At 42.8% G+C, this 64,793-nt stretch overlaps 2 non-coding genes, 2 pseudogenes and 1 gene segment (V, D, J or C); 4 read left to right on the top strand and 1 right to left on the bottom strand.

The window, feature by feature from the left end:
• The first annotated feature begins 4,057 nt into the window (after nucleotides 1–4,057).
• Nucleotides 4,058–32,238, top strand: LOC144484665 (Ig heavy chain C region-like). The segment is given in 7 exon segments: nucleotides 4,058–4,193; nucleotides 18,587–18,912; nucleotides 20,129–20,209; nucleotides 27,485–27,818; nucleotides 28,024–28,338; nucleotides 28,706–29,014; nucleotides 31,847–32,238. Coding segments are annotated over 7 exon segments (1,893 nt in total).
• A 6,257-nt stretch (nucleotides 32,239–38,495) lies between these two features.
• Nucleotides 38,496–38,958, top strand: LOC144484664 (T cell receptor alpha variable 38-1 pseudogene; annotated as a pseudogene).
• Nucleotides 38,959–53,176: 14,218 nt separating this feature from the next.
• trnaq-uug (transfer RNA glutamine (anticodon UUG)) lies at nucleotides 53,177–53,248 on the top strand. Its single transcript has one exon. It is a non-coding gene; the product is annotated as a tRNA-Gln (tRNA).
• A 482-nt stretch (nucleotides 53,249–53,730) lies between these two features.
• Nucleotides 53,731–53,934, bottom strand: LOC144484675 (U2 spliceosomal RNA; annotated as a pseudogene).
• Nucleotides 53,935–60,725: 6,791 nt separating this feature from the next.
• trnae-uuc (transfer RNA glutamic acid (anticodon UUC)) lies at nucleotides 60,726–60,797 on the top strand. Its single transcript has one exon. It is a non-coding gene; the product is annotated as a tRNA-Glu (tRNA).
• The last annotated feature ends 3,996 nt before the right edge of the window (nucleotides 60,798–64,793 follow it).

Here is a 64,793-nt window from a genome sequence, read left to right as displayed (position 1 = left end):
CATACACGGGGAGAATATACATCGGAGAGACCAAATGGAAACTGGGCTACCAGTTTGCGAAACACCTTCGGTCCTTCTGCAATCAGGACCCAGAGCTTCATGATGCCTACCATTTGAACACAACACCCTGTTGTCCTGCCAGCATGTCCGATCTGGGCCTTTTCCAATGTTCCTGTGAACCTTAACGTAGAATGGTGGAATAGCAATTCATCTTCCGACTTTACAGCTTTCTGGACTAAGCTGTGAGTTCAAAAATTTCAGAACGTGAACTCTTTATTTCACCTTCGCCCCATTTCTATTTCTTTTACTTCATTACTTCGTTTCCTCGTGTTCATCCATTTTTATTATTTTGCATTCTTATTTCTATTTTTCCATTTCGAAAATCTCGCCATTTCGCTCTCCCCGATGCCTTCTCAGCTCGGGCACGCTACCGCATTCCTACACCCTGCACCTTTGTTCTGCCATTTGCACATTCCGATTAATGGACGCTTTTATCACCATGCAGGGCCTTTATCATCACCATTTACATTCCATTTTTCTTTTTGATCATTCCATTCCTATCAATTTTAGCACCGACCCAACCCACCCCCCGCCCCGCCCCCGCCCAACGCACACCCATACCCCTCACCTTCACAGTAGAAATATTGTCTGATTTTCCATTTCTTCAACTCTGACGAAGTATCATCCTGACTCAAAACGTTGGCACAATTCCCTCTCCACAGATACTGTCATACCTGCTGAGATTTTCCAGAATATTCCGTTTTTATCTCACGCATGGAATCGCTGAATAAGGAACTGAAAACAATAACAATGTTCCTACCGAACGTTATATAACTCTCCTTTTCTCTTGGAACTGCGGTCGTTTCACGTTAATTTAATACTGGTGGGAAGCAAGGTCAAAGCAGGCGGCTCAGGCTTCGTGAATTATTCCGTATCGAACGAAATCTGCATTACCAATCTCAGAGAAAATTGGGGATAATCTATGGCAGAGAGGATGGAATAGTTCAAAGAAGTATCAATAGTGTGAAAAGTTTAAACAAAAGACCAGGGAAAGTAAATGCCGGACATTCTGGGTGACATGTGGAGACAGGGATTGATAAAGAACAAGGAGACAGGGGAAGGCATGAAAAGGAAATCAAAGGCTGAATTATAGCAACATGGATCAAATGCAATGAGGGGATATGAGCAAGCTCTGTAGGGAAAATCCCAAGATATTCTATAAGTATATCAATGGGAAGAGGAAAACCAGGGACAGAATAGGGCCCACTAGGGGCGAAGGGGTGAAGCCAGAGGATATTGGTAGAGTGTTGAATGAATACTTCGCATCAGTCTTCACCCAAGAGAATGAAGGCAAAGATATGGAATGCAGGGTGAGGGACTATGAGGTTCTTGACTAAATTGACATCGGGAAGGACAAACTATTAGAGATGTTGGCAGCCTTGGAAGTAAATAAATCTCCAGGTCCAGCTGTTGTGGGAGGCAAAGGGAGAGATTGCAGGGACTCTGACACAAATTTTGAATTCTTCTCTGCCGACGGGAGAGGTGCCAGACGTTTGGAGAACAGTTAATATAATTCCATTATTTAGGAAGGGTTGTAGAGAGAACTACAGACCAGTGAACCTCACGTCAGTGGTGGGGAGCATTTAAGAGAAACGTCTGAATTAGATCACCTTTCTCCAGTTGGAGAAACAAAGCTTGATCAGGGATAGTCTGCTTGGCTTCGTCAGAGGGAGGTCATGCCTAACAAATGAGATTGATTTTTTTGAGGAGGTGGCCAGATGCGTAGTTGAGGATAGCACAGTCGATGTAGTTTATATGGATTTCCACAAACTTTTTGGCAAGTCCCACATGAGAGACTTGGAAAAGAATGCAAATTCACATGGGATATAGGATAATTTGATTAAGTGGATTGAATTGGCTGAGTTTTAGGAGACGGAGGGTGATGACAGAAGGCTGCTTTAGTGACTGAAGCCTGTGTCCAGTGCTGTACCACAGGATGTGTTGGGCCCCCTATTATTTGTCATTGATATAAATGAAATTGATAAATATCTGGGCGCGAGGATTAGTAAGCTTGCGGATGACACAAAGATTGGACTGGTGGTTAACAGTGAAAGGGAGTGTCATGGGCTACAAGAAGAGAATGAATGGTCAAATGAGCAGTAAGTGGCAGATGGAACTGAACCCTGAAAAGTGTAAGGTGATACACTTTGAAAGGAGTAATTTGACAAGAAAATAATCAGTGAATGATAGGGCAGTTAGAAGTTCTGTGGAACAAAGTGTCCTTTGCATGTTTGTCTACAGATCTCTGAAAGCGGAAGGGCATGTTAGTAAGATGGTGAAAAAGGCACATGAGACACTTGCCTTTATCAATCGTGACATAGATTACAAAAGCAGGGAAGTCCTGATGGAGTTGTTTGGAACTTTGATGACGCCATTGCTCTACTCTCATCGATCATCTTGGTGAACTCCTCGGAAAAATCAATCAAATTAGTTAACTTAACCTGCCCCTCTGACTTTCCCTCATTGGACCATGCTTTTCCAAATGTTCATATATCCTATCACGAAGAATCCTCTCCAATGACTTCCAAAACACCGATGTGAGAATTACCCGTCTACAATTTCCTGGATTTCTTTTTCTTGAACAGAAGAACAACATTAACTACTCGCTCTGGGACCTCTCCAGTGGTAGTGGTGGTACAAAGATCTTTGTCAAGGCCCCAGCAATCTCCTTTCCTACCTCTTACAGTAAGTTGGTGTAGATCCCATCATGCCCTGGGGATGTATACATCTTAGTGCTCGTCAAACGACCCAACACGACTTCTTTCTGGATCTCGAAAAGCCCTAACACATTAGCATGCTCCACGCTACTCCAAAAATCCTCCATATCATTCTCCTTAGTGAACACAGATGGAAAGTACTCCTTTAGGATCTCGCTCAAATACTCTTCCTCCAAGATCATGTTCCCTCCTTTATCCTTGAGTGGACTTACATTCTCCCTCGTTTTCTCTCCCTCAATGTCAACAAAACGAAGGAGATAGTCATCAGTTTCAGGAAGTGTAGTGGAAGAACAAGTGGAAATGGTCGAGGGCTTCAAATTCCTAGGTGCCCCGATCACCAGCAAACTGTCCGGGTCCCTCCATGCCGACGCTCACCAACGCCTCTACTTTTTCAGGGGACGAAGGAAATCTGACGTGTCCGCTGCGAATCTCACCAAAGCTTACAGATGCACCACAGAAAGCATTATTTCTGGTTGTATCACAGCTTGGTGTGACTCCTGTTCTGTGCCAAGAACGTACAAAACTACAAGGCGTCGTGAAAGAAGCCCAGTCCATCATTTAGACCAGTCTCCCACCCATTGATACTGTGTACACTTCCCGCTGTCTTGGAAAAGTAGCCAGCATAATTAAGGATCCCACGCACCCCGGACATAATCTTTTCCACCTTCTTCCGTCGGGAAAATGATCCAAAAGTCTGAGGACAAGTACCAACCGACTCAAGAAAAGCTTCTTCCCTGGTGCCATCAGACCTTTGAATGGACCTACCTCGCATTAAGTTGATGTTTCTGCACAACCTCGCTTTGACTGTAACCATACATTCTGAACTCTGTCCCCTACTTCATAGATGAACAGTATGCTTTGTCTGTGTAGCACGCACGAAAGAATACTTTTCACTGTATACTAATACAGGTAACAATAATAAATCAGATCAAATCATAAAAGAAACGGCAAGTAAAATTGCCATGGTGGTACACTGGTGGGCCCTCACAGCGCCAGGGCCCCGGGTTCAATTCCGGCCTCGGATCACTGTCTGTGTGGAGTTTACACGTTCTCCCCGTGTCTGCGTGGGTTTCCTCCTGGTGCTCCGGTTTCTTCCCACAGTCCAAAGATGTGCTGGTTGGGTTGATTAACCATGCAATGTTGACCCGTGTGTCAGGGGTCTGAGTGGGATTGTAGTCGTTGCAGATTCGATGGGCCGAATGGCCTCCTTCTGCACTGTCGGGATCCGATGGGATTCTATGATTTTCACCACATCTGCAATAGCAAAGTGTGTCCAATAGATGGCTATGAAACCTCGATTTTTGGCATTACAGGTAACGGAGTTTGTCTCAATTATTACTGCAAAGGTCTCGGTCTCTGCTCATCTTGAAATGCACCCAGCCTCTGTTTATACGCCACGAAATCACATTTCTGAATGTATGACAATAATTCAGTTATGTCTGTACTCGGCAAATTCCCAATTGTTATTGTGGTTATTCAGAATTTAACTGATATACAGCAGCATTGAATTAAATCTTGGCTAATGTCATAATACTCCATTTCTGAATTTTTACTTGACGAGAACCTGTCTGTCCTGATTCTGTACCAGAAGGTGTTACTGTTTGCATTTCGCAAGGCTCTGGAACCTGCCACGTATACACGACATCTCAGTCACTGCTGCACCAGCCCAGCTTCCTGTTTATAACCAACAACATCCCGTCACTGTTCGTATTGTGTTATGTCATGTTTCTTTATTGCTGCACTTGTCCCTGTCAAAGCTTATATTAATGGAAGGTCTTTGCCATTAATTACTGTGCCAGGCTTTGTCTCAGTTTCTATTATCCAATGTCAGGAATCAGATAAAACTACACGAGGCCCTGGGTCAGCCTAATTATGTTCGATCCTCTGTTGTTATTCATGCGCCAGACCAAACCCCTGTTCATTTCCTGCAAGATACAGTCTCAATTTTACTTTATTCAGTACTGCCCCACTTTTTCTTCCACTGAGCCACCTCTCAATTCATTTCACATTATATCATGTCGTTGTTTATATTCCAGTAGTGTCTATTTTAGCCTACATTATAATAAAACCTTTTTCAGATTTTATTATTGCAGAATTTGTCCTTGTTTATATTAGAATAGATCTGGTCGTTTCCATAATTGCACCACTCTATTTGTATTACAGAAAACCACGCTGATTATTAATATACTAGATCCTGTTTCAATAAATACTAAACTGGACCCAGTATCCGCCTGTATCCATATACTGTGTCCATAATTAGTGCACTGTGCCCTGCCTCTGTATTACTGCACAAAAATCTGTCCTTATTTATGTTAAAATAGACGACGTCGATGAAATATCACATCGGCTCTTCTCTTTGGTATTTGAGTGCTTATTATTTCAAATAGTCTATTTCCTAATAACCCTCTTTGGAGAAAATTCACTTTCTCTTTACAATTTCCCTTTAATTGTCTCAATCATCAGTTTTATACATCTCCAGCTTCCGTGAATGCATGAAAATCACAAACAGTCCATGTATTTTAATTGAAGATTATTTAATACTGTAATAATTAATTGATTAGCTTTCTGTTGTATACTCTTGTTTCTACAGTAACTTTTTGTGTACGTGTCGGATTATCTCGCTTTCGAGATCAGATGGAAAATGAACTGAAATCCATCGCGAATGATGAGCAGATTAATGGAAAATCACCATCTCAGCATGTCACAGACGCTGCTGATATAAACCTCTGATGTTTGCTGACTTGAGCAAATGATTACAAAAATGAACCTGGACCTTTCCCTGAAAGGAGATAAATGCACCTGTAGTTCTCAGACTTCGTATTGCTATTGATGCAAAGGACTGAAACATTTGCTGCTCTCCATTGCCGTTGCATTCACCAATTCCATGGTAATGACCCGAAACGTTTTGGTAGATTGAACTTCCTGTAGGTATTATTCTCCAGGTAATCGAATATAAGACAGGGCCACCTGTATCATAAAGACTTGTGTGATATTCACAGCGACCCGAGCTGGTGAACGTGGACTGCATCGGATCAGGAAGGCAGCTCATCTCCACCTTCTAAAAGGCAATTAGGGAAGGGCAACCGATGCCAGTGACGCCCGCATAAATGATTTGAAATAGTGCAGCAATACAAGACAATAAATCTGGTCGAATATAAACAGATATACCAGCGCAATGATAACATGAAATGTGCGTTAGAGTAATATAAGCCAATTTGTGGGTTATATTGAATAAGAGAGTCAAGATCAGATATAACATAAAAATAAACAGTTATTTGTGTGATCTTTGTAGAAAAAGTGCTTTGTGGAAAAATAACTAGTGGGAGTCAAATATAACAAAACGATGTACAGGTTTTTATTCAGAATTGATCAGGTAATGGTTTCCAAAAATAATCATGGAGAAGTAGAGCATTAGAATTTTAATGACCGCTCCAGTGTATCAATAACAGAGACTGCTGGGCCCGGGGTCAGACTGGAGTCTGATATAAGGAAACAATTAATTTTAGGGCCTTAGTGCAAGGTTTTTGTGTCATGGTGAGTGACACAGGGATCTCTGTAGCAATCACAGAGTGGAAGCATCATTACAGAGGAACGAGTGACTGACTCCACCTGACGAAGAGCTGATATTCTGAAGGAGACAATCATGGCAGATTTCTGAAATCTGCGGGACAATGCTGCATTTGTCAGAGGAACAGAAAACAATCTGTTCTTTCCCTTTCTGAGCAGCTATTTACACAGACAAACTGGGGTCAGGTCCTTGCAGAAACTAAGGTTTAAATTTTCAGCTAAGGACATATAATGACTGAAAAGTTTAAATACCAAAACGTCATCAGAGCGGAAAACAAAACTGTGCAACATATGTCAAGGGTAATTGTGCTTTTCCTAAAAAAGTTCTATCCAGTGTCATTCTGTTCAAAGTGATGGTTTGTGAATAGTAATTAATGTATGAATGTTTCCTGGCATTTACCGACATGTACAGACACGCAGATTCTGTCAAAAGACAGAATCAGCACAAGATGACAGCTGTATAAATATTGCATTTTATTCAGTCTCAATTCAGGACAGAGGTAGATCCAGAAAGGATGCTGGCACAATTATATGGATGGACCGTTCAAATGGCCCTATTGTCATAATCCTTCAAATTTTAACCCCATCAAGGATTTTCCTAATTTGTTTTCCAAAGCCACGGTAAAATCTGATTCCATCACCATTTCAGGCTGTCCATTCCAGTTCACTCACTGTGTAAAAGTATATAAATATCCTTCTGTCCTCCTGTTCAAAAAAAAGATCTGAACCGATTGATGACAGACCGCCCTCCCAGTTGAAAAGAAGTATTAATTTAATTACCCCTCCCCCAACTTCATGATTTTCAGCAGTTATGAAATAGAGTCACAAGAAGATGGATTGAGATACAGGGAGAGATAGGAAAATTGAAACGAGAAAGAACTACAGGGTGCTGACAGATAAAAAGCTCAGAAACAAAAAGAAAAGACACAAAGGCAGAGAAAATGATAAAATTATGAAAGGTATGAAGAATTTTGTCCTCCATTGCTAGAGTGGTGAAGTTTAAAAACAGCGAGGTTATTTTGCAGCTGTATAAAGGGCTGGTGAGGCCACACCAAGAGTACTGTGTACAGTTTTGGTCTCCCTACTTGAGAAAGGATATACTGGCACTGGAGGAGGTGCAGAGGAGATTCTGGAGTTGAGAAGTTTGGCTTCTGAGGAGAGACTGAGTAGACTGGGGCTGTAATCATTGGAATTGAGAAGAATGAGCGAAGATCTTATACAAAGACATGAGATTATGATGGGAATAGATACGATAGAAACAGGGCAGGTGAAACTGGAACTAGGAGGCATGGCCTCAAAATAAGGGGGAGCAGATTTAGGACTGAGTTGAGGAGGTATTTCTTCACCCAACGGGTTGTGAATCTGTGGAATTCCCTGCTTGATGCTACTTATTGATGTTTTTAAGGCAATGGTAGATACATTTCTGAGTAGTAAAGGAATTAAGAGTTATGGTGTGCGGGCGGAGTCCACGAAGAGATCGGCCATGCTCATGTTGAACTGCGGAACAGGTTAGAGGGGCCAGATGGCCTTCTCCTGCTCCTCGTTCTTATGATCTTATGTTCTTATGTAAGAAGCTATTATTTCCTGCCTTCACGGAACCCGAGTGAGCTGAGTGACTGATCCATTGGCCGTCCAGTTATGACCTGGAATGGAAACTTAAAACAGATCACAGGCTCATTTGTAAATGTCACCTCAATTTGATCTGTGTGTCTCTGCCCTGACTCTCTGGACAGATATAGGCCGCATTTACAGATGTCCTCACCAGATTGTGTCCCTTGGATTTATTTTCTGCTCAGAAGTGAGATGTGCGGTTTGGAACCGGTAGCAGAGAAACAGGAAGATGTGTTACCTGAGAATGAAACAGTCGGCGTCAGTTTGATGTTATCGCCGTGAACAGCCTTCCTGCCTGTGAGGGTGAACTCACCCTGACAGCATCAAGAACAACAACACAGATTGGTGCCGGTCTCAGTATTACATTCAACTCCATTTCTATTTTAAAGAATAAAATAAATTATAACATGTGGATTAACAACATTAGAATCATAGAAACCCTAAAGTGCAGAAACAGACCATTTGGCCCATCGAGTCTGCACCGACCACAATCCCACCCAGACTCTACCCCCATATCCCTACATATTTATCCGTTAATCCCTCTAACCTACGCATCTCAGGACAATAAGGGGCAATTTTAGCATGGCCAATCAACCGAACCCGCGCATCTTTGGACTGTGGAAAGAAACCGGAGCACCCGGAGGAAACCCACGCAGACACGAGGAGAATGTGCAAACTCCACACACACAGTGGCCCAAGCCGGGAATCGAACCCAGATCCCTGGCGCTGTGAAGCTAACCACTGTGCTACCATGCCGCCATTAACTGGAGAGGCGATGGACTGAATATTATCACTTGGAGAAAATAATGAAAATTCAAGCAATAATTTTGCCCACAGAATGTAATTCTAAAATACAAACTTTCAAGTGTGTTCGCTGTTGTGTGAGAGAAATCGAGGAGAGGTTAAGTGAGTGGACTGGTCTGAATCTGGCATGAATTTTCCTCTGAGATTTTTGTGATTCAGCTTTTCAATCACAAGGTGCCTTAAGCCAAAAATTGAACATTGGTTCCTCGCAGCTGCCAGGTCCGGCTCTTGGGTGCCTGTGTAAGTGAGTTAATTGAAACTGCGAGGGAGAAGAGATGTTTTTTGATTTAGGTAGAGTTTGAGATGGAGAAAAAGAGGATAGCAGCAAATCATTTGAAAGATGCATTGCCTTGGTAGCAGAATGGCCAGCTGTACATCACATTCAAGACCGTCCCTGTTAATGTATTACCTTTAGGTATTGACTGAGGCTTAGGATCTGCAAGCAAACATTCAATAAATTATAATAACATGCTTGAAGTCAATATCAATTATTTGCAACTTCCTTTTGTAAACAATGAAAAAAACATGTGTATCGTCATCCAAAACCACACATTACAGGTGCACGCACAATTGTTAGCACTGCTGCCTCAGCACGCTAGGGATGGATTGGCGGGGATGCGGCGGGAGCGTGCTGTGTTAACAGAAACAAGGTGCATTGTGATAAAAGTAAACTCAAGGGGCAGTGAAATTCAAACAAATGCATGGGCGCACTATAGTAAGAACTAAAAAATGGTAAATTGACTGATGCAGTAACTGATATAAGATCTAATGTTATGGACTCCGAGGGTCAACTAGAGACAGAAAGGGAGATATGGACAAAGTACAGTGATAGACGAGATAGGACTCACTGAACTGTTAACAGTGACATTATTAAATACAGTATTAAATATAACAGGGTATTGTGATATTTGCAGCTCCAAAATGGGTATGAAATAAACTAAGCCCGAGCTGTACCGGAATTGCTTGAACAGGGGATTCATTTCCAAATTGAGACAGTATCCTGCACTGAGACATGTTGCTCCGCAACAACTAAGACGGGATTCCAGTGCTACGTCTATATTCAAAATATCTGCAGTCATTACTCATACAGGGTCTGGATTCATGTAAACTGACACAGCATTTTGCGCTGAGATAACGGATGCAGAGTCCGAATTAATAAAAACTGAGACCGTGGCCGGAAAGTTATTGTCCCGTCTGCACGGGAATCGGAACGGGTGAGAGGCGGACCATGCAAAGGTCCGTTGCTGTCGGGATTTTTTTGGTCCAAGGACTGTTTTTTCTGCCATGAACACTTCATTGAAACCAATGAGGTATTTATGGAAATAAACACAGAAATAGAAATCCCAGATTACGTTGTTGACTGACAGAAACACAACAAATATTTCCCCACCAACACAGCACAGACACAAAGAGAAACACGAAAATAAATCAACGGCTTCTAATAGGGATTGTATATTATTTTGGAAATTTTTTTCTTCATCAATTATTTATGATAAACAATTGATGATGAAATTTATGTTCAGAATTAGGAAAAACTAATTCTAATCCCGAAATATAATGGCACGGCCAATGTTTTTGTGGAGACATCCTGTGTTTGCATGTCTCCTCTGTCCGTCTTTTTCCTGTCTAATTATGTGTCGTTTCCCTCCATAATAGGTCCACAACATGAAGTCAACTTCCATCCAATATATCACCGCAGCCCTATTCACAGGCTTTTAACTAAATGGATCTAATTCAATGAATTGGAATCCGTAGAGGAAACGTTACTCCAACATGTGTCATGAGCATTCAATGACCTCAGAGTGTTCAATGGGAACTGTAGGGGAAATTTAACAATGTATCCAACCGGGTCTGTACCTCGTGGCGGCGTTTGATGTGGCAGTACCAAAGGATCTTTCTCTGTACCTACCCAGTGCTTTCCCTGCTCTTGGCCCTGCCTCTTTTCATATTGCAGTATACCCTGTCTCTGTTCATATTAATGGAGTCATAGAATCATAGAATCATCGATTCATACAGCGCAAAAGAGGCCCTTCATTCCACCTAGTCCACATTAACACACCTAGACAAGCTGACTGTTCATACTAAGCTGGACACCTTTCATTTTTATATTACACGTCACCATGTCTCTGCTTATATTAAATAAGGCCCTGACGATGTTTATATGAATTTCAACCTGTCTCTGCTTGTAGTTAACTGGATTCAGTCCCAGTTCTGCACTTTAATATGCTCATGTTTATGTTACATTCGACACGGCCTGCTCGTAGTAATGTGGAAACTGGCTGGGGGAACATAATTCTCTGTATCCTCCGACACATACAACTCTATGGAGTAGAATGTTGTCTTCTGCACTGGCAAGCAACAATATCTGAAATCTAATTCTGCTGACTACTATGAAAATCGCCATTAAGCCCTGCATAACATGTGCAGTTGATCTAATACTGTCCGTTTCAGGAAACTCCCGGGAACCTATTTTTAACCCAATATATTTATTTATTATATTCTCTCCATTTCGCAAATAAACTGCAGTAATGTAGCCATAATTCAAACAGAGGCATAATCTAGAGCATTAGTAACAGTGACCCAGAGTTAAATATAGACAGAGTAAGGAAAAGCTATCATGTAAGCCGAGATTAGGTCTCGTGCAACATAAATTAAGATCTGGCCTGGTGGAGTAATCACAGTAAGAAGTTTAACAACACCAGGTTAAAGTCCAACAGGTTTATTTGGTAGCAAAAGCCACACTTTTGCTACCAAATAAACCTGTTGGACTTTAACCTGGTGTTGTTAAACTTCTTACTGTGTTCACCCCAGTCCAACGCCGGCATCTCCACATCATGACTAGTGGAGTAATAACAGGGACAGCCTGTAGTTTACTATAAGCAGTGGCCTTATTCAAGTAATGAGGTAGTGCCGACTGCCAATGGGGGATGGTCAAAGGTCAAATGCTGGTATTTCCAATGACGCCTGCATCCCAGGAAATAAACATTAAAACGTATGTATGACATGGTCCAGTGAGGGAAAACTGAGACAATGCCTCGTGTATTTCTAACGGATGCAGGAATTTGTGCGATACAAACAGGGACAGAATCTCATGTATTATTGTAATTCCAATTGCAGAAGCCAGATCGACATTCACTGAGGCAGAAACTAGTGTATTAGCTATGATTATTAATACAGGACCTATACTAAAATAAATTGAGACACACCCTCGTACATTAGTAGGAATTTCTGATATGGGATGTCGACCGGTGCACACTGAGACATGTAATGCAGCAAAAAGGGTAGCCAATAATAAAATAACGGAGAGAACATGGTTCAAAGGATACAAATACATGGACTGCTGCAGCACCAACTGAAACAAGGTCGAGTTTATTAGAAACTAATTAATTAGTAGCGCAATAACTCTGACCAAACCGTGGGTTAATGCAAGAAAGATAGCGCTGTTCCCAATTATTATGCAGAGATAAATGTTCCAAGACAATAACAATTGAGACAGAGCTTCTTGCCAGATTAATTTAGCCATAGTTCAGTGCAGTCACAACGAAGAAGGTGTAACATAAACAGGGCCCTGGCCTTGTATGTGAACAACTGATATTGAGCCGAGTGCAGAAACAATGTAGAAAGTGCCTGCTGTAATATGATCAGAGACATCACCTCGTGTAACATAAAGAGAGGGGGATAGGGTATGGACTATGTGAATATAAGCACAGATTTGATTTGTTTAAAATTATTTAATGGGATTTGGCGTCACTGGGAAGTTCAGGTTTTGTGGCTCGTTCCTAATTTCCCTTGAGAATGCAGTGCTGAGCCTTCTTCTTGAACCATTGCATTCCATACTGAGGAAGTACATCCACAGTGGTAATAGCAAAGGAATTCCTAGATTTTGATCCAGTGACAGTGAATGAACAACAGTATAGTTCCCCGTCCAGATGGTGTGTGGCTTGATGGGGAACTTGTAGGTAGTTGCATTCCCACCCATCTACTGCCCAATCCTTTGAAGTATCAGAGTTAATACATTGGAGTGTCCTATTGAACTTGTTGCTGCATATCTGGTACATGGTTCACACTGCTAGAGTTGTGCGTCCATGATGCAGGGAGCGAATGTTTAAGGTGGTGGATAGCTATTTTGTCCTGGATGGTGTCGAACTTCTCGGGTGTTGCTTGAGAGACACACGTCAGGCAAGTGAAGAATATTCAATCGCATTCCTGATTTCTGCCTTATAGATGATGGACAGGGTTTCGAAAATGAAGATCGGGTTATTCACCGCAGAACTCCCAGCCTCTGACCTGTTGCTGCAGCCACATTATTTAAATAGATGTCCCAGTTCAGATTTCCATCAAGGATAAACCCCAGGATGTTGATAGTGGGGGATTCAGCGATGGTAATTTCATTTAATGTCAAAGGAAGATGGTTGGAATCTCCCTTATTGGAGAAAGTCATTGCCTGCTACCTTTGTGCCATGAATGTAACCTGCCACTCCTCAGCAAAACCATGGCTGTATTCTAAGTCTATCTGCATACGCGCCCGGACTGTTTCAGTATCTAAGGAGTCAAAACTGGTGCTGAACACTGTGCAGTTATCAGCTAATATCCCACTTCTGACCTTTTGATAAAGCGATAAGCTGAGGGCTCAGATATTATCCCGAGGAACTCCTTCAGCAATGCCCTGTGACTGAGATGATTGGCTTTCAACAACCACAACCATGTTCCTTTGTGCCAGATATGCCTCCAAACGGTGGAATGTTTTCCCTTTTTGATCAAGTGACTGCGGTTTTTCTCGAGATTCTTGATGTCACAACCGGTCAAGTGCTGTGTTGATGTCAACGGCATGCTTTCTCATCTCACCCCTTTAAAACAGAAATCACAGGCATCCTTCCATATGCAGTAGAAGATGGGCATACAGGAAGCACATCCATTTGAGATTAGTTTTTTTCTCATACGTTACCTTTATTGATGACTGAGGAGGCCAATTTTAGAGAGCTTACTTCTGTCACACGTGCTGCACATAAAGTCGTGTGTATGGTCGTTTTCTGTGTTACGAATAAGACTGGGAAGATTTAGTGGAGAGAACATTTTTCCCAAAATCTTATAGTCCCCGCTTTGCTGATGGTGTCGAAAGTTTTTGTTGGATTGACAAAAATAGGGTAAAGAACGTACAAAGCAGATGTTGTCCAGAGCAAATATTCCAACACAAACATTGCACTGCACATCAGATAACCCAGTCTGCCAGCAGATGAAGAATTTAAAGTGTCGGTTTTGTTTTTAGACAGTGTGATGTTTTTGAATCATGCACCTCTTGTTTTTAGACAGTGTGATGTTTTTGAATCATGCACCTCCTGTGGAACTGATCCTATTTTCCAATAGAGAAGGAGAAGGTCGTAAATATTCAGAAAGATAGCAATTGTTTTCACCACTTAACAGCCTTTCACGAAGTTAAATGATTTCATTCACCAATAACATCCGTTCATGAAGATGAATATATTGCAACATTAATCTCCAGGTTGCAGGCGTCAATGGCCAGGCCAGAATTTATTACTCATCGCTACTTGCCCTTGATAAGAACAAAGGACAATTAAGAGTACAGCACAGGAACAGGCCCTTCGCCCCTGCAAGCCTGTGCCGATCATGATACCCTAACTAAACTAAAGGAACCTTCTGTCCTTACTCCGACAGTACCCCTCGATTCCCTCTCTATTCATGTACCCATTAGTTGCCTTCTTGAACCGCTGCAGTCCCTGAGGTGTAGGTACAACCACAATGCTGTTAGGGAGGGTGTTCCCAGCGACAGTTAAGAAATGGTGATATATTTCCAAGTCAGGTTTATTAGTGAATTGGTGGGGAATTTCGAGGTGGTGATGTTCCTAGGTAAATGTTACGGTTGTCCTTCTAAATGGTAACTGTCAGTCGTATGGAATACGCTGCCGAAGGGTCCTTGGTGAGTTTCTAAAGTGCATCACATGGAAGATACACCATTTTTTTCCTGTTGAGTGAATGTCGATGGAGTGCATGCTAGCAACTGTTGTACCAATCAAGCAGGTCAACTTGCCCTAAATGGTAGTAATCTTCTTGAATGATATTTCAGCTGCACTCATCTAGCAAAGTGGTGATAATCCCAGGACACTCCTGACTTGTGCCTTGTAGATGTTGGACACGTTTCGAGGAGGATACAGGAAGTGAGTTACTCACCACACGATTCCTAGCATATGACCCGATACCCGGAGCATTTCTATAGCTGGCGTCACTGGGAAGTTCAGGTTTTGTGGCCAGTTCCTAATTTCCCTTGAGAATGCAGTGCTGAGCCTTCTTCTTGAACCATTGCATTCCATACACATCGGTGGCTGGTCAGTGGTAACCCCCAAGATGTTTATAGTTGGGGATCCAGCGATTGTAATGCCATTGAATGTCAAGGGACGATGGTTTGATCCTCTTTGTTGGTGATGGTCAGTGCCTGACAATCCTGTTGCTCGAACATTACCAATAATCATAAATCATTAAGGACAAAAAACCATTTGCACTACCTGTCATCAATTCACAAAGCAAAATCATTATTTCACCAATTATTTTCAGCATTTTATTTGATAGAAAATGTAAATGCAACTTATTCAATATGATTTATTTCGATTATGTTGTACTGCTGTCACACTGACCTTCCTGTCAGCAAGGAATCAGATCTGTCCCAGAATTCAGTGGGAAATGGAATTAAATCAGCCCGAGGATACGGAGCAGCTACCCAGCAGCCTCTACGCTTCATTGACAAGTAATCACCTCATCATCCCACAGAAAGTCCTGGTATATAACTGGAATGTATGATTATTTTAAAGGTGACGGTGTAAATGATACTACCTGTACATAATGTGAAGTGATTGATCATAAAATCCCGAATCATTACTACGCTATTTTGGACAGCAATTTAACTCTTGTAACTGTCTAGTGAGTGCCACATTTTTTATGTTGCCACATTGTTACATTTTTTACCCTGTTACCTTCACTAATTCGAGTGAGGATTTGTTGAGTGATTTGTTGCACATGAAAGGATGTCATGTTCCATATACTACAATACTCCCTCCTCAACCCAATCATGTTCTCGTTTTCTAATTTGGATATGAAGATTTATCATCAGCAGAGAAAAGAACAATCAGTGCCAGAAGACAGTTCCCTCCTTTTGTTCGTGAGGTTCACCTTCTTAGTTCCCGATAACATAGGGTTCAATTTCACCTCGAAAATCTGGAAGGATTGAAAGAAATAGGCTGACGCAAATGAAAAAAAGAACCAGTTTCAATTGATGAAGTTGCTAAAACGAGTATGAGGATGTCGAACAGCATCTTTCAGGCCCATCTAACGAGGCATCGATCAGTCCTTTCACTGATTCCTCAATCAAGATATTCAGGCTTCCAACTATCATTCATTGTTGCATCAACGCTTTGGGGACATGACCTAACAGTAATGTCATTGGACCAGTGATACAGAGGCCCAAGCCAGTGATGTGAGGACACAGATGTATATCCGATCATGACAGCTGGTGGAATTTGAATTAAATTCATAAATATTGAATGCATACTAACTGCGACCATGGAGACTCTCTGATTTCCCAATGAAGGAAATCTTTCATCCCTACCTGATCTCACCAAAATGTGGCTCCATATTGGCAGCAATATAGCTGACTGTTCAACGTCTTCTGAAAAGCCCTAGCAAACTATTCAGTTCAAGATCAATTCGGCATAGGGAACGGATGTTGGTGCCGACGGTGAGTTCCACGACCCATGGAACATTAAAGGGATAGAAAACACAAATATACGTGTTTATGTAATACAACATGTATCCTCTCTCTGAGCCCTCTCTCACACTCTGCCTTTGTTTCTTTCTATCCATGCATCACAATGACCTGATGTGTTGCAGAGAATATCATTGTTGCTAATAGGATGCGAGAGAAGCGGAATAACTTTCCTTTCCTGAGAAGTGGGAACATTCATATAGGTTAACAACTTTGAAAAGGTAAATTGCCTCCAGTATTGTTGCTGGGTGGATTTGTTTACAAAAAGGCCCCATTGACAATGTGGATAGTTTGAAGATGGCCTGCAGCCAAGCGCTCAGTCCTGAGGAAACAGATTATTGATTTACTGAACAGTACCTCCAGATGCTTCCTGTAAATAACTCTGGGCATTTGGCAGCAACCTGGATTGCTGCCAAATACTGTGTGGGACGGATTAGCTTGAAGGTGAATGGAAAAAAAAATGGACAAGGCCATTTCAACAATAAATGTTTCATTATCACAGAAAGACAGCATTTTAAGTAGTATTCCTTCACATATTTTCAATGAATGCGTTATTCATAACACGATTAAATAGTTCAGAAAATAGTAGGATGACCGGATGGCATTTAATTTGTATAACTTTCAATTAAATGTCATTCCAATAATTAAAGCATGTTTGTGAACAACTTCATGAAATATGAGAGAGAGATGTTGATGGTCACAATCCACCAGCCCAATGAGATCAGTGAAATGGCAAAAAATTGAAATGAATAAAATTGAAAGAAAATCATAAAACTGCCCTGGATATCGGGGATTCCTGGAATATTCTGAACGCACCTCATTTAAACGGCAACGTCTCTGATACCTGATTAGCACCGTGTTCTGTTGTACAGTAAAATCTGATTTCTATTATTTACCAGTCCCTCTCATAGCTGCCATTGAATGGAGAAATTATCAGTTTGTATCCTGATTCAATGAAGGATGAAATATTTTTCTTTTGATATTGTGTGATATGCCGCAAAGTCCTGATATCCTGTGTTCCCCGTACCAGTGAATGTTAGACAGCCGGTGCCAATAAAATGAGCTGCAATGATTTGGATGCTGAAGGAGAAGCTTACTGATCACCGTGTCCTCTCTGATTCATTAGCTTTACTGCCAACCGTCGATGCCAATTTTATGTTTCTCCGTCAACTCACTGATTATCAGGCAGGCGGCTTCCTGATATCACTAGTTTCCGCAGGGGTGTCTTATGTTCAGCGGCATTTTGAGAAATGTCAGGACACACTTAATAATACCAGGAAATTCTTGTTATCTACAAGCCCAAATTGCACAATGATAGCCATCTGCACTCTAAATAGATTTTAAAAAAAATCTAGTTACTTAGTTACAGAAATCGATAATAATTCATCTGATCAATTAAGCTTTATTATTGTAATTTGACAGAGACCCGGAATTGTTGCAAAATAGACTGACGGTCCCTTTATTCTCTGAAAATGTAATTTATGAATTTTAGTTTTGTCTTCGTGTTAGGGGCGTGCACATAAATTGACGATATTAACAATGAAATTAGCTTTTTTATGAAGCGATGATGAACTGCAATAATACCATGAGAAATAATGGGCGCATTACATTCAGTCAAACAAATATCCCGATACAGATAAAATGTCCATTTTAATATTAACCTCTTGTAAATCTCGGAGTCCATTCTGTTGGGGTGTGGAAGGTGGGACGTGGATCCAGTCGCCGCCTCCAGCAGGGAATCAACAGGCGGCGCCTGGAAAGCCGCCCCCTTCTGCCGGGTATTTAAATGCCACTCACGGGACCGGAATCCTACAGTCCGGGAGCTGGTTTGTTCACTGAGTTCCTGACACAACCATTTCCCTAAAATGACCAGAAAGATGAGGTCGGCGATTTCTCTCAGTTTGTTGCTGACTTTCTTATCCGGTGAGTAGTTTTTTATTGTCCAAGTCTCTCACTGTTACTGTCTCATTGTTAGTCTATCTCTGGCATGTTCCAGAAACAGGAATCATTTCACCAGGATTAATTCTCGTGTTTTTTTAAATATATATTTACACAGGTGTCCAGTCGGAGGTTATCTTGACTCAGCCAGAAGCAGAGAGCGGGCGTCCCGGTGGCTCCCTGAGACTGACTTGTAAAACCAGCGGCTTCGATCTTGATCGTTACGTCATGCACTGGATCCGACAGGTTCCCGGACAGGGGCTGGAGTGGTTGGTTCACTACTATTCTCCATCGGATAAACGGTACTCCCCAATCCTTCAGAGCCGATTTACTGCGTCCAAAGACACTTCAAACAACTTTTTCGCTTTGACAATGAACAATCTGAAGATTGAAGACACCGCCAACTATTACTGTGCAAGACACAGCAGTGGTAGTGATTACCGGGTATCACAGCAATTTCTCTCAATACAAAAAGCTCCTCAGCAGTAATCGACTGAGATTGCGTCGGTGCTCAGTTTTACAACCCAACTCTATTTGCAGAGAAGGGTTGTTGATGTCCAACACTCGTCAAATAGCACATTTTAACATGGGAGATCTGTCAGAGTAATTCAGTTATCAGTTTACAATAACATGCTCACGTGTTCTTCTATGAAATCTAAAATATTTGTGCCAATTATGAAGAAGAAATAATATAAAAGCTGCAATTATATGAAAATTCATGGTGACTTTACTTTGGTAGATTTTGTGAATATTTAAAGTAATTGTCGATATCTGTCTATTCTGAGCAGGGACGGTTATTGTATGACCCAGCCCAGGTATTGTAACACTGTGATTTATTCGGCGACTGGGGAAAAGGGACCATGGTGGTGGTGACTGTAGGTAAGAACCATGCATTTATTCGGTAACAGCTTCATTTATGTTTTTGTTCAATATTTTTATCTGTTTTACCTGTAATGTGGGTTTTGTGGAATCTGAACTGAGAAATTTTAGCAATGTGATTCTGCTGAAAAGGGGTTATGGAATTCATTCCTTTCTTGTGATTTGGTATTTATCTGCTGAGGATACTGTGTCGCTTATTTAGAAAATAATCTCCGATGGGATGTGGGATAATTCCAGAGTTTTATTGTTTTATTGTTCTACCTCCATTTGTTTCAAATCTCGGGCTCCAGATCTTTCCCTGGGTCTCGAGATTACTCGCCCAGTGAAAGTACCACTATGTCACCAGTTCCCCAAGCATCGTAAACCGTTTGGCGTTTTTACGAGGTTTAATCTAGTGTCATCTGATGGCTGCAGGTTGTACCATCAACAGTATAAGTATTTGTAAACTAACCCAATGTTAACAAAATATACTGAGGTTTCTATATTAATTTACTGTACCTGTCCCGCTTACCCACAATGCTGATATTTATGTTTTGCTAAACTATCCATTCACTTGGTAGCAGATGGATTTGGTAGATTCGAGATTGAGATTTCCTTGCAATGTTGCATTTGATTTTGCTGGAAATCAATTGTAGAATTGAACTGCTTCTAAATGAAACGTGTTTGAATCCCTCAGTGATATAATTTGGTGTTTTTTGCGATGAATAGATTGTGAGTTTGAATGAATTCGAATATGTAGAATTTTTGAAACGGTTTGGAGTTTCTGCGTTATTTAATCTAGGTGCCACTGAGCGGTTACAGGTTTTCTGTTTCATACAGAAAATATAAGCGTTTGAAACTGCTTGAAGCACGATTGTGGACAGTAAACAGGCTGTTAGTGCATTTATACATTTTCAATGATTAAACGAAGCCACCGTTTACGACGCTCGTTCACAACATAGTTTGGCATTTGTGCAATATTTCATCTCGGTGTCATCCGATGGCGACAGGTTTTACCATCCACTTCAAATATTAATGCTTAAAATGTTTGATATATGAGCCAATATGAATAAAATGCGGTGAAGTTTCAAGACTAATTCGTCAGACATGTTCCACCTGCTCACAATACTATCGCTACTGTTAGTATCAAATTAATATAATTGAAAGAATCAAAATTCTGATCTTAAGAAATTTTCTGAGAGGTGGAAGTCACTGGTAGTTAAGAAATTGTTCAGATGATTTTATTTGCTTTGTAGGAATGTTCAGACTGCATATCACTAGAGAGTGAAAAGAGGAAGCTTGAAATTTAAACAGATTGATTCAACTGCAAAAGGTTGAATTAACTTTGCATTTAATAATAACATCCTGTCTCTTGTCCATGTGCTATACACGAGACATAATTATAAGTGGAAACCATGACATGATAGAAGAACAGATTATACCTGAGCCTTATACTTGATTCATATTAAATATTTAATTGAACAACAAAATACAGTCTCAATTTGTTCATCATGCTTCAGTGCCACAGGCGATCTAATGAGTTGTTCTGATCAGGTTTTACAGTCATTAAACTGGATCATCTTCAATGGAACAATATAATTAATAAGATACAGCGATAGTCAGTGTTATTAACTCTAATAAACACTTTTATTCATGACAAACTGCTGAGATATCTATATTATATACAATGTTTAAAATATTGATTTTATGATTTACCAATGCGCTCAAAAATAAACATTTTTTATTTTTTGAAAGTTAAATCGGGACATATGGAGTAAAAGTACAAAAAGCAAAACATTCAAATGTGAATGAAGTTAAGCAAAAGTAATATACATGTCTCAATATTTCCATCCACTGTCTTGAAATGTATTATTTAATACTGTTGAATTGTTTGGGTATTTTAATTAAACCCCAATTATTCCACAAAGTTCTAAGTAGAAACAATGTTTGGATTTTTGAAACCTACTTATTTAAATTATTTTCATTACAGTGTGCAAAGCAACTCATTGCAAAACTAACAGACGATTAATAATAAATTACAACATAATATTAGTACTGAGTAATTCAACATAAACAAGTTTCTACAATTGAGTTGTACACAGGTGTGCAAAATATCAAAAGATTTTACGAATTTTAGTTGCACCTGAAATTAACTTAGAAAACAATACTTTATTTATTTAGCTGTGCTCAGCTCAATAGGCTGTTTTGTTTTGATTATTTTTTTGAAAAACTTTAATTATGGAACCAGAGCAAATCAGTGGGTATCGGTTTGTAACATGAATATTTCCTGATGTGTTTAATTCTTACCATATCACTATGTCTTCGTTACGGACGCCCATTCAATACGAATCTGTTAGATTTGATGTGCTCCATTTCAGTCAAGCTACATTGTCCCAGTATTCGAGATTTCAGACGGACAACGAGACTCGACTGGAGTCTAGAAATGAATATCAGCTTATATTTAAAGTGGTTATTGATTTTTTTGTTATTGCAAGTTAACCATTGATCAATTAGAATCAAACGGTTTGAATGAAATTGGCTGATTAAACAGACCTATCTGCTCGGAGCTCGATTGGTGCACCGTTTGTGTGTGTCATGTTTCTGTGCGCGTCCTCACTTTCCTGACTGGTTGTGGACCTTCTGGTTTCTTCTCCTGTACTTCAGGGAGTGAAAGTTGATCAACTTGTATCTGCGAGGAATGTGAAAGTGTGACTTGATGTTTGACCAGGCGCCTCAGAAATGAGATCCCGAACCCAGATTGTGACAGTCAGAAAGAACAATTCGGAAATGTCAGGCAGACTGTAGAAGAAGATTTGGTTATTTTTTACCAGCGATGTATCGGTCTTGGGAATGTTGAATTAGGAAGTACAGAGGGCGGTTTGTTTTATTTCAATCCTTCCTTTAGCAGTTTTTGGCCTATTTAATGGGGCAATGTTTATTTATTAGTATCGCAAGTAGGTTTAAATAAACATTGCAATGAAGTTACAGTGAAAAGCCCCTAGTGACCATTGTTCGGCTCCTGTTCGGATACACTGAGGGAAAATTTAGCATGGCCAATGCACCTAACCAACACGTCTTTCGAACTGTGGGAAGAAACCGGAGCAGCAGGAGGAAAGCGAAGCAGACACTAGTAGAACATGTATATTCCACATAGAGTCACCCAAGCCGGAAATCAAATCCGAGTCCCTGACGCGGTGAGCCAGCACTGATAACCACTGTACCACTGTGCTGCCAGTAGGGGTTTAATCAGTCTAGCACATTTTTAATCCAATCATGGAATTTTAGGGGGCTGGCTAGGCCAGAGCTTGTTGTCTATACCTAACTACCTTTTGGAAAAAATGCTTATGTTTCGCCTCCTTGAACTGCTGCAGTCCACGTGGTGTGCGAACACTCACAATTTTATGGACGGGAGTTCCAGGATTTTGACCAAGCGGCAGTGAAGGAACGGCGCTCTATTTACAAGTGCAAATGGTCAGTGGTTTGGAGGGGAACTTGCAGCTGCTCCCAATATCTGATACACCTGTACTTCTTGGTGACGAAAATTGTGGGTGTGGGAGACACTGTAGAAGGGGTTCTGGCAAGTTGCTGCAGTGCATCTTGTATATGTTATACAGTGCTGCCATGTGCGTCCTGGTGGAGAGGATGAATGTTCAAGACGGTGACAGGGGGCTAGTTTGTGGGCTTCTTTGTCCTGGACAGTACCGAATTTCTGAGAGTTTCCCGCGTTTCACTTATTGAGCCAAGTGGAAATGATCAAATCACAGACCTGCTTTGCAGGCAGCAAAATCCTTTTGGGCGAAGAGAATTGGATTACTCATAACCGGATTCCAAGCTTCTGATTGTGTCTTGTAGCTGTTGCATTTCTAACGAAACTGAATTGAACACTCCCGCGGGCATATCTCATGGGACAATGTAGTGGGAGTTACATTTTATATCAAAGCAATCTTGCACCTCGAGAGCAGCAGAGGACAGGAGCTTTTGCATGAAGGAATGTGAATTTGTTCCCAGTTTTAAACGGAATCAGCATCAAACTAACTAGTTGTGAGTTCCCGAGCCCGATAAATAGAAATCAAATTTTCACTTTCTCAGGTAAAATGATGCACGTTAATTGATCTGAGCAAGATTTCTCAACTAAATGCATTAATTTGAATGAAGTAATTCTGTTGAAGAACTTTGAGTGTTAGAAATTCATTGAATATAAGTGAGCTGAGCGTCAGCACAATGTCAGAATAAACAGTATCAGGAAGTGACAGTAACTCTCCAGAGAGTGGAGCCTGGTCTGATCTGATGGGAAGTTGCCAGTTATTCTGACAACTTAAATAGATAATGACGAGACTCCCACTCCATATATCCATCATAATGAATAAATGTTTCAAAATGTAATATTGTTCTTTTACACATTTCATGAGTCATGAGTAAGCTGGAGTGAGATCCAATTGTCTAACTCTGTTACAAATCAGTGAACAGCATTTCTGTGAAAGATTTAAATGTTTATCCAACCCATGGCCATGTTGTGCTCAGTTACTCACCCCACTCACTGTGAGAGTGGGAGAGTTTGATTGGAGTGTGAGTGTGAGACTGATTGAGAATATTGAGACTGGGAGTGAGCCAAGCAAAGACGTACACACATTACACGCACACACGCGTGCTCTCTCTCCCCACCATATATCTCTCAGATACACAAACCACTTTCAAAAACACCTCTCTCTCTCTCTCTCTCTCTCTCACACACACACACACACACACAGGTTTCCCTCTTACACACAGAAAACCCATATATACCAACGCTCTTCCATAAATTCTCTCACACACCCACACACAAACTCACTCTCTCACACAGTCTTTCTCTTACACACACACACACACACAGAGAAGTACTCTCGCTCTCCCATACACTTTCTCACACACCCACATATGATCGCACTCTCACACACTGTCCCTCACACAGCCTCTCTCTCAAACACAGTCTCTCATACACACACACCCCCACACAAAAACACGCGCACAAATACACATGGTTTATCTCCCTTACACATATAGACAATAAGAAGTCTCACAACACCAGGTCAAAATCCAACAGATTTGTTTGGAATCAGGAGTTTCGGAGCACTGCTCCTTCATCAGGTGAGCTGGTGATTCCAAATAAACCTGTTGGACTTTAACCTGGTGCTGTGAGACTTCTTACTGTGCCCAGCCCAGTCCAACGCCGGCATTTCCACATTATGGCAGACAGACATGTTCTCTCACACACAAACTCCCACTCTCGCAAACATATTCTTTCTCTCACACACATTGTCACATATGCGCGCTCTCTCATGCACTCATTCTCTCATAAGCTGTCTCTCATCTGAAAACTTTCTCAAAACCACTGTCTCTGGCAAACACACTCCATTTCTCTCTTTGACAGGAACACTCTGTCATACACACATTATTTCCCACACGATCTCCCTCACACAACTCTCTCGCACAGTCACTCGCTCACACACTCTATCTCTCACACACAAAAGCAGTCTCTCTCTCTCACACACACACTCACACAAACAAATTATCTCACATACAGAATCTTGCGCTCAAACACACATTCCTTTCTCTCTCAACAACGCATTTTCACGAACATTCTCTCAAATGTTTTCTCAGACATTCACACACGCACTTTGTCACACACACAGATTCTCTCCCCTTCATATTCTCACACACACTCCCTCACACATTCATACTTACTCTCACACACACACTCTCTCTCTCTCACGCACACTCGATTTCACAAATTCTCTCCCTCACACTTTGTCTCTCTGTCGCACACATAATTTCTTTCACACAAACAGTCGCTCATATATGCACACTCTATCTTATGCTGATAGTTTATCATGTGCACACCCTCGCTCTCTCACACACAGTCATTGTCTCGCAAGTACAGACACTCTCACACACAGTCCCTATATCTCAAATACAAACACTCTCAAACACACTCCCTATCTCTCAAACAGAGGCACTCTCAAACACACTTTCACATTCACAACCGCTCTTCAAAAACACACATTCTTTCTCTTTCACACACTCTCTCTCTCACACATACTGACGTTCACACACTCTCTTACACAACATTGCCTCTCCTTCTCAATCACTCGCACATAATCACTGTCTGACATACACTCTTGCTCACGCACACCCTCACGCAGGCATCTCTCTCATTCATACACATCTGCTGTCGCTCTCACCCACATTCAAACATGAACTTTATTGCTCTCTCTCTCTTTCTCTCACGCACAAACACACACACACACGCATGCACCCACACACTGCCCACACTTTCCCTTCAACACACAGATGAGAGTGACTGTCCTTGACAGCATTTGACAGAGTGTGGCATCAAAATAGCCATGCAAACTGGAGCCAATGGGAGTCAGAAGAAACATTCTCCTCTGGTTGGAGACATACCTGCCATAATGGAAGATGTATTAGGTAGTTGGAGGGCAATTATCTCAGCTCCTGGACCTCACTGCGGGAGTTCCTCGAGATAGTGTCCAGGGCTCAACCATCTACAAGGACAGCAGATACGTGGGAACATCAAAAACTGGAAATACCCCGACAAGCCTTTCATCATTCTGACTTGGAAACATATCACCGTTCCTTCACTGTGGCTGGTTCAAATCCTGTAACTGCCTCCTGACTACAGTTGTTGAAGAAGGCAGCTCACTAAAATCTTCACAATTATGGATCGGAAATAAATGTTGGCATAGCCAGCGGCTCCCACATCACAGGAAAAAAAAACACATTCTCTGACATCGGACCTGGAGTAACTGGGAATGATCATTCACTCATGCATGCTCATTCACCTCTCTCACTCGCCCATCCTCACTCACCCACCCTCATTCACCCACCATCGCTCACACACACTCACCCGCACTAATCCACCCGCACTTAGTTACCCTTACACACTCACCCACACTCACTCGCCCTCATTCACATTTGCGCTCTCATTCTCACTTACCTAACCTCACTTACCTACCCTCACTCACCGACTCACCCTAACTCACTCGCCCTCACTCATCCTCATCCACCCTCAATCACTTACCGTCACTCACTCTCCCTCGAACACCCTCACTCACTCACCCTCCCTCACACACTCACCCTCACTGTCACACCCACGCTCACTCACCCACCTCACTCACTCACAATCATTTGCTCGCATCACTCAACCTCACAAATTTACCCATCCTCACTCACGCTCACTCACTCTCCCTCATCACTCACCGTCAGTCATTTCCCACTTTCATTCACTCACCCTCGACCACAGGCACTCACCCATTGTCAGATACTCACCCACCCTCACACACTCAGTCTGACAAGTCCACCCTCACTCACTGACACACAATCTCTCACTCTCAGTCACTTATTCGGTGGGGGATGTGTGCCTGCAATGAGAGAGGAAGAAAGAACTGAAGAGAGGTCGGAAGACAAGTGATGCCAATTGCGGGAGCATGACCAGGGAATGCAGAGAGCTGGAGGGAAGTGCATGGGTCTCATGAACAGGGAAAACAGTAAAGAGCCGGGGGTGGGGGAAGCACCCACTGTCAGAGGAAGCCAGAGGAAATGGCAGAGAGCCTGTTGGAAAGTGCAAAGAGCCGGGGGAAAAAGCAGAAGGAGACAGCAGAAAGGAGAGAAAGCTGCTGATTGGAAAGAGCCAACGTGGAGTTAACACCACAGTCAGCTCATCCATGAACTTGCTGTCTCTACTCTTTCTTTTGGGGAGTGGGGCTGCTGAGGGGGAGAGAGGAGGGAGAATCAGTCAGTTTCAAAACAGACAACTTCCAAAGCTGCAACAATATAAAGGAAGAGACAACCTCTTCATCACAAAGTACTGTTGATTGAGAAACAACTAGTGGCTGAAAAAATATAGAAAATCTCTGCTCTTCTCTTTAATCCCATACAATGTACATCATTCAGATAACATCAAAATATCATTTTATTGTGCTTTGATAGAGACGGGGAAAGAAATGTGTGTTTCTACAGAGGGAACACACAAGTGATGATTCCCAAAAGATAGAACTAATAGAATCTCAAATGTAGGTGTAAGTTTAAATGCATAAGTATAACAATAAGTTTTATAACTGTATGCATATTGTAAGTTGTGTGATATCTTAATCACAATTGACAGATTCTAACTTGTTCAATCGGCCATTCTTTTCCAGTGACACACTCTCCGCCTATTCTCTACGGATTGGTCTCCTCCTGTCAGCAACACAACACCGACGGTTCCGTCACCTACGGCTGTTTGGCGATGGACTACTCTCCAGAGGTCACCAAACTGACCTGGAAGAAAAATGGGCAGCCGATCGCCACTGGATTTCAGACTTACCCGTCAGTGAGAAACACGCAGGGAACCTACACCTTGATCAGCCAGTTAACCATCACCGAGTCAGAGGGAGAATGCAGCAAAATCAACTGTGAGGTTCAACACAGCGGCTCAGACAAGAGAACTGAAATGCCATGTAAGTTTTGTGGAACCAGGGGAAAAGAGAACTGCTATGACAAAACTGTATTGGGCCTTGGTTAAAACTCATTTATAGTAGTCTGCATAGTCCTGACCCCTGGAAAATCCAGGTCTATTGACTGCAAATGAATTGTTAAAATAAAATGCCTTTTATTTGTTGTTAATTTCTCCTACAATAAATGACTAACATAAGTTTTTTGAAGGTTCTAAAGATGACATCACTCCAACCGTTATCCTCACCGTGAGTTCCAGTGAAGAAATCAAACGCAGGGAATTGGCAACCATCGTCTGTTCAAACATCGATTTCTATCCAAGATCTATCACAGTGAAGTGGCTGAAGAATGGACAGTCCATGGATTCAAGAATTGTCAGCTCCCCCGCCTGGGAAGCGAACGGAAACTTCTCAGCGAGCAGTCTGCTGACAGTCTCCCCTGGGGAATGGTTTAGCAAAGCAGTCTATACCTGCCAGGTCACTCATCAAGGGCTCACCCAAAGTCGAAACATCACCACATCTTCGGGTAAGAGACGCAAATCAAGAAGCAATGAATCATTTTGCAGTCCGAAGATAATCAAAATCAGAATTTCATTGAAGTTCGTATAAAGTACAGAAAAACCTTTACTTTACTGTACTTCCTGAGATCAGGAAAGGTATATTTGCATTGGGAATACTGCAATGCTGATTCATTAGACTGATACAGGCCGAACGAGTTGAATAATGAGAATAATTTTCACACAAGAAGCTGGTTTTCCGTCGTGTAGAAAAGAGTAAAGGTGATGGTCAGTGGTTGATACCTGGGAGTTGATTTATTCCCATTTAGAGATTGAAGACTGAATATTGCTGTCTTGATTCTGAAGATTGGGTTGATTTTCATTTTCCATTCCCAGATTCTTCCCACTGCACTGATTCCACAGTGACGATTCTGCAACCATCAATAGAACAGGTCTTACTGGAGGCGACTGTTACCTTTACCTGCATCATTTCTAATGCTCCTTATGGAGTCAACGTGTCCTGGATCCGAGAAAAGAAGTATCTGAAATCAGAGATTGCCGAAAAAACGGGAGAGGATCCTGACAGCGTGGTCAGCAACTTAAACATCTCGACACAAGCCTGGCTGAGTGGGGCTCTGTTTGAATGCGTGGTAAACCATCAGGATCTGCCCACTCCTTTAAGAAGTTTCATCCACAAGGAAGAAGGTAAGTAGAGAGAATGAAGCGATAAGTGAGTCTCTGTGTCTATTTCAAGTGTAAGTGTAAAAGTCAATATTTATTATTCAGTGTGTTTCTGGTCTAACCTGATTCGTAACTCAACCAACTAAACAGTCAGGGTCTATAAAATTGTTTTAGAGTGGAAATTGATAAATTGATGAATGAACGATGAATTAAAGGTGGTGATATTAAGTTGAGATGGAGTCACACCGCGCATCATACAACACAGGGGCAGAAACCGGCCATTCAGTCCATGGAAATGCCGATTCCGACATTCAATAAGTTGATGATTAATCTGATATGGTTATTCTCCACTCTACTTTCCCACCTTCTCCCCATAATCCGCTATTCCCTTATTGATTACTAATCTGTCCACATCAGCCTTCAACACATTTAACGATTCACTACAGCCCTCTGCGGTAAAGAATTCCATAGATTCACTACCTCCGAGAGAACAAGTTCTTCCTCATCGCTCTTCAATAGGTGACCCCCTTATTATGAGATTATGTGCCTCTGACCCTATACTTTCCCACAAGGGTGGGAGTAACTCCTCAGCATCTACCCTCTCAAGCCCCTTCGGAGAATTCTCTGCTTCTCAATAAGGCCTCCTCTCATTCTGCTGTACTCCAGTGACAACAGATCCAAATTATTCAACCGCTCCTCATATGAAAATCGATTCTGACCCAGGATCAACCTCGTGAACCTTCTGTGCCCTGCCTCCAATGCCAGTATATATTTACTTTTAAAAAGGGAACATCTTCACGGTGCATCAGGTTTGATCCCACTGGTGCCTTTATCATTTCAGCAAGACGTCTCTATTTTTATTCTCCATTCCTTTTGAAACAATAAAGAAAAAAGAAAATTACAGCACAGGAACAGGCCCTTCGGCCCTCCAAGCCTGCACCGACCATGCTGCCCGACTGAACTAAAACCCTCTACCGTTCCGGAGACCATATCCCTCTATTCTCATCCTATTCATGTATTTGTCCATACACCCCTTAAATGTAAGTATCGTATCTGCTTCCACGACCTCCCCCGACAGCAAGTTCCAGGCACCCACCACCCTCTGTGTAAAAAACTCGCCTCGTCCATCTCCTTTAAACCCTGTCCCTCGTACCTTAAACCTATGCCCCCTAATAATTGACTCTTCCAGCCTGGGAAAAAGCTTCTGACTATCCACTCTGTCCATGCCACTTAATCTGTTAGACTTCCATCAGGTCGCCCCTCAACCTCCGTCGTTCCAGTGAGAATAAACCAAGTTTCTCCAACCTCTTCTCATAGCTAATGCCCTCCAAAACAGGCAACATCATGGTAAATATTGTCTGTACCCACTCCAAAGTCTCCAAATCCTTCTGGTAGTGTGGAGACCAGAATTGAACACTATATTCCAAGTGCGGCCTAACTAAGGTTCTATAAAGCTGCAACATGACTTGCCAATTTTTAAACTCAGTGCCCCGGCCGATGAAGGCAAACATGCCGTATACCTTCTTGACTACCTTATCTACCTGCGTTGCCACTTTCAGTGACCTGTGTACCTGTACACCCAGAGCCGTCTGCTTATCAATACTCTTAAGGGTCCTGCCATTTACTGTTTATTTCCTCTCTATATTAGACCTTTCAAAATGTATTGCCTCCCATTTGCATTACGTCACAATGATTAACATTCCACTTGAATTATATTTTACCTGTTCAACAGGAATCCTAGATTTCAGTAAATTAAGTACAATGATCCCTATATCTCATGTTGCAACAGTTTCTGCTGTTTTTCTCCATCGGAACGACACGGTAGCACAGTGGTTAGCACTGCTGCTTCACAGCTCCTGGGATCTGTGTTCGATTTCCGGCTTGGATCACCGTCTGTGTGGAGTTTGCACATTCTCCTCGTGTCTCCGTGGGTTTCCTCCGGGTGCTCCGGTTTCCTCCCACAGTCTAAAGATGTGCGGGTTAGTTTGATTGGCCATGCTAAAATTGCCCCTTCGTGTCCTGGTTAGAGGGATTAGCGGGTAAATATGTAGGGATGTGGGGATAGGGCCTGGGTGGGATTGTCGTCGGTGCAGACTCGATGGGCCGAATGGTCTCTTTCTGCACTGTAGGATTTCTATGATCTAAATAATATTCACCCCTTTATTTTCCCTATCAAAGTGAATAAATTTACATTGTCCTACATTATATTCCATCTGCCAAGTTTTGTCCACTTACCATCCTTACTATTTGCCTTCCCAACTCTTTTTGCTTCATCGGCAAACTTGGCAAGTATACATCCAACTACCTTGACTCCCTCATGTCTATAAATCATAAATAATGATGGTCCCAGCATTGGTACCGGTGGCACTTCACTAGTTACAGTTTACCATCCTGAAAATGCCCCCCGATCCAAACTCTCCATCTTCTATTAGTTAGTCTATCCTCTATTCATGCTAATAATCTATCACCAACAGCATGGGTTCCTTTCTTATTAATTAGCCTGTTGTGCGGTTCCTTTTTTTAAGTCGCAGTATATTATATCTACTGGTTCCCCTCACACCCCTCCGAGTAAGATGGGAAGAGTCTAGTGTGGAGTAAAACACTGACACAGAGCAGTTGGGTCAAATGACCTGTTTCTGTGCTGTTAACTTTCTGAAACTTTCTAATTCAATCCACCATGTTCCACAGAAAAGTGTATCCACGTCTGCTCCGAGCTGGGAAACGGAACAGATTAAAAAGTGGAAAATTGAAACCATTACGATCCAGAGCAAATCAAATTTCTCTCATATCTAACCAGCAGTTTCATTGTCTCTGGAGTTCTCCACTTTATTGACATTTATTGTACATTTTCTGCAGATCCACAACCATGGGAACCGTCCGTCTCTGTCCTCCTGCCCTCGGCAGAAGAAATCGCCGCTCAGAAATTCGTCTCCCTCAGCTGCTTAGTCAGTGGTTTCTCGCCTCGAGAAATCTTCGTCAAGTGGAACGTTAATGACAAGCCGGTGAATCCCGGGAACTACAAGAATACCGAGGTGATGGCGGAGAACGGCAATAGCTCCTTCTTCATGTACAGCCTGTTATCCATTGCAGCGGAGGATTGGGCCAGCGGCGCTTCTTACTCCTGTATGGTGGGACATGAAGCCATCCCCTTGAAGATCATCAACAGAACAGTGGATAAATCCAGCGGTAAACCCAGTTTTGTGAACATTTCCCTTGCACTGATGGACACTGTTAATTCATGTTATTGAGAATCAATCGGTTACATTTCGAACTGCAATAAAAATAATAAAGGGCTTTTCCTCCAACCTAATTTAAATACACAATCGCTTCATTAGTTGTATTTCTGCTTTGCTAATGTTAGAACTATTTAGTTAGGGTGGGATATTTACAAATCTCGGACCCATGTCTTGTGGAACCAGTGAACCCAGCTCAGAGACACCATGGGTTTGACACATTCATTTCAAGATTTTGCAAAATAACTTCACCAACTTTCCTCCCGCTGAGGATAAATCCGACAATTTCAACATTTCTGACAAACAAGCACAGCATTTAGATCTCGGTGTTCCTGCTTCTCTCATTGTCCATGCCATTACCCATTGGTGCCAGCTTTAAGCTGCTGCATCACACCCACTGGGAACTGAAGTGAGAGCAACACAGAAACATGGAGGAACAATCCCCATCCAAGAGCGGGAGGAGGAAATTGTTAACACACTGGATTCTCTCTCTCCCAACGGAGAGTCAGGAGTGTGACAATAATTAACCTACTATACCCCCACTTCCCAAAAAAGGGAGACAAGGGGCATTAGTCAATCCACTGTAAACCCACTTCCTCAATAAAGGGAGTGGGATGGGGAGCATTAAGCATCAGTTACAATTCAAGCAGTGCAGAAGGAGGCCAATCGGCCCACCGAACCTGCCCCGACAACAATCCCACCCAGGCCCAATCCCCGTAACCGAACACCTCTCCGACAGTAAGGGGCAAATTTGCATGGCCAACAAACCCGCACATCTTTGGACTGTGAGGAGAATTCGGAGCACCCAGAGGAAACCCACGCAGGCACGGGGAGAGTATGCCAACTCCATACAGACAATGACCCAAAGCCGGAATTGAACTCGCGTCCCTGGCGCTGTGAGGCAGCAATGCGAAACGTTCATCCAAGGCACCCCAGATCCCCAACAAATAATGTTGGAGGGAGAGCAGTTAATTCACTCTACCTGCACTTCCCCGACATAGGGAGGGAGGGGAACAGTATTTAATCCACTGCAACTCCACTCCTCCAATAAAGAGAGGGAAACAGTAGGTAATCCAGTGCACACCCACACCTCCAACAGAGAATGGCGGTAAAATGATCACAGACGCACACGCAAAAACTTAACACTGAAAGAGATGGACACACAATTGCATGCACACAGATGCAGATACAAACGCACACTCCAATGAATGCATACAACGACACACACTGAAATATGCAGAAAATACACACACATACATGCAAATGCACAAATGTGCACTGACGCAGCGCACAAACACATAAGACATGGACCCACAAACACGCAGATACATACAAATACACATACTCAGGCACGCAGATACATGCAAACAAACATGCATACATATAAAACAGACAAGATGACTTACGGAAGGTCATGGAATGCAAATGCCAACAAGATGACAGAATATGGATATAAATATGCATGATTTCCTACACATATCTAGCCATACAGACCAATGTCAACAGACTACACATGGACACACAAATAGGTAGATCAACAGACAGCAAAACGTTCAGAAACACAAATATAGACGCAATCGTTAACATGCTGATACTCAAGAGAACATGCTCGTATTTTAACACGCCCTATTTATTATCTCAATATCTGTGCGTCAGGAATCATCACATTAGTTTATGCTGCCATACATGTGCTTCGACGTGCCCTCACTAGTGTTATCTACTCTCTGGCTCATTGATCAATACACAAGAAACATAGAAACATAGAAAATGGAACTCGGAGTAGGCCACCCAGTCTTTCGAGCCTGCAGCGCCATTCATTTAGGTCATGGTTGATCATCAAATCCAGTATCCCGATCCCGACTTTTCTCCATATCCCATATCCCTTGATCCCTTGGCAATAAGGATTATGTCTAATTTCTACTTGAGCATGAACGTACACATTTGTAGACATGAGACATAAACGTATATTTTTTAAAAACATGGTTATTAAGATCTGAGCGGCACGGTGCGATAGCTCAATGGTTAGCAATGCTGACTCACAGCGCCAGGGACATCTGTACGATTCCCGACTTGGGTCACTGTCTGTGCAGAGTCTGCACGTTCTCCCGGTGTCTGCGTGGGTTTCCTCCGGGTGCCCCTGTTTCCTCCCACAGTCCGAAAGACGTTCGGGCTAGATACATTGGCCATGCTAAGTTCTCCCTCATTGTACCCAAATAGCCGGAATGTGGCGACTCGGGGATTTTCACAGTAACTTCATTTGTGTTAATGTAAGCCTACTTAGAAACATAGAAACATAGAAACCCTACAGTACAGAAAGAGGCCATTCGGCCCATCGAGTCTGCACCGACCACAATCCCACCCAGGCCCCATCCCCATATCCCTACATATTTTACCCATTAATCCCTCTAACCGACGCATCTCAGGACACTAAGGGGCAATTTTTTAGCATGGCCAATCAACCTAACCCGCCCATCTTTCGACTTGTAACAATAATAAATACACCTTAAACGTACTAACACATAAGCAAACACAAACACATACACAGGAAAAGCATCAATGTAATAAACAGATCTATGACAAAAAACTTTTTAACACATATATGAGCAGGCATGAACGCAGAAACATGCATTGATACGGACACAAATAAATAAACAGACTTCAACACACGAAAAGACGCACACACATTGACAGAAAAGCAGAATATACACACAGAAATTACAAAGCAATACTCATTGGCACAAGGTCACACAGAAACACATGCACATGGGCACACAAACAAATCGTAATGCAAAGCGTTGCACACACTTAAACAAACGCAAACACACAAATACAAAGGCCAGGCTATTGTTGAAAGTATAATTCAAGTTATTTTTGAGCAGACATGTTCTCCAATAATTGTTTCTATAACAAAATAATTCAACAAATACACTGAACAACGTTCTTGGTGAGAAACTGATATAAGTTCATGACAAGTGTTTCCATCATAAATAAGCAAATAAGGTGGGAACTCACATTCGAGCTCTTAAACAGCAACATTTACAGTTTACAAATATACAGATCAGCGAATCTCCCTTAAAACCCACCATAATATTCTCCAGGAATAGATTGCACGAAATGGTTCGAAAATGAACTAACACTGAAGAAAGGTTGTCATATTTTCCAATATATATTGTAAAAGGAATGCAAAGGAAGAACAGGTGTGGAGACAGTTACAGATTTCGGTGACTGAGTGTCACGAAATTTGCAGTAGATATACAATGAAAACGTAATCCGAGAATAAATTAATAGCTTACGAAGGAGAATATGAAACACAACAGTAAGATATAGTGGATAAATAAAGCAATCTAATTCTGTTTCCTCGGCTGTGACCCCATATATACCACAGACCGCATCTGGATTGAAGACAATGAGGATGATAACAACAACATCTGGACAACCGCTTCCACATTCGTCGTCCTATTCTGCCTGAGCATGTCCTACAGCGCTGGTGTCACTCTGGTGAAGGTGAGAATATTCAATTTACTCACACTTCAAACAGACAGAAGCCGTTTGAGAAACCTCTAAATGATTAATTGATTAAAAACTCTAATAATGTCCCAGATCATAAACAACCGCTTCATTATCTTTCTTCTTTTTTACAGATCAAGTGATCGACTGAATTTTGGACGCTGTAGATTTCCCACATCTGATTATTAAGATTTCTGCATGGCACAAATATATTATCTGCTGTTGGTCACTCTAACAGTAAAATTCTCTCAATTTATCTTTCAGTATTTCTAACTCAGGCAATCGTGGCCGGTATTTCTGCTTTTCAGTCTGGAAATTTACGAGATAAATGTTGTAAATTAAATGTATCTCGTAGTTTCCCCTACATTTCATGTATAAATAATTACCTTTTCGTATTCGTTATATACAATTGTTTCCTTTTCTTTATGTTGAGATCCTGTTTTTTTTTTCTTTTTGGTGTCTGTTACAGTTGTACATATGTTAGGCAGCTCAGAGCACACGTGCTCTTTTCTCAATATGGAAATCAATCGTTTTGTTCTCTTCTGTGAACGTGAAAAAAATCATTTCTGTAAAATGTTCTCTGAATTTTTTAAATAAATCTTGAATGAAAAATGAACAAATTATCACTTTGCCAAACTCCTTTCCGCATCAGGCAAAATGGATGTCCATCCTTGTGTCCAATCTGTGCTTCAAACCAAATCTCTCAGAGTAAAATATCATTCTCTTCCCCACTGCACGAGGCACCCTGTCCAAGTATAAGGATCTCCCACACCACAACTCAGTCTTGTGCAATCTCTCAGGGAGAAGTGGAACATTGAGACACACAATTAGAAAAAAGTCCAGCAGAGGGCGTTTCAGCTTTACTAGAGTTTCAGCATTGGGATATTGACTCGCTCTCAGTGAATATATGCCAGATACTTACTTTTATGCCGAACATAAATAGACATTAATGATTGCAACCCAGTTCAGTGCAACCAAATATAGCTACTTGAATAGGCATCTACGGAACTATGGCACAAAGTTCCTCAGCAACAGCGCTGGTAGGCACTCTCGGTGTTGGCATTCTCAATAAAACATTCCCCTCTAAAACATTTTCACCATTGAGAGCAGAACGGTAAAATACACTGCAATGTTTTACCTATAGTGACGTGTGATGCGACAATGACCGTGCTCCAATGTCAGCTGCAGGTTCCTATCAGTCAATGCTTTTACATTTTTAAAAAGTCTTCTTGCCTGAATATCATAAAACCATAAAATCCCTACAGTGCAGGAGGAGGCCATTTGGCCCACTGAACCTGCACCGACTCCCCGACAACAATCCCACTCAAGCACTGTCCCCGGAACCCCACATATTCAGCCCGCTAATCCCCTTAACCTACACACATATCTTGGGACACTAAGGGGCAAGTTAGCTTGGCCAATCCACCTAACCTGCACATCTTTGGGGTTTGGAGTGAAACAGCAGCACCGGGAGGAACTTCCTATTACTGGAAAAGATAGATATGCTACACATCCTCTTTCACCATATTAATAGTCCCGAGAGACCACAGCAGTTTAAAAGGCTGCACACCCCCTCTCCTTCTCAAGGGTAATTAGGAATGGAGTGAAAATCTAGACTTCCCAGTAACGCTGACATTACTTCATGTATTAATAATAATTAAAGCCCGTGAGAGGAATTTCACTGCAGTCATGGTTATCACTACGCTGATAGTGGAGCAAAATCCGTGAAAACAAAGTGACAAATTCATTCAAAAAATATTTACTTTCTTTAGTACAATTATGGTGGGTGAAGTCGGTAAATATACTTCTTGAGGCTGGTATGAGTCAAAATACAGTCACGCTTTATTCTCACAAGCTTGAGGGAGAACCTGACCCCTTGAAAGCGGAAGCCAAAGTTCTCTCTGAACACAAGAAGCGTGGACATTTATACATCAGGATTCCCAATACAAGCCATACAGCAAAGTCCAGTTAGCAGTCCTTGATCATAAATTATTGTTCCTGTAACAGCTTCTGATAGTCTCTGGATCATGGTTAGAGGCTATTTGGTATCCTTGGGTCATAAAGCACAATTCTCCTGGTCGTTGCAGTCAAGGTGCCACCTCTGGTCCCCTGCTCTTCCCGCAGCCTTTCCTTTGAAGTGACTGTGTTCGATTGCAGCTGTTCCAGTGGGAGTCCTCCTGCAAACGGCCATTCTCGCAATCTACCATTTGATAGCTGCTTCCTTTGTTTAAATCATAGACAAGCCTACGGGAAAGAAAGACTAACATCTATATTTAACTGGCTGTTTTATCAGAATGATATAAACAAGCGAGGGAACCATGAACAAATGGCTTGTGCTACTAAAAGTTAAAGATGAAAGACATGAACAAATGGCTTATACTACTACCAGGAGCAATATAAACAAAGGGGAGACTAGCCATAAGGAAGGGTTATGTTTATGATACATTCCAGGTACAAAGTTCAACCTTTTAGGCACAAAATACATTGAGTACAAAAAAAAAATTAACCCTTTCCCTTCTTCAGTGGAGATGTTCCTTCCCCAACTCTGGTGTATAATTCGGGAAGCATTTCCTCTGCAAGAGTAGTGACTGTAATGCAGCTCGGGGTGATTCTCTTTGCGATCTGCCGGCCACACAGCACCAATGGAAAAGCAAGGAAGTGAGGCGAGTACAGCCTGACACACGGCAGCAGGTTATTGAGGGGCGGGATTTAGAAAGGGTGGCTAAATATCCAAACCCTCCCCTTTCACAGAGCGGACAGAGACAATGCGGCTGCTCAGCATCTGGGCTGTGTGGGGAATATTTCAGACAGGTAAATGTGGATGCGCTCCTTCATTCCCCAAGCTTGACTGGAATCAAATTTCAATCAGCCACCGGACTAAACTTTTCCTTATTGATATATTATTTTCCAGATTTAAGTCATGGAGATTCTGTCACTCAGCCGCTACCCTCAGATGTTAAGTCAGAAGGAGCAGCGGTCATATTAAGCTGCAACTATGAAACTACACGGAGCAGCTATGTATTGCACTGGTACCGACAACTCCCAGGAAACCATCCCGAGTTTCTAGTGCGGAGAAATACATACAACAGTGAAGATAAAGCAGATTTTGCCAAAAACCGTTTCTCTATGGAGCTTCGGATATCGACTAAATTCACCAGTTTAACCGTTTCGGACCTGCAGCTGACTGATGTCGCCGTGTATTACTGCGCTTTCCAGCTATCACAGTGATGGAAAGCAGTCTCACCCCTGCACAAAAACTGCCTTTGGATTGTTGGTGCGAGCTCTGTTCTGTTGAGCGTTAAGTAGGACTGCGGTTGTTGCAGTGCAGCGGCGCTCACAGGCGCTCAGATACACACCGAGAGGAAACCAAATTAACCCCGGATCAAACTGTCACCCAACAGTTAGCAGGAGAGACTGAGAAAATGAAATGCAGAACTGCAGTGGAACAGAGAAACATCACATTATCATAACTGAAGCCACCCGTTATAATCCCCGCCCTCAATGATCCGACGTCCTGTGTGAGCTGGATGTCAGTGAAAGGAAACACCTCGATCTGTGCTGCAGCCAATGTCCTGGTGGGAGACAGCGTTCTGCTGTGTGGGTTGGGTTGTTAATGATCATCAGAAAAACAATAGTTAAAGGAAAAGGGGAAACAAGATTAGCTTCAGGAGACACCCTGAAGCACAAGCAGCTCATTCTCAATTCTCAGTTACTACTTTGTGGAACATGTTGGTTGCAGATACGCTGTTTCTGATCCAGAAACCCACACTGATTAAATGTAGCTCTGAACAGACCAGTTGTAAGCTGCTGGAGAATGAGAGAGTAGATGATAAATGGTTGTTTCATAGGCGGGCAGGCGGGGAACGGGTAGTAAAGGAGACAAAAAGCACATTAAAATATCATGAGCGCATTTATGACGTTTAACTTCTGTATAAAGGCGACTTGTAATCAACTAATGTAATAAGTCCACTTGTGGCCACGTGAACATACAAATTTGGAGCTGGAGTAGGCAACTGTGCCATCTCGAGACTGCCCGACATTTGATAAGATCCTGGCGGATTGAATTGTGACATCTGTATTTCCATGTCTCCCCTGTACACTCTGACTCCCTGGTCATTCAATAATCGACCTCACCCCGTCCTAATTGTTTTCAATGAACTTGCCACCACTGATTTCTGGGGAAGAGGATATCACAGACCAAAGAACATCATGGTGACAAAAAGGCATAATCTCATCATTTTTGAGGAGACCTTGAGGAGTTTATTAACATTATCTCCCAAGTTTTTGTCCCTGTCACAAAGGAAACATCCTTTTAGTTTGGAATTAACCTCTGCACATTCTATACTGACCCAGCGATGATAACGGAAAAACAGTATAATTCCAGGAATGAATGATACGGATTTTTTCTGTTTTATTCAAATAGGTTATGTATTTTTTTTAAATATCTTTAACACTATGCTATATTACTCTGCACACAACTGGCCTTGACAGGCCGGAAGGAGATTTATTGGAATGGTATTTGTGATCAGGGAGCTCTCCAAATTTGGTCAGCTCAAACAGTGTAAAACTGATAGCAATTCCGCACCACTCGAGGTCACTGGGGGACGAGACACCAAAACTATCTCCAAAACAAACCATTTTAAAATTAATTTGACCGAGTGTGGGATTCGTTGCTGAGTCCACAATTTATTGTATTCCCTAATTGCTTTTCAAATGGTGGTGATGATGTTGGGGCTGCCCTCTTCCAGGCCAGCTGATATCAAGAAAACCAAACTCAGCTGTGAGTTCAAACTGCAGTTTCACTATCTTGCGATTAAACTAATACAATATCACCATCTGGTGGTGACTTGCACTTACGGCAGGCGCTGGCCTCTGTGAGTCTCGGGGAAGGTCAGTCACTGGATGGCTGGAACTGGCATCCGGTTGATGAAGTGCCAATATGGAATAACATTGTTCATTCCCTTTTGCAAACTTTCATACCTAAATTGGAATGGAAGTTTGCAACATGTGCTCGGGTGGTGCATTCGCCTATTTGTCACCAGGCACTGTATAAGAATTTTGTGACCCATTCCCCATGGGAGATATTGTCTGGAGTTGCAGTTCGGGATTATTGTGTACATTAATATTTAAAATAAATATTATTGAAGATATATGGCACGGGAGATACGTTTCAAGATCTACCGGACAGATGTTCTTGCTGTTTTGCGCAAAGGAAATAAAACTGTTATTTTTAATGTTGCCGGGATGCTTCTCTCTGACACCGCCGTGTATCACTGTGCCACGGAGCCCACACTGCTGCAGAGATAGAGCGGATCCCAGACAATAACCCCACACATGGGAGTTCCAGTTAGGTACCACTAGATGGCGGTCTTACGCTGGTAAACATAATCAATAATTCACTCTCCATGTGAGTCACAGGGAACTTCCCAAGAGGTCAGAAAAAAAACACAATCTCAACAAGAGGTGAGCAACATTTGAGGAGTTATATTAGTTTATTTTAACTTGCATTTGTGCTATCGCCGATCTTCTTAAATCTATTCCATTTAGCTCAGTTGTTGCCCTTGGATGCAGTTTCCGTGTCTCTAATATTGAACAACTCAATCCCCCTCTCCCCTGACAGGTTTCTGAAGTCTATTACCGCGGCCTGGTCACTGGGTTTATTTGATCCGAGAGATGTACTGCTTCCGAGAAAGTGTATACACAATGAAGAAATTTCACAATGAAGTGACTGTGATCTTTTAAATAGACATTGAGCACAGAATTCCCCCAATGACCAGTGAACTTCAGAATGTTTCCTCAATGATGTTTGTTACTATAAAGCAACCAAGAATTTGCAGCTGCCAATTAACAGAGCAGGGTTTCATCCCCGCAACCCCATCCGGAAAAGTGCACCCGTTCCCCTATCGAGATGCTGAAATCAGCTCGGCTCGAGGGATTTCCTTTCGATATCAGCCAGCTCATAACTGAGAGATCTCACAGACTCATAGAGACACAATGATTGAAGTGGCAGGATACTGGAAACACTTGGGCTGATCACAGGTTAATGAGCAATCTTGCATAACTGACAGTCACATTATGGCTGCATCTGCCCGCGATTCTGAGCAACCCGCAGCAGACAGGGTTTTCAACCTATAGTTAAAGACAGTTTTTGTGCAGCAGTCAGACTGCTTTCCATCACTGTGAGTTTCAGCGAGAGCGCTGTAGTACAAGGCAGCGTCAGTCAGCTGCAGACCCGAGATGGTCAAACTGGTGAATTTACTCGATGCCTGAAGTTCTCCAGAGAAGCGGCTTTCAGCAAAATCTGCTACATCTTCACCAAACAATGAGTTCTTCCCCACTGTAACACAGGGTGTTGCCGGTACCAGTGTAAATTGTAGTTGCTCATTGTAGTATCAAGGGTACAGTTTAAAGTCACCGTTTCTCCTTCTGTCTGTTATTCTGAGGACAGCGACTGAGTAACAGAATCTCCATGACCCAGATCTGAAAAACATGTTCGAACGAAAACAGATCAGAACAACTGAATCCGTAAAATTCAGTTCAAAAACAAATTTGTAAAATTAAAGTAAATATGAAATGCGTTTGGTCCATAATTACCTGTCAGGAATGTTCCCGCACAATCCAGAAGCTGAGTAGCAGCATCGTTGTTGTAAAAGTGGAGTTGGATATTTGAAGACACCCTTTCCAAACTTCACCCTGTATATTTTGCTGTCGTGTCTCGGAATGCTCTCACTGCATTTCCCTGTATCCGCTGTGGTGCTGTAGGGTTGGTAGCTGGTGAGCTGTCTGCCAGTGAATGGATTCACCCCGTGCTAGCTTCAGTCAGAGTTCCGATCGGACGAAATAGTTTCCTAGTTAGACACGTGGGAAGAGATTTGTAACCGGAAACATGGGGTCACTGATGGGGTTTATTTATTCCGGCTTCAATTCTTCATCTCCGATTCCAGTAGAATCGATACCAGTGAATGTGGGCGGATAAAACCCGAGTCTCAGCTTCTTTGATCAGTTCGACAGATAGACGCCTCAGTTGGATACGAAGCAGGCGTTTGACTCCTTGTAAATTCTTCCGAATATTAAACCCAGGTCCTGGTTCTAATCTGAACTCCCTGGACAACTGCTTCAGCAGAAATTTCATATGATCTGAAAAAAGCTTCGAATTTACAGACTCTCTTTGCTGAGTTTCGCTCTGACATGCACTGGGGTGACTGGAGCAGATGAGGTGATGCAGCTTCCTCGGTGGAAATGTTGTGAGTGAAGGGGGATCCGTATCCATGAACTGCACCACGACCACTACATTTAGCAACGCATATTGGTACAGACAGTCCCCGAATCAGCCACCCCAGTATCTGGTGATGGCCAGAACAGAAACCGATTAACGCGAGAGGATCACTGCCTCAATCGGCGGAGGCAGCAAATTCAGCGCCCTGACTGTGAGAGACGCCAAAATTACAGACACTGCCACCTATCTCTGCGCCGTGAGCCACAGTGTGACAAACATAGGGTGAGCCCATACAAAAACATGCACAGACTGCGAGAGCAACTCTGCTGAGTCCGGAGTATCGGCAGAGTGAATGGAATTATAAAAAGTCCATTAACAAAGGAAATGAGCGCAACACAAAATAAAATATAGAATCTAATTGTTAAAATTCCGTCAGAAATGAAGATAGATGAGAACAGAGATGGAGAAGAAAAAAGAAGGACGATGTAAACCACAATGAGCGAGCAGCAAATTGAAATAGAAACGTTCAATCTTCATAGGAGAAATGGACAGAAAATGAGGGAACTATCGAAAGGGAAATTGAAGACACTGAAAAGCATTAATAAACGGGTTGAAGATCAGATTAAATCATAAATAAAAGTCGAACATAGAACAGTACAGCACAGAACAGGCCCTTCGGTCCACGATGTTGTGCCGAGCTTTATCTGAAACCAAGATCAAGTTATCCCACTCCCTATCATCCTGGTGTGCTCCATGTGCCAATCCAATAACCGCTTAAATGTTCCCAAAGTGTCTGACTCCACTATCACTGCAGGGAGTCCATTCCACACCCCAACCACTCTCTGCGTAAAGAACCTACCTCTGATATCCTTCCTATGTCTCCCACCATGAACCCTATAGCTATGCCCCCTTGTAATAGCTCCATCCACCCGAGGAAATAGTCTTTGAACGTTCACTCTATCTATCCCCTTCATCATTTTATAAACATCTATGAAGTCTCCCCTCAGCCTCCCCCGCTCCAGAGAGAACAGCCCTGGCTCCCTCAACCTTTCCTCATAAGAGCTACCCTCCAAGCCAGGCAGCATCCTGGTAAATCTCCTCTGCACACTTTCCAGCGCTTCCACATCCTTCTTATAGTGAGGTGACCAGAACTGCACACAATATTCCAAATGTGGTCTCACCAAGGTCCTGTACAGTTGCAGCATAACCCCACGGCTCTTAAACTCCAACCCCATGTTAATAAATGCTAACACACTCTAGGTCTTCTTCACAGCTCTATCCACTTGAGTGGCAACCTTTAGAGATCTGTGAATATGGACCCCAAGATCTCTCTGTTCCTCCACAGTCTTCAGAGCCCTAACTTTGACCCTGTAATCCACATTTAAATTAGTCCTACCAAAATGAATCACCTCACATTTATCAGGGTTAAACTCCATTTGCCATTTTTCAGCCCAGCTTTGCATCCTATCTATGTCTCTTTGCAGCCTACAACAGCCCTCCACCTCATCCACTCCTCCCACGAATCTTGGTGTCATCAGCAAATTTACTGATCCAGTCCTCAGCCCCCTCCTCTAAGTCATTAATAAAAATCATAAAGAGCAGAGGACCAAGCACTGATCCCTGTGGCACTCCGCTAGCAACCTGCCTCCAGTCCGAAAATATTCTATCCACCACCACCCTCTGTCTTCGATCAGATAGCCAGTTACCTATCCAATCGGCCAACTTTCCCTCTATCCCACACCTCCTTACTTTCATCATAAGCCGACCATGGGGGGCCTTATCAAACGCCTTACTAAAATCCATGTATATGACATCAACTGCCCTACCTTCATCAACACACTTAGTTACCTCCTCAAAAAATTCTATCAAATTTGTGAGGCACGACTTGCCCTTCACGAATCCGTGCTGACTATCCCGGATTAATCCGCATCTTTCTAAATGGTCGTAAATCCTATCCCTAAGGATCTTTTCCATCAATTTACGAACCACCGAAGTCAGACTAACTGGTCTATAATTACCAGGGTCATTTCTATTCCCTTTCTTAAACAGAGGAACAACATTCGCCACTCTCCAGTCCTCTGGCACCATCCGCGTGGGCAGTGAGGACCCAAAGATCAAAGCCAAAGGCTCTGCATTCTCATCCCTTGCCCCCCAAGAATCCTAGGATATATTTCATCAGGCCCAGGGGACTTATCGAACTTCAGTTTATTCAAAACTGCCAGTACATCCTCCCTCCGAACATCCCTCCGATTTTTTTAATGACTTAGAGGAGGAGGCTGAAGGATGGATCAGTAAATTTGCTGATGACACCAAGATTGGTGGAGTAGTGGATGAGGTGGAGGGCTGTTGTAGGCTGCAAAGAGACATAGATAGGATGCAAAGCTGGGCTGAAAAATGGCAAATGGAGTTTAACCCTGATAAATGTGAGGTGATTCATTTTGGTAGGACTAATTTAAATGTGGATTACAGGGTCAAAGGTAGGGTTCTGAAGACTGTGGAGGAACAGAGACATCTTGGGGTTCATATCCACAGATCTCTAAAGGTTGCCACTCAAGTGGATAGAGCTGTGAAGAAGGCCTATAGTGTGTTAGCTTTTATTAACAGGGGGTTGGAGTTTAAGAGCCGTGGGGTTATGCTGCAACTGTACAGGACCTTGGTGAGACCACATTTGGAGTATTGTGTGCAGTTCTGGTCGCCTCACTATAGGAAGGATGTGGAAGCGCTGGAGAGAGTGCAGAGGAGATTTACCAGGATGCTGCCTGGTTTGGAGGGTAGGTCTTATGAGGAAAGGTTGCGGGAGCTAGGGCTGTTCTCTCTGGAGCGGAGCAGGCTGAGGGGAGACTTAATAGAGGTTTATAAAATGATGAAGGGGATAGATAGAGTGAACGTTCAAAGACTATTTCCTCGGGTGGATGGAGCTATTACAAGGGCGCATAACTATAGGGTTCGTGGTGGGAGATCCAGGAAGGATATCAGAGGTAGGTTCTTTACGCAGAGAGTGGTTGGGGTGTGGAATGGACTGCCTGCAGTGATAGTGGAGTCAGACACTTTAGGAACATTTAAGCGGTTATTGGATAGGAACATGGAGCACATCAGCATGATAGGGAGTGGGATAGCTTGATCTTGGTTTCAGATAAAACTCGACACAACATCGTGGGCTGAAGGGCCTGTTCTGTGCTGTACTGTTCTATGTTCTATGTTCTATCTATTTCCTCCAGCCTATTAGCCTGTAACACCTTCTCTTCCTCAAAAACATGACCCCTCTCCTTGGTGAACACTGAAGAAAAGTATTCATTCATCACCTCGCCTATCCCTACTGACTAGCATGTGTTTTTTTCTTTAACATTTCTAATATTTACTTGCTATTTAAATCGTTGAATGTTCTGAAACATGTCACTGAAAGACCGACCACAGCAAGTTGCCCGACCGGTAAATTTTGGCTTTACTCATTATCCCGACTAGGGGATTTCACATTCACTTCATTGCAGTATTAATGTCACCTTTCTTGTGACAATGATCAATAAACTTTAAAATAATAAACGGAGAATAGGCTACCGATGGCATTGAACAGATACAGCACCTGAGGTTTATTAACAAGGCCGCAGATTTCAGAACACAAGGGGACACGTGTAAGCCTGCACACATCATTGTTCAGAACGCAGTTCAAATACTTAGATCCGTGTCGCGACTTTTCGTTCCTTTGTCGTTAATCTCAGTGACAGTGCGGAAGAGTTACTGGGAAAGATGAAGTGGGGATGAGAGAGAGAGCACCACATTAAGCGGAGGCTCGTCAATCGATTCGTGTTAACCTCAGAGACAGTGTGTAAGAAAGACTGGGAAGGATACAGTGGGGATGAGAGAGCACAGTGCTCAGCGGAAAGTAATCGGAAAATATCTGTACTCCTCAACGTCTTTACTCCAGGATCAGTGTAGCAACCCTTTTGGACAGAGAATTAAACATTCCCACTGATTTCCGTGTTAATAACGTTTCTAACATCACCACAGCGACTACAGTACAAATGAGTTTCCTTGGGTTAGAAAGTGCTTTGGGATATCTGGAGTCTGTAAAAGGCTGTCAATAAATATATTTCCTTCTGTTTACGAGTCAAATTTCTTTCTAGAGATTAACTTCATTGTCCATATGCTTCCACGGTCCCAGTAAAGTTTATTTTTAATTTCATTTTCTTTAGTTCAGTCCGTTTGTCTCCCGTATTGGGTTAATGAATGTTCACCACCTCCTCTGATTTCCCGGGTTCTGTCTGCAGTCTATTCAGAAATTCTTTGCACTCCAGAGGACATCGGCAGTCTGGCAGGAATAGGAATCCGGGAATTTACCGAAGAGACACTGTAGTGCTCAAGGAATGCTGCACCGTCAGAGCTGCCAGCCTCTCGATAACCTGTGAAATCTTCCGTCTTTCCTCTCAGGTGGAGGTGCCGTATCACATGTTCACTGTTTCCAAGAAGAGAAGGAGAAATGTCCTGCTTGATATCTGTTCACCAATCACAATTACTGAAACAGTCAGAAAGCTGCAATATTATTGAATGAAATGACACGCTGATGCCAAATTGGCTGCTGTGTTTTCCACAGTGACAGGGAAACAGTTTGGGACATCAAACTCTAGAAATATTCTAATGCCCATTCTCTAAACTGCCCCCATTGTTTTAGTTTGGTAATATCTTTAATAATAAAAAAGTGTATTGGAATTAAAATTTTAAGATGCCAACAAGACTCACTCTGATCACAACGTTTGTCTAATGCTCTGTTATGTTGAGTGAGGCTCTGACAGTTTTGTACAGGTTCAGCCCAGCTGTGAGTTCTGTGGGTCTCAGTGCGCAGTAATACACCACGGAGTCTGCCAGCTCTGTTTTAGACACCTTCAGCTCCGCAGAAAAACGGCACTCTGAAGATCTGTCTGTGTTCCCGGTGTATTTATTTGTCTGCACTAGATACTCCATGGACCCGCTGGGATACTGACGGTACCAGAATAGATAAATGTGGTTGCTTGACGTTGTATAATTACAGAACAACCTAACATCATCTCCTTCAGTGACGGTGACTGCAGCCGGTGGCTGTGTAACAGAATCTTCTCGGGAATGTCCTGTAAGGGTACAAATAAATATTAACTTACACAATGCGACTTGTCTGTTTCCGCCCAGAATCTGCCCGCCATGTTGAACAACAAAGTCATAAAGTCACGACAGTGCAGAAGGAGGCCATTCGACTTATCGAGTCTGCACTGACAACAATCTTACGGAGGCCCTATCCCCGTACCTCCACATATTTACCCTGCTAATCCATCTAACCTACGTATCCCAGGGCACAAAGGGTCTCAAACTCTCAAACTTAGCATGGCCAATGCAACTAACCAGCACATCTTTGGAATGGGAGGAAACCAGAGCACCCGGAGGAAACTCACGCAGACACGGGAAGAACGTGCAAACTCCACACAGACAGTGACCTAAACCGTGAATCGAACCCAGTTTCCTGGAGCTGTGAGGAAGCAATGCTAACCACTGTGTCACCGTACCGCCCACAATAATAACCTCAAAGACAAATCAGACAACTGAACGGAAATATATTTTTCACAGTATATTCGCTGGAACGGGAAGGTGCTTGTGGTGATCGAATAAAACTTCCATCATAAACATTCTACACTTACTAACGAGATCAGTTCCTCTGTAACTGTAACAGGAACTGCTCACTCTCTGTGTTTTAAAGTCTGGCGTTTGCAAAGACATTCACTAGCACCAGAGGAGTTTGAATCTCAGCCCAACTCTTCCTCTCTCATTCCTTGGGGTAAATGTGCCAACTCCCAACAAACAGTGTTCTGTTTTGAGACCAGCGAGATCCGAATGACTTTTCGAAATTGGGATCAATCCATTTCCCCGATCACCCACCCCTCGCCCCTTGCATTGAGCCCATTGAGCTCAACAGAATATAATGTGTGGTAAAGATGTGAAACACAGAATTGAATAACTTGTGAACCTACCGGTTAAAAGAGCTGACGCTGTGAGGAATAAGTACAGCGTAACAGGAAACATGTTTGAAGGGAGCTCGGACGGATTTGACCAGAGCTGGTTGAAGCTGAAATTGTTTGCAACAAGAAATGGGTAGAAGTTGAGTCACATCCTGGCTCCTGCTGATTGGTTCATTGCCAACAACGTCATCACGTGGCATCCAATCGACTCAAGCTCCTGTTTTCCTGAATTCAACCAATAATTTCACAGCTCCTTTATCTCCATTTAATTCTATTGGTGGAGGGACGAAAGGGGCAAAGTGAATTTCTTTATCGCACGACAGGGAATTTGACAGGAATTGAAAGGATTTTTGGCCGTTTAACCCTTCCAATCACTCGGGTGAAGATAACGGAAGGAAACAGCGTTTGATTTTTCAGTACCTGTGCCTGAGGTCCCAATTAAATTAGCTTCTCTCTAACGATGAAATATCTCCACAGCCGTAAGCTGCAGCCCGGGAGTCATGAGGGATTGGAATAGAACAATGTGTTAAATAGATAAACGCCACATTGTAAATGAAATAAATGATTGAAGGGAGTGGATTGTGTGTTTGATGCATATGCGTAGAATGGGCATGTGTGTTCAACGCACGGGCTCAGTGATGTTGGAGTGAGATGTTATTTAGAAATATTTATAGGTTTCTTCCTTTAAAAATAACAATGTTTACAATAACTTAATATTAACTAACAGAGCCACAGGCTTCCACCAAAAATTGATGTTTGCATTTAAACCTATTTGATTCAATATACTGGTCAAACTTTCTTTCACAGCATCTTCCGAAACCGCAATCTCTAACAACTGTGGTGATTGCGCCAAATCCTAATCACTGGACTACCAGGAAACTGCCTCCAAGGTTTTTAATCTAAACTACGCATGCTAACTTGGCGCTTTGCTTCTATTCCAACATTTACTTTTTGTACACCAGGGACAAGTCTGTCTGACAAGTGCCCCGTCATATGAACACATTTACTGCGGATGCTGGAATCTGAAACAAGAACAGAAAATGCTGGAAAATCTTAACAGGTCTGAAAGCACCTGCGAAGAGAGAATAGACTGAACGTTCACTGTCTGGATGACCCTTCGTTAGAGCTGAAGACAAATAAATTTGGACGAGATTTATACTGTAATGCTGAGGGATATGGGTGTTGGGTGGATGACCAAGGTGTCACATATAAATAAATAAAAAACAAAGGGAATTAATCATGGCTACGATGGCAGCCCATTTAGAGATCAGAATGTGTAAATGGCAGGGCAAAGAATATGTAAGAGATGGCCCGAGTGGGGTGGAGGGAGAGGGGGCAACAAGATCGAAAGTGAGATTTTAAATAAACAATGCAAAACATGGAAATTAATATATATAAGCAATATAAAATAATAAAAATATATAAATAAGATGAAATTTAACAAAACAAAATACATGGAAATGGGGTGAAGATGGAGGAGAGATGTTCTGAAGTTGTTGAGCTGGGGATCCACACAGATTTTAGATGGCGATCTAATCCAGTGTGATCTAATCCAACTCCATTGATTCTGTTCACTGCCAATACCGGCTTGATAGCAATGACTTCTGCTGGTGGCATTGATGGGAAGTCGAAGACACTAAGATGCATGGAATGAAGCTTGTGTTCCTTTACATCTGCAAGAAACAGGAAAAGTGTTTTTGTTAATATGTCGAATGATGCAGAGGATGAAATGAAAATGGGGACTGGGACAGCGTTGAGAGAGAGTAAGATGGTATTGCTGGAGACAGATGTCGAGTGTCTTCGTGTGGTGGCGCATGGAATAGCTTGTGTTCCTTTATGTCTGCAAAAAACAGGAAAGGTTTTTTATTAAGACCGTCGAATGATGTGTATGATGATGCCACCACCAAACACATCTGCCCTTCACTCCTTCTGTCAACATTCCACAGAGACCGTTCCCTCTGGGATAACCTGGTCCACTCTTCCACTATTCGGAACACCTCCCCCGTCACCTTCCATTGCTGTTGCAGAAGGTGTCACATCTGTCCATTTACCTATTCTATGCTCACCACCCGAAGTCCAAAACATACATTCCAGGTTAAGCAGCGTTTCACTTGCACCTCTTTCAATTTGGTGTATTGTATTTGCTGCTCCCAATGTGGTCTCCTCTATATCAGAGTGGGTGATTGCTTTGCTGAGCACTTTCTTTATGTGCGCAATCAGGATTCTGACTTTCTGGTTCCTTTCCACTTTAACATACGATCCTGCTCTCATGCCCACATGTCTATCCTTAGCTTGGTGCAATGTTCCAGTGAAGCTCAACGCAAATTGGAGGAACAGCATCTCATCTTCTGGCAAGGCACTTTACAGCTTTCCGGTCTCAACATCGAATTCAACAACTTCAGATAATTTGCTCTACCCCATCTCGTCCCCCTTTGTTTTCACTCTATTTTATTTAATTTTTTACTGTTCTCTAACTTTTATTTCTTTATTGTCTTTCTTCATTTTTCTTCCTACTGTCCCCCTACTTCATCCCCCTCCCCTTATCTTCTTCCCCCCCCCACCACTTCCCCTTTTCAACATTCTACCTCTGTCCCATCCCACCGACCACCCCGCCACCACAGCCGCCCCCCCCCCGCCCCCCGCCCCCCCAACATTTTCATCTGATACAGCTTGCAGCTTCTCTGCCATTTAGCCATCTACACCCTTTATTCTCTCTGTGGATAGCTATTAGCAGTATTTACCCCTGGTTTCTATAGCTATGACTCATCCTTCGTTCCCATCCCCCTGCAGCATAAATATCTCCCATTTTGTATGCATTTTACCTTTGACAAAGGGTCATCTGGAATCGAAACGTCAGCTCTTTTCTCTCCTTACAGATGCTGCCAGACCTGCTAAGATTTTCCAGCGTTTTATCTTTTGGTCGAAGGCACTAAATTTAGGATAGCGATATTTGTAGAGGAGTGGATCAAATCCCTCCACTGTCAGATTTTCACTTATATTACTAAAAACGTTGTGAACATCTTTGGTCAAAGATGTGATTCCTAAAATTAAATGCAGTAGAATGCATCATCATTCATTTTGATTAGAGGAACCAGCAGATAGAATGTAAAGTGAGCAACTGACCGGCTTGTCGAATGAGCGTGGTTGCTCCACCAGTAAGCTGAAACTACTCCATGCACATGGACTGTTTCTGTCGTGTAGTGGTTAGCACGTTTGCTCCACACGCTGAAAATCCACCTTTCGAGACCAGCCAGGAGCGTTTCCAACCGGTTTTATTTCAAATTGATTCAAATTTCGGAACTATCTCGTTTCTCACGAAACATTAATTAAGCTGTTGAGTTCCTGCGGCATTGAAGACGGGAATCACTCAATAATTAGATTAAAAGGGAAAGTTTGTGATGAAGAGCATAACAGAATGGATTGACTGACACAAGGAATGATGGACCAGGTGAACATTGGTTGGTTCTCATTATTTTTAAACTTTGCTGCTTTCCTGGATGAACTCCAGCTCTCCATTCCTCGGCAGTAAGTAACCATTCGACTGGAGACTGGCAATTATTGAGCAAGAGTGTGTATGTGTGTGTGTGTGCGTGTGTGTTTTGCGAGAAAGTCCTCGTGTCGTACGTCAGAGTGCGACCGTTTCCATGGTGTCATGCTTAGCAATCTGAACTTTCGCCGTCCCAACTCAGGCTTATATTGGGACAGATGAGTGAGTGAATGGCACCCGTAGGTGGACCCCCTGCAAAATATATATTCAATTGGTAACATCTTTTGAAATGATTAATCCTCATTTTATTTCATTTCATGTCAAACAGGGTGACACATCCGTGTATCTAATTTTTTTAAAATCTCAACCCTTTAACGACGTAAGGAGATAAAGTGCAGTCAAAGAAAACTAATCCAAATTGAACGAGAAAAAAAGACGCTGAAGTTAATGCAAATCATTTTTACCAGAACATTTAATCCATCCATCCATCCATCCATCCATCCATTTTTACCAGAATTTTTTACCACAGTCAGTTTTATAACAGTTCGATACCAGCATTGCTCTTTGCACGTGGTGAGCTACATGAAATTTAATGCAGTTGAAGACAGCTTACTCATTTTTTTTCAGGAGGAACCAACAAGGGTAATGTAAATATGAATTGCTGTGGGTAATTGATGGGCTTGTGCAATGGGACTGATATTGCTCCCGGCTGTCCAAATTGGCACAAATATTGAGCGACCATTTGCAGCTCGTTGTCGTGTGGTGGGTTCCGTGGTGTAATGGTGAGCACTCTGGACTTTGAATCCAGCGATCCGAGTTCAAATCTCGGCGGGACCTTGTTTCAATTTGCAAATGCAGATTGTTAAAAAATACTTTTTCAATTCTATCAAATCAAGTCCAATTCATGGTCTCAACAAGTTGAGAAATTTCCGATCCAAGCTGACAAGACAAGGCCTTCACTCCTGTCTTGCGCCTGACCTACATGAGCCAAGCTGATTGGAGTAGGTGCAGACTCACCTCCTCCAAGGCCTTTGCATCTTAGCCAAAAAGCCGATATGCCGCTTTTAAAAATTGCTTCAAATGAAGCTTAAATGTAACCTAATGACCAAGCGCAGCATCCGATCCATACTACACTTGATTTTAGCCAAAGGGCCGAGAAGCCTTTTGCAAGTACAGATTTTTTTTTGATTTTTTTAACATACTTTTCCAATTCAATGAAATCAAGTCCAATTCAGAGTCTCAACAAGTTGAGACATTTCCGATCCAGGCTGGCAAGACAGGGCAAGCGACCATTTACCCTGTCCTGGGCCCGATCTACATGAGCCAAGCTGATTGGAGGAGGGAAAGCAATTCCTCCTCCAAGACTTCATCTCTTTTGCATCTGAGCCAAAAGGCCGAGATACCGCTTTTAAAAATTGCTTCATATGAAACATATGAAGCTTCAATGTAACCTAATGACCTCAACCAAGTGCAGCATCCAATCCATACTACACTTGATCTTAGCCAAAAGGCCGAGAAGCCTTTTGCAAGTACAGATGATTGATATGCTGAAGGGCATTTTGTTTAAATTTGTTACAAAGCACGAATCGAGAAGGCAATTTACCAGCCAGTTCAACGACTATCACAATGCACATTGCTGAACGTCTGGCACCAGATGCCTGCAACGTCAATGCTTTTCATATTTTCGCTACTCTTTAACTCCTCCGTTGAAAGAGGGAAGCAGTTGGTGTCGTACAAGAATAAATTGACTGGAGTTCGGCAAGTGCGTGCGTGCGTAAGTGCGCGCGCGTGTGTGTGTGTCTGCGTTGTGGTAGAAAAGTCTCCTGTCTTCGATCAGAGTGCTGCCGATTCGAAGGTGTAACGCACTCTGGCCTCTCGCTCCGACTTCTTGATTAAATTGGGACAGGTGAGTGACTGAATGCCACATGTAGGTGGACCCCTTGCCCACTATGGCTTCCCTGCCTTTCAGCGCGGTGTATTCATGAGCAATTGTCCTCTGGGGCTGATGCAATGACGCCAGGAGAGTCATTCGCTGCATCATCTGCAATGTGACTGCGGTGGAATTTGCTGAAATTTCCCTGTGTTTAGATTACCACTTTTTGCGAATTTAAAATGAAATGCCCTTCAGCAAACCCAACATCGCTGCAAATAGCAGCTGGATGCTCTGTTGTAGGATCTCTGGTCGAATGGTGAGCATCTGAATCCAGCGAACCGAATTTAAATTTAGGCGGATCCTTGCTCTTCTTTGCCATTGTTGAGGATTGATTTGTTGAAGGACCTTTTGTTTAAATTCCTCACAAAGCAGGCATTGGGGGGACAATTTGTCAGCCAGTTCAACTTCTATTACACTGCACATTGCTGAGCCACTGGCGACAGGTGCCTGCATCAACAATGTCTTTTTAAAAATCTTTCACTACTCGTTAACTCCTCTGTTGAAAGAAAAGAACATTTGGTGTTACACACCAACAACCATTCGACTGGAGACTGGCAATTATTGAGCAAGCGTATGTGTGTATCTGTGTGTGTGTGCGTGTGTTTGTGTGTGTGTGCCTGTGTTTATGTGTGTGTGCGTGTGTGTGCGTGTGTGCGTGTGTGCGTGTGCGCGTGTGTGTATGTCTTTTGGGAGAAAGGCCGAATGTCAAAGGTCAGAGTGCTGTCGTTTCCATGGTGTGACTCTTCGCAATCTGGACTCTCGCCATCCCACCTCTTGTTTAAATTAGGACAGATGAGTGAGTGAATGGCACCCCGAGGTGGACCCCCTCCAAAATATATATTGAATTAGGAACATATTTTGAAATGACTAATCCTCATTTTGTATTATTTCATGCCAAACAGGGTGACGCATCGTTGTATCTTATTATTAATTAAAACCTTAACCCTTTAACTACGTAAGGAGGCAAAGTTCAGTTAAAGAAAACTAATCCAAATGGAATTAGAAAAAAACTACACTGGCGTTACGGCAAATCCCACCTCAAAACAGAAAATATTGGAAACACTTTCTAGGTCAAGCAGCGTCTATGGAAATGGAAACAGAGTGAATGTCACTGACGTCGATCCAAACTGGAAGACATTAGAGATTTAATGGTTTACGAGCAAATGCAGAGCGAAGAAAAATACAGGGAGAAAACTCTATTTAGGACCTTGTGATAAGATGTAAGGCTGGAGTGATTGAATGACATTGCAGATGATTGTTGTTCCCACAGACACAATCTCCCGGATCCTCGTTCAAATCTCACGCAAAATGAGAAGAAAACTTCCCGCTGAATTAAGCACAAACTCTTCGAATGCCGGGGAAGTAGAGATAGTTTTAACTCAGAAAGCAGAAACCGTGAGATTAATAGGGCGGCAGGGTGGCACGCTGGTTCGCACTGCTTCATCACAGCGACAGTGACCCGTGTTCGATTCCCGGCTTGACTCACTGCCCATGTGGAGTTTGCACGTTCTCCCCGTGAATGCGTGGGTTTCCTCCCACAGTCTGAAAGATGTGCTGGTTAGGTGCACTGACCCGAAAAGGCACTGGAGTGTGGCGACTGGGGAATTTCACAGTAAATTGTTGTTACTCAAACCAGGTGGGGAAACAGCGTCTCAGCATGCCCGAAGTCAAACTGTCGCCCCATTTTCAGTTGTTTTAATCAGCTCACCTCTCAATTTTCTAATCTAACGAGAGAACAGTCTCATCCCACTGCATCACTCCTCCCAGAACAACTGCCTCATTATAGGATTAAATGCAGTGAACCTTTGTTAAACATCGATAGCGAGAGAATAGAGGGAGCAAAGAGCAAAAGGGGGAACAGTGATCGATGCACAGACAGAGAGACTGAAAGAGTGAAAGAGTCTGAGACAGGTTTTCAGCAACAGAGAGGGACAGAGAGTGAGGCAAACACCCACAACCCAATATACAAACAACAACTCTCTGAACCCACAAGCATGGGATGCTCTGATTGGGTGAATAAGAATTAAGTGAATGTCCGCAAAAATTGTCACTTTTTGAAAATGTCTAGATTCTCTTGAGTGTGCTGTGCTAACAGAAGCCTTGCAGTCAGTGCTCGGGTTATCAAGTCCTACCCCATGTGAACCAATTCCAACATATCACGGGAAATAAACAAACAGAACCCGCTACTTGTCCATTTCGGAACAAAGGCTTGCCCACAATTTGAACCCGGGACCGCTCGCACGTTTGTGGATTTTAACGTCCAAAGCGAGAATCGCACCCCTAGTCCATCAAGCCATCTCTCAAACAACATGTCAACTAAATGTATTTTCACTGCCATGTAAAAGCGGATCCGACATCTGCACTGAAATGTGTCGAGGTTGGAAAAACTCAGGAAGTTAGCCGGCGTGTGTGCATATGGAAACAAAGTTAAACGTTCACCTCCATGACCTTTCATTAACATTGGGAATGTTTAGAAATAGAAGAAGTTTTTAAAAAGTGAAATCTAGCAGGGAGGAATCATAACAACATCTGGTAGCGTGGAAGCCAGGAGAAAATAAATGAGGGAAACAGAGAATGACAGAATGATTACACCTCAGAATGAGACGATTACAACGTTACTTGCACGACTCACATGTGTTGTGGGTGTAGGGGAAGCAGAGGACGTACTGTACATATACTTCAACAGAACTGCAGTGATGAGGTTGGTGGGCTTGAAAATTGAACGTTACACATCGAATCATAGGAACATGGGAATTGGAAGCAGATGCAGCAAATTCAGCCCTTTGGTCCTGCACCACCATTCAATCAGATCATTGTTGACCTCTCCTTGATCTGAAATCCACCTCCCCACCTGTTCTCCATATCCTTTAATGCATTTTTCTTTACCAGAACTAAATCTATCCTTTCTTGAAATCATTGAACGATTCAGATTCGACCGCGCTATGGAGCAGCGAATTCCACCAATTCACCACCCTCTGCGAGCAGTAGTTCCCCCTCATCTCAGTTTTCAATGTACCGGCTCTCAAACTATACACGGGATCTCTTGTTGGACATTGCCCCATAGGAAGAAACGTTTCGTCTACCTTTGCTCTATCAATCCATTTAGAGTTTTATATATCTCGATCAGATTCTCCTTCATCCTTCTAAACTTCAGCAGCTTGTGGGATTATTTCAACTCATCCTCAATTCCATGTCCCAACGAATTCAATCCGTGTTGTCATCAGCTGAAGGAGGCATTTATGTTCTATCCAAACAGAACATTTTGAAGGAGAAACATGTCACAAGTGAAAAAGATCTGAGATAGAAATAATAATTAAGTCAGTTTAAAAAACACAGTTCACTAGTTTCCCTGGTAGTTCAGTGTTTGTGTTCAACACTCCCCCAGGGATAACTTGTTTCAATTCCCGCTGAGGAAAATAAGACTATTTGCTCTCAGCAAACCATCAATAATGATCTGATTTACTCTCCGATCGAATACAGGTCTACTAGAATCAGCCGAGTGAGGTTTGCAAGTTTATATCAGAGCTGGAAATTTCACATGTGCAACACTTCAAGAATAAATACAGAAAGAGAAGGAAAGTCCAAGGCAGCAAAGTACGAACGGTTGAGACGTTTTTGCAAGGTAAAATCTGTCTGGTAATGGGTCAGATTTTACTGTTTACAGTGACACTGAATTATGAAACTGTTCCCTCACCCTGCATTGAAAAGCATTTGGAAATATTTCTGTCCGGTTCCGAACAGTCGGAAGCAAAAGTGATAAGACCATAAGACCATAAGACATAGGAGCGGAAGTAAGGCCATTCGGCCCATCGAGTCCACTCCACCATTCAATCATGGTTGATTTCAACTCCATTTACCCGCTCTCTCCCCATAGCCCTTAATTCCTCGAGAAATCAAGAATTTATCAATTTCTGTCTTGAAGACGCTCAACGTCTCGGCCTCCACAGCCCTCTGTGGCAATGAATTCCACAGACCCACCACTCTCTGGCTGAAGAAATTTCTCCTCATCTCTGTTCTAAAGTGACTCCCTTTTATTCTAAGGCTGTGCCCCCGCGTCCTAGTCTCCCCTGTTAATGGAAACAACTTCCCTACGTCCATCCTATCTAAGCCGTTCATTATCTTGTAAGTTTCTATCAGATCTCCCCTCAACCTCCTAAACTCCAATGAATATAATCCCACGATCCTCAGACGTTCATCGTATGTCAGGCCTGCCATTCCTGGGATCATCCGTGTGAATCTCCGCTGGACCCGCTCCAGTGCCAGTATGTCCTTCCTGAGGTGTGGGGCCCAAAATTGCTCACAGTACTCCAAATGGGGCCTAACCAGTGCTTTATAAAGCCTCAGAAGTACATCCCTGCTTTTGTATTCCAAGCCTCTTGAGATAAATGACAGCATTACATTTGCTTTCTTAATTACGGACTCAACCTGCAAGTTTACCTTTAGAGAATCCTGGACTAGGACTCCCAAGTCCCTTTGCACTTTAGCATTATGAATTTTGTCACCGTTTAGAAAATAGTCCATGCCTCTATTCTTTTTTCCAAAGTGTACGACCTCGCACTTGCCCACGTTGAATTTCATCAGCCACTTCTTGGACCACTCTCCTAAACTGTCTAAATCTTTCTGCAGCCTCCCCACCTCCTCAATACTACCTGCCCCTCCACCTATCTTTGTATCATCGGCAAACTTGGCCAGAATGCTCCCAGTCCCGTCATCTAGATCGTTAATATATAAAGAGAACAGCTGTGGCCCCAACACTGAACCCTGCGGGACAGCACTTGTCACCGGTTGCCATTCTGAGAAAGAACCTTTTATCCCAACTCTCTGCCTTCTGTCTGACAGCCAATCGTCAATCCATGTTAGTACCTTGCCTCGAATACCATGGGCCCTTATTTTACTCAGCAGTCTCCCGTGAGGCACCTTGTCAAAGGCCTTTTGGAAGTCAAGATAGATAACATCCATTGGCTCTCCTTGGTCTAACCTATTTGTTATCTCTTCAAAGAACTCTAACAGGTTTGTCAGGCACGACCTCCCCTTACTAAATCCATGCTGACTTGTCTTAATCCGACCCTGCACTTCCAAGAATTTAGAAATCTCATCCTTAACGATAAATGCAGTGGAGTGTCCGTTGTATGTTATCATTGGCTGAGCACATCACTGGTGTTGAACCACAAGTCGCCATTTTGCAGGAGAAAGCTGTTTGTGGCGAAACTGGTCTGGCGTGAAAACAAAAGCAGCGTGGATAATTTAAATTCTAAAACACGCTGTGAGCTGGTGGTTAGAGTTTGACTTTTTCGCTGCTGTTTAGATTACTGGTCAGGAATTGAAGATTTATTGCCACCATCCAAACTCTGAAAACAAATGTGAATTATTGCCTGGATGAACATATAAAACATAATATGATCCTTAAGTGCAGACTCTGTGCAAATTCAACAGGAGGTTCCGTTGTCATTTCTGGCAGGAAATTGGGAAGCAACGAGCTTAAGGACAGTTTAAATGATGCCGGCCCTTCACTGCAGCTCATTGTGTCTCTGACGTGAGATGATTTCTGTTTGTTTCGCAGTTCAGACTTACCTGAATCAGTGAAGGAGCAGGCTCCTTCCTCCTGATGGCCTTTCCAAGGTCCATTGCGTTTAATGAATTTCGGTAACATTATCATTAAATAACATGATCGCGATGCGTTGCAACGTGGTAGCGCGGCCGAGCGGTCTAAGGTGCTGGATTAAAGCTCCAGTCTCTACGGAGGCGTGGGTTCGAATCCCACTGCTGCTAGCATGGATTTGGCCTAACAGCTCAGTTTGAATACAGGAGTGTGTGCTGTGTCGTTTTTGTAAGTAACAACGAGCAGACACATGACCAACTGAAAAAGTTGCTGGGGGAAAGCAGCGTGTGTGCAAGTGGCTCCTTTCGAGAGCATACACAGGCTGAATTTCTGACTGCGGAGTCAGAAGACCTTTTGAGATGCTCCAGCATCCGCAGTATTTTGATTTTACCGCCACCATTTACATTCCGTTTTGTTTTGTCTATCACAACTTTGTCAACTCTTACGCACGGCTCCCACCCTCACCCCCCCCCCCCCCCCCGTATCTCCCACACTGAAAGTGTAAATCTCGTCCTCCTTTACTGTCTTCATATTTGATGACTGACCATACAGATTTGAAATGTTGGCTCTATTCTCTCTCCAGAGATGCCGTCATGCCTGTTGAGATTTTACAGCATTTTAAGTTTTTCTTTTAAGTTCCAGCATCTGCAGTAATTTGCTGTTGGCTGAAGGAATCATTGGTGTTCTATCTAAACATGAGGGGTTTTTTTCCGACAATCCTGTCTTGAGTATTTGAAAAACGCTACAATGTATTGGTCAGATGAAAGCATTGGCTCCCATCTTCCCTGGTGGTCCAGTGGTTAGGATTTGGCGCTTTCACCGCCGTGGCCCGGGTTCGATTCCCGGTCCGGGAACGTTGATTTTATAGCTGCCGACCAGCACATGATTTAGGAGGGGCTGAAATTACTTCCTGATCGATAACAGGAGTGATCATTGTGCCAGTTTGAGCTCCCTGGAGAAACAAAATAAACCCATTTGCACAATCCCGTCAATTGCCCCCGGCAATTTATGTTTACATCCTCCCTTGCTTTATATCACAGAACATCCGTTTTGTTCTTTTCACAGGTTGATTCATGGCGTTACCATCAGAAAATGTTGGAAATACTCGGCAGGTCAGTTAATGTTTCGTGGCAAATGCGTGATTATTTCTGAAAGCTGAATTACTCTGAAATTGAAAACATTTGGAAATGTTTCTGTAAAGGTGAAATACTGCTCATGCTGGAACCTGAAACACAAAAAAAAGTACTTGAAAATCTCAGCAGGTCTGGCAGCATCTGTGAAGAGAGAACAGAGCCAATGTGTCGAATCAGGAAATCTGATGAAGGGTCATCCAGATTTGAAACGTTTGTTTCCTCACAGAGGCTGTCAATCCTGCTGTGATTTTCCACCATTTTCTATTCCTGTTTAATAAGTTTCTGCTCAGGATTGAACCAGGAAATTTGCATGTGTACGGCGACCGTGATAAGTACCACACTACAGAAACGCTGCGATGCAATGATGTAAGGAAACTGGCTCCACAAACACGTCAATTACCGACAGCAATTTATATTTGCATTGTGTCTGCTGGTACCTCCTGTTAAAATGTTTAACGATACAATCTACTGCGTAGAATTCGTGTGATAACATGCACGACCTACCTTGCATTAAATTGATCTTTCTCTACACCCAAACTATGACTGTAACAGTACGTTCTGCACTCTCTCGTTTCCTTCTCGATGAATGATATGCTTTGGCTGTGTAGCGCGCAAGAAACATACTTTCCGCTCTATGCTAATGCATGTGACAATAATAAATCAAATCAAAGTTACTCCATGAAGTTAATTAATTGAACATTTAGCAGTGATGGGCTTCGATCACGCGCTTTAACTAACGCGACTGCCTTGAATTCAGGACCTGAGACTTGAATGCTGTCAGCAGAATCCATTGGTACCGGATCTGATATTGACAGTGAACAGAACCAATGAAAGAAAACTGGATTACATGTCCCATTGAGCCTCCTCCACGACAGAAACAAGGCAGATCCGCAACCTCAACCCCAATTTCCCAGCTTATCCCAATAGGTCTTCATTCCCTTAGATTCCAAAATCACTCCAACTCAACCTTCAATATCCTCAGCGACTGAGGATCCACGTACCTCTGGGCAGCTGCACAATTCTAAAGATACACAAGCGTTTGGGAGAAGAAATGTCTCCTTACCTCAGTCATAAATGGCTGGCACCTGACCCAGAGAATGTAGGTCCAGAGTGCCTGACCGAGACACTTGTCGCCATTCTAACCCACTTATCCTCACACATTTACCATGGCTCATCCATCTGACCGACATCAACTGCACCGTGAGTGAGAGAGTGAAAGCAGAAATATGACTGTGGCGATTTTACTGAGCGCATTTTCTTTCCAATAATTGGAAAAAAAAATATTTTGTTGGATCCATATTCCGTTCATATTCAACAACGAAATACAATCTGGGAACTTTCAAGCAGTAAATTTCGATCATGTTCGACCCTGTTTCGAATCGGACAGTCTATCCTATATGATAAGCCTCACACTATAGAAACTCTGCTCATGACCAATGTGACCGGCCTAGGATATCAAACCGTGCAGTCAGATTGCAATTTAGAACCTTGCGTGGGTTCTTAATTATACTGGCTGCTTTGCCGAGGCAGCGGGAAGAGCCAATGGATGGGAGGCAAGTTTGCGTGATGATCTGAGCTACGTTCACGACCCATTGTAGTTCCTTGCGGTCCAGGGCAGAGCAGAAGCCATACCAAAATGTGATACAACCAGAAAGAATGCTTTCTATGGTGCATCTGCAAACGTAGGTGAGAGTCGTAGCTGACATGCCAAATTTCCTTAGTCTTCTGAGAAAGTAGAGGCGTTGGTTGGCTTTCTTAACTATAGTGTCAGCATGGGGGGACCAGGACAGGTTGTTAGTGATCTGGAGACCTAAAAACGTGAAGCTCTCGACCCTTTCTACTTCGTCTCCGTTGATGCAGACAGGGGCAATTTCTCCTCTACGCTTCCTGATTTCGAGGACAATCTCATTCGTTTTGTTGACATTGAGGGAGAAATTATTGTCGCCGCGCCAATTTCACCAGCTTCTCTATCTCATTCTTGTACTCTGTCTCCTCATTATCTGAGATCAGACCCACTACGGTGGTGTCGCCAGCAAACTTGAAAATCGAATTGGAGGGGAATTTGGCCACACAGTCATGGATATATCAGGACTGTAGTAGGGGGCTGAGAACACAAACTTATGGGGCACCAGTGTTGAGGATGACCGTGGAGGAGGTGCTGTTGTCTATCCTTACTGATAGTGTCCTGTGGGTTAGGAAGTTCAGGATCCAGTCGCAGAGGGAGGAGCCGAGGTCCGGGCCATGGAGTTTGGAGATGCGTTTCGTCGGAATAAGGCTGAGCTGTAGTCAATAAATAGGAGTCTGACATAGGCGTTTTTGTTATCTAGGTGTGCCAGGGTTGAGTGCAGGGCCAGGGAGATGGTGTCTGCTGTGGACCTGTTGCGGCGGTCGACGCACTGTAGTGGACCCAGGCAGCCCTGGAGGCTGGAATTGAATCGTGCTATGACTAGCCTTCGAAGCACTTCATAATGATGGATGTCAGAGCCACCAGACAGTATTCATTACGGCACGCTGCTTGGATTTTCTTTGGTCGTGGGATGATGGTTGTCTTCTTGAAGCAGAAGTAAAGAGAGTTTGAAGATGTCTGCGAATACCCCCGCCAGCTGATCCACGCAGGATCTGAGTTCACGTCCGGGTACCCCATCCGGGCCAATCGCTTTCAGTGGGTTGAACTTCGAGAAAGCTGCTCCGACATCTGCAATGATGACCTCTGGTACAGTTTCATCCAAGGCTCCCAGGGTGGAGGGAACGCATCGTTTCTGTCAAGTACTGATTACACATTCACCGAACCAAAGATTCCCTGTTGGAAAGCGGGCGGAAGTATACTTTTAACCTCAGAGTGAGGAAATGAGCAATGATTCACGTTTATTGCTGAATATTAACTGAATACTGTATTTTATACTGTGTTACACTTCCCCTTCCCCTTCACAGTTCTGTATTCAAAGCCGACAGAACATTTTTCGCAGACTCTCCTTTCCAACTCTGAATGGTCAGAAAGCTTCCCTCAAACCTGCACAGTCCGGCTGATTGCTGTTGATCTGTTTGTGATTATTAAAGGCGAAGCCACGTTTCAGATGGGGAAACAAACCCAACAATTATTCTCTCTTCTCCGGCTCCACATTGGAGACAGGGACAAGCAGCAGGATTTTAACCCGCAGTCTCCAATCACCCGCTGACAGCAGAAAGGAGCGAATGCAGATGCACCTGTACGTTGGTTTAAACTCAGAGTGAGAATTTATTGTTGAAAATTAACTCAACAGAGTATTTTACACTGCATGTTACATTTCCCCATCCATCTGTGCACACACAAACACAATATTTTTCACTGACTCCCGTTTCCAGCTCTGACGGTTCAGAAAGCTTCTCCCAAACCTGCACATTCCGGATCTTCCTTGCGTTCGTTGAACAGAAGCACCGCTGATCAACATTTATTGCCCATCCCCAGTTGAGGGGCAACCACTTTGCTGTCGCTCTGGAGTCATGTGTCGGCCAGACCATCTCACAACAACAGATTTCCTTCCATTAGTGAATCATGATTTTTAGCAACAACAGATGTTGTTTGATGGCCATCAGTGGATTTTTATTCCAATCTTATTTATTGTATTCAAACTCCACTGGCTGCACTGGCCGTCCCTCGAATATTAGCTGGTCGAGGGATCACACCACTGGACGATCGTCTCACCTAAAACAACTGCTCCAGGTGAGGCTCGAACTCAC

The sequence above is a fragment of the Mustelus asterias genome, unplaced genomic scaffold (genome assembly GCF_964213995.1).
Source record: "Mustelus asterias unplaced genomic scaffold, sMusAst1.hap1.1 HAP1_SCAFFOLD_122, whole genome shotgun sequence".
NCBI classification, from domain to species: Eukaryota; Metazoa; Chordata; class Chondrichthyes; order Carcharhiniformes; family Triakidae; genus Mustelus; species Mustelus asterias.
This window is presented reverse-complemented; position numbering and strand designations above follow the sequence as displayed.